At 33.8% G+C, this 72,089-nt stretch overlaps 2 protein-coding genes across 2 annotated transcripts in view; one reads left to right on the top strand and one right to left on the bottom strand.

Moving 5' to 3' along the window:
• The window catches only part of Smp_148230 (putative pre-mRNA-splicing factor CLF1), a gene marked incomplete at its 5' end in the record, with an annotated part of 14,869 nt that extends 5,226 nt beyond the window's left edge, over positions 1-9,643 (bottom strand). The window contains 9 exons of the mRNA XM_018795747.1: positions 401-613; positions 1,285-1,413; positions 1,991-2,152; positions 5,315-5,493; positions 5,628-5,953; positions 7,229-7,473; positions 7,509-7,648; positions 8,752-8,875; positions 9,386-9,643. Coding sequence (XP_018650028.1) covers positions 401-613; positions 1,285-1,413; positions 1,991-2,152; positions 5,315-5,493; positions 5,628-5,953; positions 7,229-7,473; positions 7,509-7,648; positions 8,752-8,875; positions 9,386-9,643 — 1,776 coding nt within the window. The remainder of the gene's footprint in view (positions 1-400; positions 614-1,284; positions 1,414-1,990; positions 2,153-5,314; positions 5,494-5,627; positions 5,954-7,228; positions 7,474-7,508; positions 7,649-8,751; positions 8,876-9,385) is intronic.
• A 4,780-nt stretch (positions 9,644-14,423) lies between these two features.
• Smp_148220 (hypothetical protein) lies at positions 14,424-36,461 on the top strand. The gene is made up of 14 exons (XM_018795746.1): positions 14,424-14,808; positions 14,855-15,128; positions 15,175-15,349; positions 15,436-15,702; positions 18,508-18,681; positions 19,726-19,811; positions 22,347-22,569; positions 26,750-26,959; positions 29,019-29,294; positions 30,156-30,521; positions 31,355-31,436; positions 32,859-32,972; positions 34,138-34,588; positions 35,533-36,461. Exons 1-14 carry the CDS (start codon positions 14,553-14,555, stop codon positions 36,398-36,400), a joined length of 3,822 nt encoding a protein of 1,273 aa, XP_018650027.1. The 5' UTR covers positions 14,424-14,552; the 3' UTR covers positions 36,401-36,461.
• Positions 36,462-72,089: the final 35,628 nt, after the last annotated feature.

The raw sequence follows: 72,089 nt of genomic DNA, 5'->3' as shown, positions 1-72,089 counted from the left end.
TTAAACTTAGTGGTTACTAAGTAAAAAAAACCTCATCAATAAGCGCTGAGTATTGTACAAGTCTCTAATAACTTCCATTTTTCCAACCTTCATTCAAAACCGACCGAATTCACAGTGATCGAATCTCTTGCATAACCTAAGCTGTCGAACAGGAAGAATAAGATATCAGAAGGGGTTTTTGTGGAGATTTAGTATTTTCATAGTTGAATAAGATATACCTACTAACAAAAATATACATGTATACATTGCCTTAAGTAAAACTACAATACTATGCAATTCCTAAAAGATAAGGCCATATGATGTATGGAACTTGATTGTTGGTTGAGGTGCAACGTTTCAGAGAATTACCAGAAGTTAACTTATGTATAGCAACAAGAAAACAAACTAGCAACGCAAGAACCAGTAGTTTCCTCGCATCTGTTAATTTCTTTTGACGGATTTCGAACTTTGCTGCATATAGCCAAATTTTAGCAAATGTGAAACGTCTGTGTGGTATTAACTTTAAGCAAAATCTGTACACCTGACGTGTTCTTTCTAGGTCGATTGCTGATAGTTCCTCATATAGTGCATAATTCAACCAAAGATAAATGTAGCGTCTCCAATATCTTTTTTCCTATAAAATGGAAACAAAACCCGGTAACCTTATAGAAGTTAGTGGAGTGGAAACAACATTAAGGCAACTCATTTACAAAGACCCAGTCTAAATACTCGGTTGTGAGTCACATTATGTGTGGAGATTCATATTACTACCAAACTGTCGAAACAGAAGTGTAGAGTGGTTCAAAATTTTTAACGGTGATTAAAAGTCGAATCCTCCAATCACTGAACCACTTCATCATACAGCTGAATCATCCAGAATGAACAGCATATATCGTAATATGGAGGTATGGATAACATTACCGAAAAGTTACAGATACTAAATGAAAGAGCAGGTTGTTTTGTCATCTACAGTTCGTTATCAACGAAAATTGTATAAATACTAAAATGCAAATTTAAAAAATATGGAATAAGAATTTTTTGTGGAAATAAGGTGAAAAAATATATATATACTTCAGGGTTTAATTAAGTTTTCAGTTCTTTTCAATTTTATAATCAATCGAAATATTCAAGTAAAATTAGGCAACATACGTTAAAATTAATGCACTCACTAGAACTTCGAAGTCAATACATTCGCTAAAGTACTGCTATTTCTTTACAAATAGATATAGTGGATCATCTTTCTAAGCTTTATTTCATAAAACCCTTTACACACTGAAATTTGAATGAAAAATATCATAGACTTACTTTGATTGGTGGTACATTTGCAACAGCACGTTCATAAATTTCTCGTGTCTGTTCAATTGAACCCTCTTCTTCCATTAAACGGACATAATCGAACCACACATCATAATTATGAGGGTTTGCTTGGACTTCCTAAACATGAAATTTGATAAACTGTTATGTAAATAAAATGATTGACTGACTAAGTGACATGCAAATATATCTATAGTCGTCTGTTATGTCAACAAAGTAGTGTAACTAACCAAATTTACTGTTTATTATTCGGTTTTTACTTTTAAGGATTATAATGAATTTAGTCATGGTTTGTTGCTCCAGATTTTGTATTCCTTTAGTCTTTAAATATCATAAGAATTCGGAAATATCAAGACTAACTTCTATGTATTTTTTTATCATATGATTTAAATCTTCAAATAACGACCAGTTATCTTAATAAGCTCGACTAAGTGAGTGTAGATTATTGAGTTGGTAGTGATTAAAAGTAGTGACAGACCGGAATCGACAAAATAAGTGAGGCTTTAGTGATGCTAAAGCGACTCAAGGGTCTTTTGTGATCGACTGATGGTTTTCACTGTATTTATGAGTACTTTAGAATCAAAGGTTATCAAACATGTTGTTCATAAAAAGCAAAATCTACTTCAGATTTTTAGAGATAATATTGTTATCATAATCAAAAAATACAAGAATATAGGCCAGATATCTAAAGACCTACCTCTTCATACTGAAACTTTCGTTTGCTTAGAATAACATCTTCAATAGCTAGACGATCGCCATACTTTTTCTCATGAAGTGTATAAGCTTTGTAAATCTCCTGACAATCATCCTTTGGTAAATTTTCTAGTGCATACTTATAAATAACGCGAGCACGTTCATACTAAAAATAGATTTATGAAAAAGTAAGTTATGTATTTATATTCAGTATTAGTATTTTGTTAGCTGTAACATCACAAAAGAAAAGACAAAAATTTGACATAAGAAACACTGAACTCAATTTGGACATTTGTTGGTGAGCTAAAATTTACCTACAATCTGTGACACGTGAAAATGTTACACTATTTTAATGTTGGCAGATACCTCTTTTCAAAAGTCTTCAATATATCACTTACTTTGAAAGTAGAATCCAAGCGCAGTATCTGGTTGGGCTGAAAGGAGGTGGGAATGGCTCAATAAGTAGCTCAATAATCGAACATCTTAACATGGTCGAAGCACTAACCATACATCCGTAAAAACAAGAATTTTGTCCAAAAGAAACTGGTGTGACCTCTTCTCCTACCATGGTCTTAATCTCCCATAATTTTCTTTCTTCTTCATTCTTTTTTTCCTTCACAGCCATCTAGTTTTCTTCCATCTCCATAAACCTTTTACTCCCAACACGTTTGTTTCTGTTTCTATGATCCTCGTGATTACATTTCATCTCAATTTTAACAGTTTATCTTCTCATGCTGAGCCTTCCTTTACTAATTACAATTTCCTTATCTATCTTCATGATGAATATCCAAGTTCTCATCAACAAAAACATTATCCGTGTGGGGTTGTGGAGATTAAGTTTTTGATTAGGATCATGAATCGATGGATGTTAACCACCATTGAGAACCTGGAAGCAATGGACTGCCGTTTCATCCCACTATGGGACTCCTCAGTAGTGCGCACGCACTCCGAGAATTACCTCACGGAGTCAGTCACTCGTGACCAGTGGATCTAATCCGTGTCAGGTAAAGATAGGTACCTACCTCAGAAAATGGTCACACGATTTCGTGGATTGGTTGAAGTTAGACATTAACATCGTTGAATGCCGGCTCAGTGGTCTAGAAGTTAGGCGTTCACGCGCTAACCCGAAGATCCTGAGTTCGAATCCCCCGTGCGAGATCGTGGATGAGCACTGGTGAAGAGTCCCATACTAGAATGAGACGGCCATCCAGTGCTTTCATATTTTCAATGGTGGTCTAACATTCATCGATTCATGATCTCAATCAAAAAAAACATTATTGGTTTCCTTGGTAAAAATAATATTTTAATGTCTTCATTTTTATACCTCACAGTTACCATGTTTAACAGAACTTTACTATCACTATTGTTGTAATTATTATCTTTTCGAAAAATAAGTATATATTTGCGATTGTACAGCTTTGAAAATGGATTCGCCGGAAAGAGAACTTTTCGCTGAACCAATATTTCTAATTTTGTCCTAATGGTTACATTCCGCCTACATATTTGTTGAACTAAAACTATTATTGTACAACAGCTAAATATCACTATCCCCAGGTAGAGAACAGTAATCCTTGACTTGAATCGAGAAGCACATATTGTACATTTTAGTTTTGACACATGGTTATTTAAAAATACGCAGCAGAAAAGCCATTCCAAAAATATGTATGTCTACACGTCGTCCACTTATAAAACAAAGTCTAAAGACCACGTCTGTTGAAAATATGGTAAAAGAGATGAATAGACACTAACATATAATTTGAAGTGTTGCGGTTAACAAATTTTCATTCATTTGCTTCACTCTAAAAACCTGCACCAGTATTTCTGACTACAATTGATCTTTAGAAAGAAAGGTGAGTAATCACTTGGAAAATATTGAGCTAACTTAATCTCGAAGAACTGATACAAAATATAGAGTATTAGTATATAGTTCCCAGACAAAAATTTTTATAACGTATGAAATTTATGAAATTCAGGCAAGTATCATCAGTTAGGAAGTGAGAAAGACCGAATGTGGTGGAATCCGAAACCTGAACTCGACGCACTATGAAAAACAACTTCATTACAATACATCTGACACTTGTTAACTTGCATAATCTTTGAGAGATCATTGGAAGCACCAGTTACTAGATTTATTATGTAAACATGTAAACATTGGCACAAGAAGGCACCAAATACATATGCGCCGCACTTTGACATTCGATCTATATGAGGGCTGGGATACTGTCTGACCGCCCAAACTGAAGCATATGGTTACCCTAAGGGCCACTCCCCGAGCCTTTCATCCAGAGGTCTAATTCATAAGACAGTGGAGCAACATTAGGAGATGCAGTCCCATGGTACACGGAGACCAACAATAGATTAATACACCATTTATTCCTCCACGACCCTGGAGCCCAAGTGCACCATTGGTTTGGAGTCAGGATTTTCAAATTCCCCTAGGTAGGTTCTCCTCAAATGCCCTGGTACTGCCGAGAGTGGGGAGAATCCGCTCTCCCTCTCGAAATACTCTCACATGGCCACGCAAATATATAGCCTCTGACAGGGAAGTCCTACTCACTGCCTTCTCGTGGCACCGGTGTTGTTCACAAAAGTGAGAGGACGAAAAGCGAATGCCCGGCGCTTTAACCGGGTTGGTGGATGTGGAGGATCCACCTAGGGGAGTTGGAAAACCCTGATTCCAAACCAATGGTGCAAATGGGCTCCCGTATCCTGATGGAACGAATGGCGTATGAACCTATTGTTGGTCACCGGCTACCATGGGACTGCATCTCCTCACGATGCTCCACTGCCTTGTGGATCAGACTTTTAGGTCAAATGCTCCGGGTGTGGCCCCCTAAGAAAACCACCTGCTTCAGTCTAGGCACCTGGGCAGTATCTCGGCCCTCACACAAATCAAATGAGATTTGTGAGGCGCATATTTATCTGGTGCTTTTTGTACCAATATTTATGTGTTTAAATAAATAAAAATAAATAAGATAGGTTCTCCACCAACCCGGTTAAAGCATCGGAAATTCGATTTTCGTCCTCTCAATTTCGCAAAACCACCCTCTTCGCAAGAAGTCAGTGAGTAGGACTTGCCTGATAGTTGTTGTATACGTGTGGCCATGTGAGAGCATTTCGAGAAGAAGAGCTGACTCTCTTCACTCTCGGCCATACCAGGGCCAGTTGCTAAAAGTGTACACACTTGAAAGGCTACGCTCGAATAAAACACTTAAGATGACATTGTGCTACTTTAGTACTTGATTTAAAGATAATCTGGTACTTTATATGTTACGATATTTACATGTACACCTAGAATTAAAAGAGGGAAGTTACATGAAAAGATTACCTCTTTTTGACGTTCTTCGAACCGGGCAAAATCAATCAACAAACGAGCCTGGGGATTATCTGTACCAAAAAACTCTACTGCCCTCTCGAAAACCAAACGAGCTGAATTGATAAAACCATTTCTTTCTTCGAATTTCGAATACTTAATCCAGTTTTTTGGTTCAGGGTGAACTAGAACAAGTGCACGGCAGTTAAGGAATTTCTTTTAATAGTTAAAGTAATGCACACTTTTCGCAATCCACGAGAGTTAATAAAAAAAACAGGCTTATGATACCTACAAAAATACCACGCAAACACTGGATTAAAAAGGATATATCTTTCATAAACTAGACGTGCTCGATCCATCTCTTTATACCGAAGTTCGAAATTAATATAGGCATGCCAAGCCTGTTCTTCGGGTTGCCATTCCATCCATCTCTCGAATATTTGTCGGGCACCAGCAACATTACCCAGTGTTTCTTCCATATAAGTGTATTTATACCAGAACTGATTAGCTCGAGGCATTAAAGTAACCGCCCGGTCCCACAAGTTTCGAGCATGGTTCACCTGTTTATGGCGCATTTCCATCTCGGCATACTTAAGCCAAAGACCAACATTCCGGTAATCGACATCCAAAGCACGTTCAAAAACTGAACGGGCCCTGAAATTTAGTAATTATACATGAAAATACAGAATGAAACATTTGAACTCGGGAAGAACTTTCTAACAAAAAACAACCTCGTCATCCTAAGATCAGTTATCCCACCTGTAATCTAGTTGATTTGCGGTTATTTCGTTGCTAATTCATATTCTGTAATCTCAATTTGGAGACAATCACACCCAAACTTGATAATTTATTTGCCGATAATTGCATAATTTGTGTTAATTCTAGTCACCATTTGCAGACACGTTTAGATGACTTTTTGAATTTGTGAAGTATTTTATTATGTGCTAGTCGCACTTTTAAGCGGTTACTATTGTGGTTGATCAACCACCAACCGATACATAAACTGAAATATGAACAGCTTGTCTGCACAATAATTATTCCTCGTTAAACATATATGGTTCATATCCTAGTATATAAAATTTTTTTACACTGTTATATACAGATAGTATCTTAATATATAAAAAGACGATAATTGCGAAACGGATCCAGACAGGCGATTGGGAGACAAAACATTTTTAAATGATGATATGCATATGCGTATTAGCAAATGCTGTTAATCTCGATCAAGACCATTTAGAGACCCTGATCATACATCCACATCTTAGAAATTCAATCCCAAGAACACAGAGATCTAAGTATATCAGACCGATATATCGATTTAATGTATTAGTGTTACGTTTCGGTTGAACAGGAATGAAAATTCTCACTTTTTCTCTTGATTTGTCAAAATTTTTCATATGAAGTACTTAGGTAGACATTAAACTCTTGGTCGATGTAGGGTCATAAATTCGTAATTTTATTCACTCACGATACCGAGACGTCCACTGCATCAAATCGATGAATTTATATACAGATTTCATGTAGAATTTAAAAAGGAACAGCATAGCTTACTCACTACTCTTACTCTCAGTATGATAAAACGGAGAAAATAGTTTTGTAGAACTAGTAGCGAAACTATAATTTATGGACGGACCAATCAGATATATAACAACAGGTCTTGAATTTCGGTGCGAAATTCATCAATTCATTTGGTTAAAGAGCACCTTGACATTTTGAATGATGTCCTTTCCTGATGAAAAACCGGCATCTAATTCCTATCCCTAACCATCAACTGTAAATCACAATCCTTATCATTCACACAGGACAATTCAGCGTCGCTCAAAGGGCGTCAATAAACTATAGTCTCACCGAACTAGTTTCGATAGGATAAACCATACTTTCTTGAAAGAGGTCGCGCGTCTCGTAAAGACAATGTGGAAATTGACTAACCTTTGAAGTTCACCTTGAGTTTCCTCAAACTTTGCATACTTAATCCAGTTTTGCATAGCCAATCTGTTCTTCCTGATGTTATCTTCATAATCTTTTCTTTTACGCAACTGAAAATCTCTCAACTCTGAAAGGCTTGTAATTTTCTGTTGTGGGGCCTTCGGAGTGACTTCCAGTTCTCTCTCTTTAGCTTCTCGAAGGAGCTGCTCAGCTGTTATTTGCACAGCAGCTGGCATTTTATTTTTTACCTATATACATATATATCTAACACACTATAAATTACCCTAGCAATCTTCGCCTTTTTATTTTTAGGAACACCTGAGTCCTCAACAGCTCTTTTATCTGTTATCATTTTGTTTGCGACTTCGATTATCTGGGAAACACGAATAACAGTGACGCACAATTCAATAATTCCTCTTTCATCTAAATAGTTCAAATAAACAATACTAACGAAACACCTTAATATATTCCTGGATGATCACTTGAAAGGCTCTTCCTATATTTCGGATAACCTTAAATTGTCGAAATACACAGAATTAAGTTTAAATATAGTGTAATACACGAGGTGAATGATGATAATCGTCGATGTAATAGGTTTCTGAAACCAAGACTAAATATTTCAATATATCCAATTTTCCGGTAGAGATTCGATAAAGTCCGACTTCATTCTTCGCGTTTGCTCCTTCTTGTTCACACAGGGTCCCAAGTCTCTTGTAATGTCCAGTTAAATGTTGTCTAGACACTCGACTGTACTAACCCTAGTCAGTTTGGGAGTTATTTGTAGATTTGTAGGTCTTGTAATCTAATTGAGTGCGTGTGCTTAGAGGTAGTGGGATTTCTGGAGATAACAGCCATCATATTATAAGTTGGGAGGTTGATTTGTCACAATGGGAAAAATAATGAAGTAATGATTCCAGCGCTCAGGAAAGGAGATTATTTCAGAGGTAAATATATAAATGAGTTGAATAATTAGTAATATGAACAGTGTAATAAGACCTATGCATGGGAGTAAAAGGGGGAACCGAGATGGTAATAAGCGAGGTGGGGTAAAATTATTAGGTCATGGTGACGATAACAGTTAGGTAAGGTACGAGACATGGAGTAGCTGGTCCAGGGAGCAATGGTAATCCATGAACGAGTATGCACCCGCTACACGTAGTTAAATTGACGATAAATCTTAATGAGCACTCCCGATATATCGTTCTATGATGTGCAACTTTTCTTGGGTTGGTGATGTTTTGGTAGGATGTTCATGCTCGCATGCATATTGCATGCCATTATCGGACAACTTATTTTTCTGTGGCTCGGTAGGAAAAATCCTGTTCATCGGAATTTATATTCGCAGGATTTTTTCTTCAGACCCATCTCTAATTTGGTTGTCTGTCTCTGTACGGTCGAAAAAATTAGTCTCTCATTCTTGGATTTCGAGGCGCGATCTAGCGTGAGTTTTAAATGGTGATAGTAACAGTTCTAAGATGACTAAGCTAAGCCCTCATTTCATAAAGTGAGGGGTTATATTTGCTTACCCTGAATCACTAATGCGTTTTTGAAATTAGTGTCCAAGCTCTCTCGGGTAAATCGTTCTAGATGGTACTCTGTGACGACAATCGGGAGACAATTTCCTAACGGGCCGCAAGTCCATTTTGTTCCCTACAGAAGAATGCACATGACAAAACATTTTGAAGGGTCAAGTATCAACCCACTGTCTACTGTCATTCCTCAATTATTGTGAGATCTCTTTGGTGCTCAAACGAATGCTTTTCGTCTTTCATGGGCCTCCACATCCTGACACCGTCCGCTGGGCTAAGTTTGCACACAGGGTCGCTATTAAAGAACGAGCAAAGACAAGAGTGGACCTTGGATACCCCGTCACGAAACTCCTAATATCCAAACCCAATGGATCGCGCATTCCTTTGACATTCGTGAGCGAAATCCTACTCCGTAGGTAGTTTGGGAGCCAAGATATAACTGGTCATAAAAATTCATCTCTACCTTCGCTAAACGTATCGTCTACGGTAATGTGACTGGTCTGTGGCACACTAGGTCTTTTTTATCTCTCTCTTTGAGAATTAGGGAAAGTGACCTGTTTCTGTTTTTTGGACTCGCTTCGACTTTAGCGACTGTTCGAATAGGTCATATGCACGTGTACTGAAAACTTACGCGCACTGCGATTATAGTCACATCTGGTGGTTTGGATAGGTTCAGGGATCTTGTTTTTATCATTAATAACTTGGGAGTTATGTGGACATATTCTTGGCCTTCAGTTGGCACTACAGTTGTGGAGCGTTTAAAGCTAGTAGGTTCCTGATTTGATTGATCGATGAACTGGACAATAAGAATTTCTGCCATCTCAATGTTGTTAATATCATCACCTCTAGAGCCCTTGTGATCAGAGACCTCTTGCTTGTGAGTTTTCATTTAGTCGTGAACCTAATGAGATACTTTAGGTTATCTCGTAGTTTATCTGGTATTCAGGTCTGCTTATGTTACCTGTTACTCCACAATGTCACATTATATCTGGTCCTCAAAGTCAGAATCATGTAGGGGAGCTTTCAATTGGTACTAGACTCCCTTTTAACGTGTAATAGGGATTCTGTTCCTTATTTAGGTCAAGATCTTTTATTCCATGGTTTGTACATTGCTTGAGCTATGTTGTCTAGGATGAGGTCCTAAATAATATCCCCTATTATCTACCAGTAGCCGTGTATAATTAGCCTCCCACATTTATTTTACCATAGGTCGTGCTGAAGGTGCTTAATCAAAATGGTCTGATCTGCCCTTCTGTTACGAGGATAGGGGACATTCTCGTTCATTTAGAGTCCCGTCGTCCTAAATTACTTTGCTAATGACACTATATGTGATTCTACCATTGTCACTACTCTCTACCGGTGCTTGAAAATGGGCATCCTCGACTAAAATCTGATGATTTGTTATTAAATAGTCTAATGTTGCGAACTTTTTGTCATTATCTCATTTCGCGGTGTCATTCAGATGCTCAGGCAGTCTCTAACTTCTGATATCTGTCGCTCATGAAACCACCCTATAGTGATTAAGTGCAGAAAAATGAGATTAAGAGATGTGGTTTTTAATTCTCTGGCATCGAAGCAAAGTCGGAATGATGCTGTCGCCTCGGTTAGTTAGGTATCGTATAGTATTACGGCTATTATGTGCGTGTTAATGTGTATCAACACTCCTCCTATTTAGTTCACTCAATGATACCGGAAAAATGTTATGCTTTGCACGTTCCATTCATCCCTAATGATGTCGGGAGAGAGCTATGTTTCAGTTGGAATTGTGGTCTTCAGATCCAAGTTAAAGCAAATGTTTGTAGTCCTCCCTAATTTACTCCATAGTATGCTAACTTTACGATAGAGGCATCTGGGGGTTAGTCTCGTAATCTGATGCTCTTATGAGGTATTGTATGTCTCGGAGTTTTAAAATGGATTGTTGTTAAAAGCAGTTTATAATTCCATGGGAACTGGTCGACGTAAGTTTTCTTCCTGTAAAGAGTGTATGATTAACAGAACCGTTGTCCATGTGTCTTGTGTCATAGGTTGTTGGTCGAGTTAAACCGACACTAGGGTGTATTATATCTGGCTTTTCTATCGTATTATCGCCGTACTAGATCAGCTATCACAACATATGGTGTGATTAGGAGAGTCATTCTTCGTGCTGCACTAGACGTAAATGTCCTAAGTTTTATTGGTTTCTGATGTTCACAATCACCATACGAACAGACCCAGTAGTCTTAAAGTGTATCAAACGGAGTTGTGCAGACACGTTAGTTATCTCAGCGTTATGAAAGCCTTTACAACGTAATAGACAACGCCACTTTTGCATATCGTGTTCTTGAGCTTCATCTTGACTACTGTTCAATAGCTCAAGCACTCCATGGACTACCAGACTGATTGGTTCCTACGTGTTTGCCGATCTTATAGCGGCATCTCTTGAGGCCCACAGTTTTCAGTGTCAAATTCGGATTTGGTAGGGTTGGTTGGGTGATGACTCTCGAACATTGCATCGGCTCATCATTAACTTCAATAATTTCGAAAATTCCCTTCATCCAGCCCATAAGAACCTCACTCTGGTCTTTTAATACAGGTAACCACAGTTCTATCATCAAATTTTAGCGAGCTTCCTACCCACTGCAATTTACGTGGGAAGGTCCCTAATTAGTGAACGTTGTTCTTTGTTACCACAAACTCAAAATAGGTTAGCCTGATGGCTTTTTATACTGCAAGATTGGGGTTGGAGAACGTTGTGATTACGATTTCTTAGTAACAGTAAATCTTGAAACTCAGTAGCATGGTCTTATAAAGTATTATTCTAGGGCAAAAATATACTACCCAAGGAGGAAACATATCACCATCCGTACGCCCGTTTTCATAACACATGAAGCTTCTGTTATTGAGAAGCATTCCTGGAAGACATTGTTGTGGGACAAAAATCATATCGACTCGAAAATGACAATAAAGTTGTTACATCCAAATAGAGTTACGTGACGTTACTTAAATCGGTAGGCTTTGGCGTGTTCGAGTTACACTGGGTACCATAACCCACAATTATAGGTAATTAATAATTCTTATATGGTTGTTGTAATTCCAGAGATATACCCAGATGTAGTATATATAGTAAATATGGCTGTAGTCTATAAATGCAGACAATAGACATTTTATAGTTCAGTTATCTTAATCACAGGCAATTGAGAACGAGAGACGTGTGTGTAACAATGTATTTACGAGCGGTTAACAGTGTGTCATGTTATGAGCGAATAAAAACGAACGGGAGAGAGCTCAAAGTCAAACACTTGAAAACTTTGATAATCATTTGTGATAAATGTACAAACCATGAAAATTAGCAAAATAAATGCAAATAATATCAAAAACGACTTACAAAATAGGTTTGTCATGCCTTTCTCCACACATCTACAGGATAAGAATATATCATATGACAAAAATTTAACTCAAGGCCCTAGCAGTTTGGATCGAGTTGATGACTAGTAAGTATCAATGTTCGTTCCCATGATAGATGATGGTTATGGGTTTTATAGTGCCCATATGTAATAACCTAGTTAAGAGTCTAGCAATGCTCACAATTAAAATTGATTAACAGTGTCCTTGAAGATGCCACAGGTATTCGGAGTTTGATAGCACTTTAACCTACAACACCCTCTATAATTGAATCGAGCCCACCCCGTGAAATCAAAAGTCAGAAGTGAGGAGGTTGGAAGATGTATATTTGATAGACTATCAATATATTGAAGATACGACTAGTATTCTGATTTGGATGTACAAGAAATTCACTTTCAAAATGCTTGTTGACTTTACCTAAGAATTCTATTTTTATTTGTATATTACCTCATGTTAGATCTAGAAATGAGACTACCGCTGATAGAATTACAGTTACGCTTTTCCCAGTTAGATCATTCAAAAAACGATAATGCTCAATAATTTCCTCATAACAAAGTAACATGATGTAGATGAAATAGTTAATGAAGAGTAATTTCTCCAACCCGATTATCACAATAAGAAAAATATTCCTATCAGTTAGAGAACAATATCCTATCCGAAGAAGAATGAGTTAATTGGATTAGCTCCAAAGCAAACAACCAATAATGGCGAACGTCCCTAAAAGAAACAGGAGACGTGCTTCAAAATCAACCACATGAAACAAAACAATCGTTTCAATAACTTTCAATAATAGTATGACAATCCAACATATTGAGTGCTATAAAGACAATATTGAATAAAAAAAAGATTAAACAGTTACTTAAGACCCAACATCAGATATATTGAAGATACGACTAGTATTCTGGTTTTACAACCTGCTACCAGTAGCACCTTCTATATACGAAGCTTTCACCAACCCAATGAAACCAGAATTCAGATGCGAAGAGGTAGGAAAGATATATTTGATACGTTATCAATATATCGCGAAGTGTTTACTCTAAGCTGGCTAGTGAAACGTAAGGAGCAGTGTCCCACGCTGAGTCGAAACGTGATCTGGTACGGATGCATGACTTCAGTTAAACAAGTCCACTTAAACAACGTGGTCAGCATCCAATGTCGAACACTTAGAAAGCTATTGATTTTGGGGAATTATTTACAGCTACAATATCAAGAACCGACTGATCTGGCTAGCGATTGCAGGGGATGTTGAGCACGTTGTTTCCACTCGTGATCTGTTTTGGATGCATGACCGAGCGCCTTTAGCTAGGTGAGTCCATCAAAACCAATGTGGCCAGCATTCAATGTCGAACACTTACAGAGCTATTGATTTTCGGGATTTATTTACATCCACATCCTTTCACTGCTTTGTTTACACCAGTGTGTTAAATGTAACAAAGGGAGACTTGAAGATCAAACGAAGAAACACAGAACTCCTGAAGTGATCATTATAAATTGTGAATACTAGGGATATAACTAGTGAAACTTTGTGTCAGACTATGAAGTTCGTTCTCTTTGCCAAAACAAGCCTCTTGATAGCACTTCGGAGGCATCTAACACATACTCGAAGACCCTGAACCTAGCTTTTCATCCCCGTCCACGAGAAAAATGAATTATTTCAAAAATGACGCGGAATGTACTATTCTTGGTTTAAATGATCTGGGTGGCCTTGCGGTCTCTGTGATTTTGGCCGGCAAGGTATTCTAGGAGAAAAAGGGTACACTGTTTGTAGATATACATGGCTCACTGACTGATACTTAGGTTAGTCATTTTTTTCGTACATGGGCACATTATTCATGAAACGTCTATCCACAAATGTTTTCTCCAGTTCCTTTCTCTTCTTTGAACTAATCTCAAGTGACCTTGTGAAATATAAACCAATCAGGTAAAAATTTCACTGACTACTGGGTACAACATTTAATACGAACCTAGTTATTGATGCTGGTGTAGCTCTTATGGCACCTAAATCGCGTATATTTGTATATGTCTGCACATATTCACATACTTATCATAAGTAGTTGCAGCTGTATATTGGTTGGGGTATCACAAGTAGATGTAATTTTTCACGAATTTTTCACTCACTTTTCTAAAGTAGTGCTTTTTCATCCAAGCACATTCAGAAATCCTTCAGAGTAATAAGTTAGTAACTGGGACTGAATTTTTTGTATCCTATAGTGTTAGGTTCTAAACTTAGAAATCATTTACCTGTCATTCCATTTGCCTATATATTTCGCTTCCTTTCATTACTTACTAGAATAAAAATACATACAAATCGTGGACACTTTTGGTGGTTCTTTAGTTGGTGTAAATTGGTTGTCACGGGAAAAATCCTTTGATGTATTCAGTTTGTTCTACAGCTATAGTACTGTTGCTGCTTTGTTATGATACATGTTTTTCAACCTCGTTTCAGGTTTTTTGGGAAACAGGACGTAGTTATTAAAGAAAAAATGACATGTAAAAGCTTGGAAACCAAATGGCAGCATTGCCCAATTACTGCTTTATCCCATATTTCAAAAAGTTTGTTGGTTGTAGGCTCCGCGAACTTATTGAGCATATACAACGTACACAAAAAATCAGTTCTGTGTAAATATTTGTTGAGGCGTTTCGTCATAATACATAACATAGAGACAATGCCAGGTACTTTCTAATTTGAACTAGTCTCAACACCAACATTTCACCATAGATTCCAAACGTAACAGTCACCTCTTGTGCGTTTTCGGAAATAGATTTGTCACTGTCCTCGAATTCGATCTGTTATCTTCCGATTTATCACTTATATTTGAAGATTATCATTGTGACAATACTGTGTACTGTAAAATTAATTCGAATGAATTATCACTTTACGTACAAACTCTTACCAGTCATGGTTTGTTCAAAGTTATCAAATTGTCATGGAATTTTGATGAAAATAATGACAACGTTGATGTCACTTCTGTTAACCTTAAAACAAGTGCTTGGTGAGTGGTCATAAATTTCTTGGGACTATTCTTATGTTAATATTAGTTACACAGGTCATATACTTCAGTTTTCATCTCCAGCCTCTTCATTACTGTCTCCACCAGTTGATAAAACTATAGTATTTTGTGGATCTACTTTTGGAAATATTCACATCTTTAAAATTCCAAACGATAATGTTACACAATCTACGGCTCCGAGCTTAAGTCTGTGCGCTCAAAAGGTAAGGTGCATGGTGTATACTCGATTATTGTACAGTGAAGTTCCCAAAGCTTCGTTGAATCTCACGATTCTGTCACTAATAAAAAGGGTGTGATATTTTCTCTTGATTTATGTTGTTTAGGCAGTGAACAGTCATCGTCTAAAAAGTCATTCCGTCTGGTCTCATGTGCTGAAGATCGTAGCATCGCTATCTGGTCGACTCCAGCCGATTCGAACGGAGGTGTGAAGGATTTCAGCTTTTGGGAATTAGTGTACAATTTAAAGGCAGGCAGCATTTTCGACGTTAGTGTAATATTTGAGTCTAGGATATGGTGTGTTCGTGTCGGTGATTGGGGAGTAGTAGCCACTGGCGAAGTAAGTATTCGCAATCCTGTATAATATTTTAAATGATTTGTTCTATTTAATTTCGAGTCATACACTACTCGATTACTAAACAACTTTTAAAATATGGCTTATTTGTGTTTTACAATGATCGCACTTCTTTGCTCCATGAGTTTTCGTAAAAATTGAAATAGCTCGTCTTCAATAGCTAAATAACTTGCTTACTGTTGATGATAGAATGCTATTTTTAATTTTGGAAAGCCGTGATTCCAAACCATTGGTGCACATGGGCTCCAGAATCCTGAAGGAACAAATGGCATATATACCTATTGCTGGTCACTGGCTACCATGGGACTGCATCCCCTTAAGTCGTTCCACTGCCCTGTGGATTAGACCTTTAGGTCAAGGGTTCTGGGTACGGTCCCCTAAGAAAACCACCTGTTTCGGTCTGGGCACCCGGTCAGTATCATAAGCCATACACAAATCAAATGACGATTACTGGAAATATTTGGACTCATTATATTATTATGCATAAGATGCTTCTGACTTCTAGTTTTTGCGAACTTATGAATAGAATGAAAGAAAGGTATTGAATCCTCTATCTAGTTAATAGGTATCATGAAATACTCTACAATAGTCTAAATATCACTTAAAAACGTACATATAACTTACTGATTTTACAGTTTCATGCATATATTTTTTGGGTATCTTTTAACGTTAATATTCGTGATTTTAGGATATGATTCATTCCATGGGTCTACATACAGAGTTGTTACGTCCTAACACCACTGCACACAGACAACCTTAAGCAACCAATACGCAACAAGAACGAGAGGGCTGATAATCCATGCTTGACGGTTGAGCCAATGCTAACTAGTCTCAAATGAAAAGAGACATAAGACCAATGATCACCAGTTCAACATTGTTGTTATATTTCAGAAGTTCATTTGTATACACAGAAGACCAGACCAAATAACACTATAAGACAAAATACAACAATTATACATAATCAAGCCAAAAGTCGGTTGTGAATAGAGGAGACTGAATAATAAAACTGACAACGGATAAAGAGTAGTAAACCATACGCCGGTAGTTAATGAGTGAATCAAAAGCTTATGACAAAAGGAATATTATATATATATATATATATATATATATATATATAATAGTCCACAACTTAGTTCTGAAAGTTAGGATTTCTTTAATCTTCGTTTGGATATAACACTAGATACTTAGTTTGAGTAATTTCGTTGACTTTACTGCATGTATACTGTTGTGATGCTACCATCAAAGCATTGAATGCTGCTAAACATGTGAGGTCATTCTTGATAACCTATTAAATCGAGTCTTTTTTAAATTGTAGTTTGCTTGCATCATGTATACTAAACACGAATATAAATGTCGAATAAGATTCGGTATTCATATTTTCCTTTCTGTGTATTATAGTTAACTCTTAGTTTACATTCTGCGCTTATGATTTTAGCTATCGAAGTGCTAGAATTCCATTTTCGTTGCGTTTCTAATTCCATTCATATTTCTGTTGTACGTTTACTTCCTTGCATACTTTGAAGTAGTCAGAATTTGTATAAATCAGTTACTTACGTTTACAATCAATATTTTTGGGACTGGCCTTTTATATACTTAGCATGTTCTCAAAATATCTCAGTGGTTGTTTACTAAATGGTTAATATAATCCCAAAGAATATTTCTTATTCACTTGGTATTGTGTACTTGAATTTTCACATTGATGTTTAGGACTGCTATTGATTAGTCTCTTATTGGCATATGTGCATACTGTGCGTATTGCTCTAATGCAAAAGTATTATAAGCAAAGGTGGATAATGGCTAGTTTTTAGACTGTTTTGTAACGGCTTTTAACTTGTTCAGTTTTCGCTCATACGTTTGAGGTTTAAATCTGCATCTACGTAGTATAAACTTTGTAATAAAGTCTTTGTACAGTTATTTTCATAAGTTACTAGGTGAAATATATGTGATTTCCGTTTGGAACGATATAGTCGATCGTGATACAGTTGTTTATATGATCGGTTTTTTTTATTTATTCCCAACCATTTTATGTAGTATTCTGAATTTAAAAAGAATCAGTGTACTCTTTTTAGGATTGTCGTGTTGTTTATTATCAATGGAACAAAATATCGCACCCTACTGTCTTCCGAAATATTCATCGTGGACAAAATGTTTGGTGTTGTAGCGTTTGGAGCGAAAATACAGCGAACTCTGAGTCTGTCTTATTGGTAAATTGTTACATTGATGTGATGTGCTTTTTGTGGCTTCATATTAATGCGTGCGTAAAAGTTTGCTTATATTTTTTATTCTTAATTGTACCATACACTAGAATGTACAACTTCTTCAAGTTCAAAATGTAGCCACAATGGAGTTTTAAAAAATCTTGTTCATTGATTTCTGAATTTCTCTTTAGAGTTTGACCATTTATTTACAAGGTCGAAACGTACTGCATCTATTTTTTTTGTCAATTAGATAGCTTTGTTTGTTCTCAAACAAAAAGTGTAGTTTAGTGCCATGAACACATACTTCGTTACCCAGTCTTAAAATTCCAATTACTTTTTAGTTTTTAAAGATGCATATATTTCATTAGCCAGACGATGTCGTAATTTTTATAATTTAATAGGTTTAGCTTTTGTGAATTTAAGGGTGAAGCTTTTTTATGCATATTCATATGTTCTGATATGTTGTAGTGCTATGATTTATTATTAGTCACTTTATGATTAAATCTTTAGAAAAGTTTTTGGTTTCTTCACTACATTGAACATTACAATTAATTCTCCTGAATTAGTCCGGTCCTCTTATTTTTTTCTTCAGGCAACTGGTGGGAATGATGGTGCCATATGTATTCGTGAGCTTAAAAACTATCGTAATAATTGTGATGAATCTGAATGTATAATATTACCATGCCATGCACTTACTATGAATAACACTAAAGAGTCGATGATGAATTCACATGAAAAGAAGATAATGTCTCCGTGTTCCCAGCAGGTAATGCTGTTTTGTACGGCAATGCACTACTGATTCACGTATTCTTGTTTAAGAAACAATTTATATAGAACAATAGGGGTTTAAATGTGTCTATCTTTTTCTTCTAGTTTTTAATAGGCTTTATAACATATTTTCCATATTATTGCTGAATTGTGATATATTTACGAACAGCATTGTGCTTCAGAGGTTCAGACTCATTCCATATAGTGTAATCTGGGCAACAAAGTTAGTATTAGTATCCTTATACGGGTATGTGCTCATTGTAACTTATAACAGTATTAAACATGTAAATTGTTATCTGTGTATTTAATATTAAGCAATCTTAGATTGAATTCGGCGATTACTATGTTCCTCAAATTCGGTCCAGTTTAAAATATGCCTTCTTAATCATCGACCAGACACTGTTCGAATAAAAATGCTTCAATGTGTAGGAAGGTTTACCGAAATCGAATCTTAATGTACGGAGATCATGGATATATATACATATAATTTGTTCATCTAATCCCTGCAACGATGTATGAGCTGTGGCCTTAGCTGGGTGTATAGTCCAACTAATTTGATAGAATACACATTCCCATAACCCTACGTAGAGTTGAACTCAGTACTATGATTAATGGACTTAACATATTTCTTTTATCCTACTTCTTTTCTAGAAGAATACTCTCATTTTACAAACTATTCTAATCTTTAAGGATATGTAGAACTTTTCCATCAGAAATTTTACAGAGCAGGCATAAAAAGCTTATTCCATAAAACTGAACCAGTACAATAGTAATGGAAGCTATTGGGTCATTTCCTCACTTTTACTGATAAGGCGTGGCAACTAAGTTTTTTGTCTGTACAGACAAGGTAAAACTAGGAAAAACTATAGTGCTACATAATTTAGGGTTGTGGGTCTTACACAACCAAATCCAATCGATTTGAGAATTTGAACTGATTCATATATGCACGCCAGGTTCTACGTTGCTGATCACTAACTTATTGTACTGCCAAAATACATCAAGTAGGTTCATGGTTTGTTTCTGTCGACATTTGTTTTTCTAGATCTCTATCAACTTCAAAGAAAAAGACTTTGCACGTGTTCTATTTTTTGGTTCATGTGGTCGTCTGTTCTACTTAACAAATTTGGGGTGGGTTACCAATGAGTTTTCATTTTTTGATTATCTGAATGGAGTAACTTATTGGTTGTGTGCAAGAGAAACACTTCAGTTTCACTTGCAGTTACCATAGAATGCCATAGTTTTATTAGTTTTGAGAAATAAAGGTGGTGCTACTCACAGCCACCCCTTTCATAGTTTTCCTTTGCTTAAATTTGATTCGTATTTTAGAAACTTATTTTCATGCTAGGTGTATGGAAGAAGTCGACAGGAAGCCATTAACGTACGTTTCAGTACAGGTTGACATTTATCAGCAAGGTATATTTTATACAATCCAAAGGAAATTGGGCACGATTTAAGAAAGGAAGAACAAGAACAGAGGAAGTCAAGGCTTAAACGGAATACATAGAAGCAAACAAGAAAGTGAACAAGAACATTAGGGCTGACTAGTAGAAATACGTGGAAGACCTAGCAACGACAGAGGAAGATGCTGAAAGAAAAGGAAATATGAAACAACTTTATGATACAGCGAAGAAACTGTCAGAGAAATATAGTAAACCCGAGAGACCAGTCAAGGACAAAGTAGGCAAAACAATAATCGAAGCAGCATCTAAAGACCTTCCTATAGATTATAGCAGCTCTCTTACAATCAATTTCGATTATGGTTAATTTTGGTTAAGCGCTTCTATTAACTCACTTAACAGACAATGTTATTTGAACAGTAAGAAGTCTCATATTTCTTTGTACCATTATGATCACTGGCATATCTGTCTAAACATGTACGCTTGATCAGATGACAACCTACGCACGTATCTCTCTCTAGCTGAAATGTTAATCGCTTAAATATTGCTCGATGAGTTATTCTCTCCCCCATGTATGTATATACTCGAATTCTATTGTTAGCCTTTGCCTTGTCTAGCTGCGCCTTGATTCTATTGGACTATAAATTTACCTCTGTATTCGCTCGCACACACACACACATTCGCGTTTCTGCTCCAAATTCGCTCGATGCGCTTATAAGTTTGTTATCTGTCCTGTCCGTTATTAAAAACTGTAATCTCTGCTTCTTATTGCCTTCTGATTTGAAACACCCTTGGGATTTATATAACGGTTATCAAGTTGATTGATTAACGAAGCTAAGCCACTTCAAGATGTTACTCCCACGATCGAAGTAATAAGTATGGCCATCAGACAAATCAAGAGTTGGAAAGCAGCAGGATCAGACAATATACCAACCGAAGCACTAAAGTCAGGCATAAAAGTAATTGCAAACATGCTCGACGTTCTATTTAGGAAGATTTGGAGAAAAAAACTTCTACCGACAGATTGGAAAGAAGGATATCTCAGGATACCAAAGAAAAGAGATCTGAGTAAGTGTAAGAACTATAGAGACAATAATAAAAACAATAGCGGGACGGATTTGCATGCATAGAGCATACTATTCTTTCTGAACTTAGCACAGCGATAGCGTCGTGCACTTTCCAATCGCCCTTGACAGATCAGGCAACCGGAAAGTCACGAGAACGCCACAAGAGCATACGACGGGCTATTTGTGATTTTCGTTTACTCCCTTTCTGTTTTTGTTTACTGTTAACATTAAAATATACATTTTAGGGGTTTTGAAGAATATTACGTAGTTTTTAACACCGCAACCATTACCATTGAAAATTGTTGATACTGTTCCACAGTAAACATGTAATCCTGTGAATAATTAGACCCATATCTATTGATGAACAATTTCACTTTTAACTAAGTCAGTTTTTTCGGTAAGATCAACCACCTACATCTGTGCTCATCATTATGTTTAACATATCCAAACGTCCTAACTTTTCATTAGGATTTGTAATTATTACCATTTTACTTTATTTTTTTTATTTATTTAAACACATAAATATTGGTACAAAGGGGCACCAGATATATATGCGCCACACAAATCTCATTTGATTTGTATGAGGACTGTGATACTGACCGGGTGTCCGAACCAAAACAGGTGGTTTTCTTAGGGGGCCACACCTCGAGCCTTTGACCTAGGGGCCTGGTCCACAAGGAAGTGGAGCATCGTAAGGAGATGCAATCCCATGGTAGCCGGTGACCAACGATTGGTTCATACTCCATTTGTTTCTTTAGGATCCTGGAGCCTATGTGCACCATTGGTTTGGGATCAGGGTTTTCCAACTCTCCTAGATGAACTATCCGTATCCACCAACCAGGCTAAAGCGCCGAACATTCGCTTTTCGTCCTGTCAATTTCGTAAACAGAAGTAATGCCACGAGAAGGCAGTGAGTAGGACTTCCCTGTTAGAGGCTATATACGCGTGTCCATGTGAGAGCATTTCGAGAGGGAGAGCTGACTCTCCCCACTCTCGGCAGTACCAGGACATCATTTCCAAAATGATATATTTGGAGAGACTTTAATTTAGCCTCATTTAAACAACTAATTATGAAGTAATATGTAGCCTTTTCTTCGTTATGCAAACTATATGTGATGTTTTTCTGCATTTTCTTATTTCGATATACTATATGTTCAAATAGTTGGAATCATCTTAGGATTATTTGATACTTTTCACAGGCTTATCTATACATATTTCTATTTAACTGACCCAATCGTTCGAAAAGTATATCCTAAGATTCATCGAATTTTTGAAGATGCAAATGCTGTACTAAAGTTTGGAGAATTTCCGGCAAAACCTAATGGCTCTGCGGTCTCGTTTTTAGGCGGCTACTTGACGTGTTGTACAAGTCCGGATCGATCCTACGTGATAATCTGGAATATATCTGGCTATCTTTTACTGGTCAAGTTACTTGAAGGTAAGTATTGCTTTTCGGTTATGTGATATGCCGTACGAATACCCCCCAATCTTATCGTGTTACTTTATGGCGCCTTGATAATCTGTATTTTCAAATGATAATCGCAATGAATTTTGATGATTATGAGTACATTTTGAATAATTGGCTTATTCTCAAGCTTAGAACCTTGGAATTATACTTTAATAACATCTATAAACCTCGTAAAACAATTTTAGTGTAAATCGCTTGTGCAAAAACCTTCATTTTGTTTGGGAGTCACATTTTCCATCCAAAAAACATCGACCTTTGTTTTCTTGTCTTAACGTTTCAGCAACAAATGAGACGAACTAGTTTGAAAGTGAACAACTGTTCGAAATATTTAAACAATAGGAATATGTATGACCTTAATATTTTAGGAGGAATCAAACGATCTTTGAGTTAGTGATTATTTTCTGAAAAGTTGAGAGCGATTGGAATTTCTTCCATAAAAGAAGTTGAATAGACGCTAGTAGTTGACATCACTTCCAATGAAAATTATTAATAGGACCCTCACACAATTTCAAATGAAATACCTCATAGGAAAGTCATATAGTTGTTTGACCTTCCTTTAAATTCAGGCACTCAAAGAACAAAGCTCCATCAAAATACATTTGAGCTACAAATCTCCACCGTTTTGAATTCAAACACATAGAAAAAATGTCTCAGTGCCTGTTAGGGTCTGAGGAATAAGTTATTTTGGAGGGTGGTATGTTCACGTTTAATATCCGATGAGTAGTGAATAGCTAATTAAAGATCCTCACAAAAACTTGGATCATGATTGATTTTCACTTTCTTTCCGTAGCTTAGATTGGGTATCAGTTGACTATGAATTTTGAAACTTAAAAATAGGATTTTATTTAGAGTCAAGTAGTCAATGTTCTCATCTTCCCCGTTACTAATCAGTTATTGTGATCAGTCTAAATATATTAAGGATAGGTTCTTCCCAGAATTACTTCTGTAAAGAAGCTTTTGTCTTCGACATTAAGTTATTTGTGGATTTACGTCTATAAAAGGGCATCATTCCCAACATTTTACATTTATCCTTTTGAAAAGTGCTAAAACGCACTTCATTGACCCTATCAGTGGAAGTTTACTGGAAGTTCACCAGAATAACATTGTCTGAACACTTTACATACGGATCAACAATTTTAAGTGGTAAACTACCATAGCTTTACATCTTAAATTATGTTTAAATTTCACACCGCTATAAACATTCTTTATTTTTAATATTTCTTAAAATATCATACCTACGTCAGTTGTATTCCTTAAAGCTTGGTCTTACTTGGGATACCATTGATAACCAGGGAGCACTAAACATCCGTTTCTCCCTAGTCCTGCTTCGGTTTGGGCGCCGTCGGCCAGTATTCCAGCCCTCACACATATCGAATAATTTGTATGGCGCATATGTATTCGGTGCCTCCTTGTATCAATTCTTATGTGTTTAAATAATGTCATATCTTGTGGTCGAGTGAATGACTAGTTGATGTATGACGCGATAAGACCGCCAATCAGGGAGCAGCGAATTATCGATTGGAACAGTGACACGAAGCCGTACGAGCAGTCTAGAGTACGTATCGGCCCTGCGATCTGCTTAGCCCAGCCAGTTAAGTCCAAAACACCAATAACAGCCTCAGTGGTATGAATCATTATTTACAAACACACTGGGTTTTTATACAAACCAAAGTAATCAATAAACTGATTATAACTCAAGAATCGTATGATAATAAATCAAGGTCAAAATAAAGCTAATGATAAGAGAAATACGAATATGAATAGTTCAGTTACGTAATAATTGTACAATAGGAAATAGGCATATTACATTGATCCATAAATAGACCTAAAAGTTACCATTCGTAATTCACCGGGGGATATAACAAATAAATAAATAAATAAATTCTTTCTAATATGAAACTCTTCACCAGTGCGCTCCCATGGCTCGACCTAGGAACGAACCCTGGCCCATCATATCTCGTGGCAAATACATAACGACCACACTTTCATTGAATAAGTTGTATATAATTTTCTCCCATAATTTTTTCGTTTCTTTTCATTGCGAAAACAGATTCACCTTTTATGGAATGGTTAGATATCGTTAATATAAACGATAAAATCATGAAAATCATATGGATCAGTTCATCATATATAATAATTGGACTAACAAACGGTGATTCTGTAAGTTTGTGTTTATTTCCTTTAAAATATCTTCACTTTCCATTGTAAATAATATTCGGTGAAAAAGCAATTACCATTTTCTCCATACTTTCATGTTTTAACTAATCAAATTGATTGATTTACTACAATAAGTACATTATATATGTATTAGTGAATTGTTGAATAGATATGTTGTGAACGAGAACCATACACTGAATACTACATTTGCAAATCTCTTGTTAATTGTCTTTCACATTCTGTTTGATTCTCCCAGTTCACAGTTCCTTTCTATTCCCCTTTTCTATTCTCTTCAACTCTATCTTCTTAACCTGCTGTTACCAGGTTTTTCACTTCCGATTGATGTTACATACTATTTATATCGACAGACATAAGTAGCATACACCAATAAACATAATAAATTACTTAGTGACTTTAGATTTATCACTATATTTGAAATTTAGTTTTAAATATTTTAATGATTATCGTAACCCAACTTCCAGAGAAGGTGAAATTTTAATTTTGCAGTGGGTGTAAACAATCCCAGTTGGTTGTTATAAAAATTCAACCCTTTTTTTATGTGTGTAAGGATCCATTTGTTGAATTCAATTTTCTATTTCTCTTTGTCAAGGTGTGAAGGAGAAAGAAATTGATGATTAGGATATGTATTGGGAGTCAGTGTATATGTTAAGATACAAAAAATGGCGCATATGTTGGAGGCGATATTCAACTATTTCGTATGAAATTTTTAATCTACTTAAATTTTAGAGAAAATGTTAGTGATGTTACGTCCACCTCAAAATCCGTGTGTTTAGTGAGTATGTGCTGGCTTTAAGGCCGACCTCTTAACAGTCCTTTCCGTTTATAAGAAGGCAATATCTCTAGAGATGATGATCATCTATGGGAAACACGTTTAGCACCTCATAAAAGTATAGTTAACAGTACAATTTCGCTATCGATCATTAGATTCGTTGCTTTAGTTTTATCACTCTCTAACTGGTCTGCTTCGAATAGTAGGTTCTCAAGAAACATTTGTTCCAGCCAATATACTTTGATTTGGTCATCATAACAGGCAGGGTCATCAGCCATGCAAATAAAGTGTGACTTAGGGTTGTTAGTCACCCCAAAATAAGATTTTTGGTATATGGATATTTTGCTGTTTATTGCACTTCTTCATCATTTTTACTACATGAAAACTTAAGTCAAAAATGTCTCTACCCCACGTTTTAAACTTATCCAGTTTCATAATCTAATTTGCTTTTTTAACCTAGTACCTGTCGTCTAACTTCTGCACTACTCACTTAGTTGTTTCACCATACTCGAAGAATGCTTTAAAGATATCACATACTAATAACTTTCGAATGCTTCGTACTTTTAAAGGCCACATTTTACGATCATATAGTAAAATAAAACAGATTTCTACCCACTATATTTGACCTGTAATAGATAGACGAAAGTTTGCAAAAACCATGGTAGATTTTCGAGTCGAAGCCGAGACTTTATCTACCACCAACCTATCAGGGTTGGTGAGACTTCTCAGATAAGTGAATGCAATCAGTGCATTCTACTACCTCACCCATTATGATCGAACTAGGGGTTAAACTAGATCAGATTTATTGTTCATTCACCGGGGAATTACTCACAGTTTTTTAAAGGTAAAATAGACATAATATATCATTTCTTATTTTATTCATTTTAATCATTTACATTGTTGATTTATCTTATTGTACGAGAGCTATGGATAATATGATTAAACAATGATAAGTAGGATTCCATACTATTTATTATGAAATTAATAACAAGTTAAAGAAGTTTCTAAATACATTTTTAAATAATTTTCTGCTTTACATCAAGCAATACCTAGCTGACTAATTGTAGTCTTTTTTTTCGCTATTACTAATGAGTAACTTAATTGTGTCTATAAAAGTTTTTTTTTTGGAATTCAATTCATGAAGTTAATTTGTCCCGTGTTGTTTTATTTTTCCCCTTATTTTAAAGTTAATTATACCTTTATTAATAGTTGAAAATACTCTTTCATTTGGTAAAATATTCACTATTCTTAAAGGATCAAATAGTTTAAAAAATATGAAATGGTTAAATACAGCATCTGAACTCATTCCTGTTCATTTTAATAACATTGAAATGAATGATGAACAAATTCTTGTGACTGGTACTCGTGATGGTGGAATTTATTCTTACGTTGTAAATGTAAGTGTGCTTTTTTATTGATTTTACCAATATGTAAATAAACTTAATATCAAAATATTTGTTAAAGTAGCAGTCAATCGTAATTAACATAGAATCTGACCAAATAAATGTAGATTACCTCCAATATCCATATCAAGTCAGTGTGATTAAATAGATACTATAAGAATCACAATAGTTCTAGTATCTCTGATATTAAAAGGACCCAAGATTTAGAATATAGTTAGAGAAAGAATGATAAACTATTTATGAAAGAATATTGTAATTCAAGTCCCAGAGAATTATAAAGGGGTGAATGATTCTGTTAAAGTATCTAATATACCATTGTGATGTGCGCTTTTTATGTGGACAGATATAAGTGATATGTAGCAGGAATAGGAGTTGGGATGCTTGTCAGCAGAAGATTGAATTAAAGAGAATAAGAAGGAAAACGGAGAACAATCGGAATAACAACGATTGGAAGAATAATAGAGTGTATAAAAAGGACAACTAAAGGAAGATGTGCAAATGATGTACCTAATGTATGCTTTTCACATTTTACAAAGGCACTGTGTAATTTTGCGTTAAACAATAAATTGACTTACCGTACTGGAGTTTCTGTTCACTACAGCACCAGAGATTGAGCAGTTTAGCCTCTGAATGTAACGACGAGATTAGTGGAAACAATTACAACAACTAGTCATTGGTGCAAATTGTAATTCATTAACCTAATAGATGAAAACTTCGAAATTAAACTATCCAACTCAAAGAGTTTAACACCACAAAAATGCATGAAACTCTTCATCGTAGACATTAGTAAAGTGACAGATACTAACTTTTTTATCGTCATTATAAATTTTGCCTGGTGTTCTAGCGTAAGAAAAATGTACTTCTGACGTTGAAACGTGATTTCTATTAGATTTAAACATTCCCATGTAAAATCTTTATTAAAATTATCCTTTTCGACTATCAAACATCACTTGTATTCATTAATAACCGTGTACACTAGGCAAGGTACTCAGTTCAACTTATGTAATTCTACAAAACGTAGAATATAATTGTGGTAACTTAATATGCTTTATTGATACTTCTCCATGTATAGTAAGACGTCAATCGCTATTTTCCATTAGCTTGGAATAAACATTCCACAAAACACTGAGTGGCATGAGTTTGAATAATATGAAGAGTGCGTCATTCCCCTCAAGATAATAGATATACCTCCCCTACGAGTGCAAACTTATGCAAAGCCTAGTTCTTGGACGTCTGGGTGATCACTTTTAATCAAGTAACATTGAAGCAATACACCATATTGTCGAGTCATCCAAACTAGCGGCCACAATACAGCTGGGCTGATAAAATTTTTTCAGCACTAGGGATTTGACAGTATGATGTTGTTTGCTACTAAGTGAACACAGGATAAAGATGATCCAGACTTCCTTAACTAGCCTAGTTCATAGAGGCTTTCTTTATCACTTACAAACTTCTTAAGTTTGAGTTTCTACAAATATCTTTGTTAATTATATTTATTCTGTGGAAAAATATATATGGACATTTTCATATATACTTACTTACTGCCTGTTACTTCCAATGGAGCATTGACCGCCGACCAGCATTCTCCAACCCAATCTGTCCTGGGCCTTCCTTTCTAGTTCTATCCAATTGTTGTTCATTCTTCTCATGCCTGTCTCCATTTCTCGGCGTAATGTGTTCTTTGGTCTTCCTCTTCTCCTTTGACTTTGAGGATTCCATGTGAGGGCTTACCTTGTGACGCAGTTGGGTGCTTTCCTCAATGTGTGTCCTATCCACTTTCAGCGATTCTTCCTGATTTGTCCCTCCGCTGGAATCTGGTTTATTCTCTCCTACAGTAGGTTGTTGCTGATAGTGTCTGGCGAAAGGATCCAAAGTATTTTGCTTACATATATAGAAATACTGTATTTTAGAAGTACTTTTGTTACATACTCATACGTTCATTCCAGTAACCCTTATGTTTTGATTTCATCTACACTTTTGTTTCATTTCGCTCATGATTATTACCATTTAATCAATAAATAAGTATTTTCTCATCTCTCTTTTGTTTATCCAGTTTTTAATTGAAGATACTAAAGTGTATTCACCCGTATGGTTTTTGAAATCATGTCATCAATCTGGTGGGTGTACATCGATGCTTGTGATAAAAGGACAGTCAGATTGTCATCTATTATCGTGTGGTCGAACATACGGTGATGTTAAATACTGGTCCATCCAATCAAATGGTTCATTAAATCTTTTGGCAACAATCTTAAGATCTGATCATTTAACATGGATTGAGAAATTGTATCTGTCAATTGATAATCGAATTTATGCTTTAGGGTTTCAATCTGTAAGGATATTATTAGTTTCTGTTGTTTTGTTATGTAAATACTTAAAAGTTTATCCCTTTTACAGTTTGCTCTTTAATATAACTGATTAAAATCTCTGTATTAAGACGGTTTAATTTACGACTTCACCATAGAATTACGTTTTACACTCTTAGGTACTAAATTACTGGCTTCTATCAAATTTATATATATTACCTATGAATGAATACTAAGATCTGGTTAATTAGCGAAGATACATAACTTAAAAAAACCAAGTCAAAGTAGGTATCATTACCAAGGTTTGACTTGATAACTTCGAATAAATTGAGCATTGGGTAGATTGTCTATTCTAGTCTGGTTTGGTTAATATTATTATTGGTTGGTAACTTAATCTAGGAACATTCAATTATTGAAATTCATCTATATAATTGCTAATTTAGTACGGTTATATTCATGTATTCATAGAATAAACATTCAACATTTTGTTAGGTTATACTTTATTTGTCAATCCATCTCATTACAGACTCAAATCTTCACTTTGTTTCTGTTCATCACGTTGAACTCGTGTTCACTTACAGTTAACCGGTGCTCGGTACAGACGAATCCGAATAGGGCTACCACTTTTTCTGACTTAGAGCTTCTTAACATTGTATCAATTTAATTTATAAATAATGTTAGACTTATTTTGTTTTACCCTTGTTTTTTTGAGCTTGTACAACAATTACACTTATAGCGTCCACGATTGGATCAAACGCCATCAAAATCCTGCACTTGTGTCACAAGTATTCTTTATCTCATTAAAAACGCTTATTTATCTTTTGGTAATTAACTCATTAAAAGCACTTCGTCTATGCTTTCTCTCGTATTTATATTTTATAATACAGAAGTACTTCAAAGCTATCTCACTAAATCACAAGTGTTTACAAGCAGCTAACCAATTGGATTGGTCGTTTACCTGTCCAGTACGTCAGGACGGTTGTTTCATTGTCGATTGTGGTGGTGGTAATCATTACTGGGATTGGTTTTTGCCCAGTGATACTATAAAAACAAATAAACTGGGTAATTGTGAAAATGACACTTATAGTTACAATGCTGGCATTGTTGTTGATAATAGTGAGTCTATCGAAATGGAGAGCAGTTCATCGTATCCTGTCTTTGCAAGTATCAATAAAGGCAAAGTTGTAATTCAGTCAGACCCGCATAATTGTATATTATCAAATAATTGTAATTTCGAACCTATTTATTTAAATGTAAGTTTGTTATTATGTGTTTTCACGTTTACACTTGTACTCTGAACAAAGAATTTGTTTTTTAAGCTTCTTTCCGTATTAAATGGTTTACCCAAAATTGGTTCTGTTCATATGACATTCCTTGAACAGGGTTAGAAATTGTTCCGCTGATGTCAGTAACCGATAGATTTATTTTCTAATCTAATTCACTAATCATACAAATTATAGGTAATTTTGATACATTTTGATAGTTTTCGGGACTCCATGGTTCTTTTTAACAGTATATATAATTCGACTTCCAACCAATAGATTGCGGATTTCAACTTCACCCTTCGTTATTCAGTCTTGGAAGCTGCGTTATATCGCTAAATCTGACATAAATAGTGTAGCTAAAAGGTGACAATATTAACCTGTACTTGGTAAATCACCTACAATCGTAGAAATGTACTGAAACTAAGCTTAAAGTATAGCTTCATTGGTTTTTCATCCCTTCGGGTTTCGGTATTTTCTGGATTATAAAAGTTTAGATCTCAGTTTACCTGAAAGTCAATACTCTGTGATTTTACAATTCAGAATTAATAGTTTATATACTTCGTCTCTCAACCATTATGTTGGAAATTCAAATTCAACTGTACTTACTTTAATCTAAACACTCAAATAGTCTCCTGAATCTTTTTACAGTAAATATTCTTGGAAGTTTATTAGTAAGCCTATATTTAAGCTTTATCGAAGAAACGACTAGCACTGGTTTTTTTTCATAACCTTAATAAAGTGGCTACTGCTTGCTATCATCACTTGTTTACATTTTTCTAATTGTCTTATGTTCTCAAAAACCTTTTAAAAATGTATTTCAGTCATCTCTTCATGGTCAAACAATTAACACTTGTTTATTACTCAATAAAGATGACATATTTGGTGTTCAGAATTATCCTAAAGGTTAGTTTTATTCTATACTTTAAAAAATATATTGTTTTAAATACAAGTCGTTTGATGTGTCTTACAATCTCTTGACGTAGTCTTGAATTACAGTTGACAAATCAGGAACCTGCAGTTTGTTACATGAGTTATTACTTATTATCATGCGGCAGAAATTTGTAGCGTCACCAATCAGTCGTGGATTTAAGCTCATCTTCAATTACAGATGTTTAATCAACCCAATAATTTCATATGATATGTATGACTTATAACCTAACAGATGAATCTGTACATACTTGCTGAGTTACAGTTGCAATCTTTATTCAGTAATTAGCATACTACGCTGAACCACCGTTTTTTATGGATTATAGTTATAATACGCTGTGTTCGAAGTGATTAAGACAGATTTTTATACGAATGAGTTGTGTCCTACCGGATATCAGTTTCGGATACAGTACAAATGCTTCAATATACGATTTCAATCGAATAAATCTGTTTTATGTTGAGACTGAATAGCCTCACTGTTACGAGTCGGTTGTTTTTGTTATAGAATATTAACCAGTGTCTCTTATAAACATAATAAAGAATGAATTGGAGTATAAATGTTCACTGAATAATAGAGGAGTTTTCTCATAAATGTGGACTCATTATTGTTCCTATGTTTCTTTAAATTAGTTGATTTTTTCTCCAACTTCCTGTAACTTGTATGGCTCTAACAGTATTTTACCGTATACAAATGTAGTTACGTAGGAGGAAAAAGATGAAAATAAATTCCTTACTTTCAAATTTGCCTACTTCCTAAGTAGTATTATTGTCTGTTTTTAAAATTTCTTCACAGAGATTATGATTATTGTTGGCTTGCTGTCTTGTGATGCGTTTATCAAGTTGTACGTTTCCGAATAATCATTGTTTTTTTAAAATTACTTTAAGTTTTCAACCAGTGACTTTTCTAATTCCTTCCGCTAATCAATAATTTGTATATCACTTTTCTTCCCACAAAATGTAACATTCAAATTGTTTTACCCTGACAGTACATTAGTATGGCTACTTGTTATAACTTCAAGAAAATTGAATCCTTACTACATGCTATAATTGAACAAGAACTGATCTGACTTGATACAAAGGGGAAGGCAAGACTGCAGATAAGCATTTACCATACACCTTAAATAAATCAAAAACTGTACCGAAGTCACACTGCGTTATACATCATTTAATTATCTGATCAATGGTCAAATTAGAATATATATTGGACCAGCCAGTGCTTCACATAAATTAATAAGTAACCTAATCCATATACACTATTTACAGTATCACTAAGTTAAGCTGACTCAATTAACAATTATAACTAAATTACTGACTTATATGTTTTCTCTTTAACACAAATGATACAAAATCTCCGTTTGGTAATATGTTTATATTTGGTTGTTGTTTTTGTACGTTAAGGTAATTCAAATGATCAACAAATTGAATTATATTGTTTCGCTGGAGGAGAAGATACTTTGATATCGAGTTGGAAGATATCGTTACCAATGATGAGCACTGATCCATGTATAAATGGTAGATAAATAATTCTCTGTCGACCTCTTTTTCATTCACATTACTTTTTTACTCAAATAATTAAATAATACTTTCATCATATTAGGCGAGGTAACCTAGTGATGATAAATTATCATACGTTATATTGTAGTTCACTTTTTTCCTAGTAAATATTGATTTTTCTCTGATATCACAACAAGGTTATAATGCTTTGTTTTATATCTCTTGTTATCTCACAATAATACGTTATGTAATGTTAATATTGAGTGGTCACTTTCAAGTCATAATTATAGTGGGAGGGCTGTAGACATTACTTGATTTTTCAAATTGCAATGTATACGGACACTTGTCAGATGTGAAATATAATATACTCAACCTCATAACGTTATCTATTGAAACCATGACGTCACAATGTTGATTATCAAGGCTTGGAGCTTCTACTCTCACCATTATTGTCTATTCATATTTGTCCAAGTCAACTCTTTAGTGGTGTAAATAGATACAATGGAAATGTTTACTACTTCAACTTGGTATATTTTATATTTGCTAGTGATAGAATAGTCATTTATGATTGATTAGAGATTTTTCAGTTGATCACCGGAATCAGTTTGGTTACTGTACTCAAATGATAAGTGATTATTGATGTAAACCCTCCAATGAACAGATTATGAAGGTCAAATTAACTGATTATAAGAGAGCGCTTTTTCCTATTAACAGAATACTATGTCTATAAATGAAAGTTTTCATACAAAAAATGAACATTAATAAAATGTCGTTTAAAACGTAAATAACTTTACGATACGAGTTTTATAAGTCACTCACACTTAATGCCCATCGTATCAGTGTCAACATGATGGTAAATAGAGAGCAGTCAAGGAAACAAATGGTATCAGAGTTAGTAAAAAGCAACTGTAGAATTTGGCAGACAAAACAGGTTAATTGTATACGATTTATTTAGAATAAGACCAATGATTAATGTAGCTAATGATCACTTAAGTAATCAGCAGTAACTCCAAGTCGGTGTAACTTAAATGATGGTGATAATCTTTATTTTGCATCTTTATAAACATAAAATGTTAAACTTAAATAATGTTTCCTTTCATTTTTTAGTACTTTTATATAGTCAACTAAAACGACATCTTTTAACGTCACATCGTTTCTTTTTGTTATGTTATTTCCGACACAGAACCGATTTCCAGTTTCCCACAACATCATCGTGGTCATATATCAAGTGTTCGTTGCGTAAATACACCTTATATCCTTATTCATAATATAAATTCAAACCAAGAAACTGTTTCTAAACGCTACGTACTGAGTGCTGGTGGTCGTGGGCAGATTTGTTTGTGGCGTTTAGTATCATCGAATGAACCTGCATTAGTAGCAGGCTTCTTAGGTTCCAAGAAAATTCGACATAATGAATACTATCGAGTTGATAATGTTTCTGATGATCACGATACTATTAAACAGGATAATGGTAGTGATCATGATGATGATTTGAAAACTGCTAAACTTGAAAATGTGATTGTATCAAGTGACATACGTGTAATGGCTTTAGATTGTGTCCAAGTTCCTAGACAAGAAGATCAATTAGATGATAATATACTAGTTATTGCAGGCTGTTCAGATGGATATGTACGGTAAGTGATTTAATGTTTTTCTCTTCTGGTTTTGACACACACTCTGACCAATGGATACACGAGCTACGGTTATAAAAACTTCATTCTACAACGTTTACGGTAAACCAATCTTAATTTCTGTCAAAGTACTCCACATTTTTTACAATACGCTTAGTACAGCACCATTTTTGTGATTTAAAATATTCTGGAATGTTTTCAGCATAACAGGAGGTTGACAGTCACACTGACCTTGTATTATCTTTGCAGAATGACTAGCTTTACTGAAACTCTTGACCTACATGAAAATAGCCGTTTTATTCAACGTGTTTTCTCTGCAAATAGCCTTTGATATTTCATGAAAGCTTTTACCAAGTTTCGATACAGTAAAAGTAAATTGTTGATTGAGTTTTCAAGTTTGTATAGTTGACTATAGTTTGAAAGATTTTCAGCAATACTATTAGAGCATAGATAAAGAGGAGATTCTTTACGTGCTGACAGCTAATACTCTACCCTAATCACTATTTCTACGAGCAGAACTATATACTGTTACTAGTAAGTAATAACTCTTGCTCTGCTAAGCCATTTGAAAGTTGAGTTTTTCTAATTCCATATTTGTAAAAGCTATCAGAAATGATCCGTAATTATGAGTATACTAGGATTCTTTCAAACCACTAGCATATAACTCTGACTACCGATATGATTTTTTCATTCCGACATATTTTAAAATAAAAGGCATCCAAAGTTTGTTAACATGACGTCAGGCACTTAACGCAATTAGTCCCTCAGTTGTCAAATATCTGTTTGATATCGTATAATATGCAGTTATTTACAGTTATATTGTCGTCACAAAAATCAATAATCGCTGTACCGTAAACATTCTAGATTTCTTGTTAAAAAACACATTTTGGTTACATTGTATAAAACTCCCATCCAAACTACTTCTTTTGTGTTATTATTTTCCTCAGCTTGATTCATGTTCAACCATCATCTGGAAATAATACGGAATATCCGAAATTCTCAGAAATCGAAAGAATCAATCCAACGATATTACCAACTAACAAATCAGACAATTACATCAGTTGTTGTTTAGATTTAAAACTTTTGCAAATCAATTCCTGTCAGATTTCTTTTGCTATTTCGAATTCTCGTGGGGAATTACATGGATGGATTATACCATGGTGTCCTGTGAGAGGTTCTGGTTTTGCTGATAACAACCAATGTACCAGTGAACCATATATTCATCACCAAGACAACGATATTGATGGAATATTTGGTCTTCGTCTAGATTCTGCCTATCATTGGATGTTGAACTGTCAACCAATTCCACCGTTTCATATACAAAACCAATTGGCTTTTAATTGTATAACTTCGCCGATAATAGAGGTTACTTTATCTGACACTAACACAATCTCAACGATTATTGTGGTTGGTGGGGATGATGGTAGTATTCGTATTGCACAGGTTCCCTTGAATATCCGTCATTCGTCAAAGTCTGATGTAACATATCCTCAGTGGTCCGCTTCGTGTGTAAGACATTTCAGTAGTGTTGTGAAAATTGCTACATGTCCTAATTTAGAATTGACGAACGAGTTTTTATATTATTTCCTAAGTTTGGCTTCAGATCAACGATTAATTCTTTGGTGTCTAAATAAAATTTCATCCTGTGATTTCCAGTTAAATCCAATGAAATATTTTCTATTATGCGGTTTAGGTGAGCCTCATAGTTTATCTGTAACCAGTATAAATAATCAATCTATATGTACAAAAGAGAATAAAAACAAATGTTTTGTACTTGTTGTTGGTGCTGGTGCTCAGTTGATTCAAGTTTTTTAAAACAAAATTTTCAAAAAATAGTGTACATGAAGTTATTATTTTGTGCATTATATATTTTCATAAATTTTGGATTTTTTTTGTTCTGTCGTTTCACAGTTCGCTTTTTATTTCTTCAGTGTTGTTGTTTCTGTGGGTTATTTTTCTCGCATATCTTATGTAGGGACTTCATGAAATCATGAAGTAGTAAATGCCGTGGTACGGTTCAGGGTGGAGAAAGTCCGTTCTCCCTCTCGAAATACTCTCAAATGACCTCGCGTATGCAGCCACTTTCAAGGAAGTTCTGAACACCCCCTTCGTGAGAAGGGGGTGTTTTTACAAAATTCAGGGGACGAAAAGCTGATTTCCGATGCTTTAATTGGGTTGGTGGATATGGAGAACCTACCTAGGGAGTTGGAAAACGTTGACTCCAAACCAATGGTGCACTTGAACTCCAGGGTCGTGAAGGAATAGATGGTGTATGAATCTATTGTTGATCTCCGTTCACATGGGACTGCATCTCCTAATGTTGCTTCGCTGTCTTGTGGATTAGACCTCTGGATGAAAGGCTTGGGAAGTGGGCCATAAGGAAACCTTATGCTCCGGTTTGAGCGATCGGGGAGTATTCCAGCTCTTATACAAATCGAATGTCAAAGTGCGACGCATATGTATTTGGTGCCTCCTTGTATCAATGCATATGTGTTTCAATAACGTAAAATAAGTCACGTTCATACTATATCAGTTGGTCGTTTTAATAAATAAATTGATAAATGTTCACTTGGTGCTTGTTAAGATTTTAAATTAAATTTAACTTGAATTACTAGAGTAATGTGACCATTTTAAGTCAGTCTCAACTTGTATACAATGATGGTTTAGCTTCATGGCAGTGTCTTTTGCTTTTGCTTCCAACATTACAGCTGTAAAATACATTGATCGAGCCTCCAGATTTGTAACGTATACTGTTACTAACACGTTATCTTCACGTATTAACTGAGTTTACGAACTGAGTAACATGAATTGGATTTAAACTATTTGCTAATATTTTTATAATTGTTGTATTATACACTATGATTGCGTACAGGATTTATACATTCACTGAAGTTAACGTTTAATATCCCGAAATCGAATTTCGTGAGTTTTTTTCTAGCACTAGGTATCATCATGGAAATAAAAATAATCGTTTGAAATTTTGTAGGCTTGGAAACATAGTCTTCAGGTGTTAGTTGCGATGTTAGTGACACAGTCAAAATGATAATATGTAGTATAGTAAGCAATTAAAAAAGTAAAGTTTTAGAACCAACTATAAAAAGGGAAGAAAAAGTAGGCTGAATTATATGCACATGTGAGCTATTACTGAAAATGAATTTTCGATGATAAATAAATCAAAAGATCTAATAAGTGGGATACGCAAGAATTGAAAATTTTACTATTTTAATTTAAAGTGAGGGTTTCAGAATATATATAAATAGAGTTGGTTGATGGCCAGTAGTAGAATCCAGGAAGTGCATTTTGTCGTGTTTTGGACTGGTCAGGTTGATGTACCTGGATCCCAGAGTTTATGTTTACTCCGGAACTTGAACTCGGTGCCGTTCGCTCCAAATGATATCGGGTTATCATCATAGGTTGCATATATCCCCAAAGAGACTGGTCAGTCGCAATCCTAAACATCAATAGAAAGATTCAGACAACCAATACAAATAGATTTATGTATAAAGGTAAATGTTTATGATAATAAACTCAATTTAGGAAGTCCATAGCACTCATTACAATAGATAGCTAATTATATCTCATATTTAATGATACTAAGCACTGTGGTCAAATAGGTTAAAAATACCTAAAGAATACCTCAAGAAAACTGCAAACATGGTTAGTTTTATAGTGGGCTGATATTACTACATGCGAACCTTTTTCTGAAATTGTAAATAATATAACTGTCATCAACGTTTGATCCTTCAAATGATATGTACTAAAAGTGTAGTGCTCACGCTTTTTTCAAATTGTTAAGTGACTGAATATACAGTTTCTAAGTTTGTTAAGTTGATGACCGATTGGATGAAGTGTTTACATTTTCTATTATTGTTATTTTCATTAGGCGAACCAGATGAGGTAATAGATGTCATTAACGCTTCAAATCTCTATATTCTTAATGGATTGCGTACTTTGTGCCTATGTATGTGGTTCGGTATTCAAATATGTTAAATATTTTTAAATTTGATCGTTAGGACTCCTAACAGAATTTATCGAAATGATGAGACAGGTATAAGAAATTGAATTGAAGTCCCCATATTTAATGTTTTTTGTTTCCTTTAGATATCTCTAAACATCATAAAAATGGGTAAACAAAAAATATGTTCTTTTTCTGGTGGGGGAGGGAGGGAGGTAAAGGGATTTTATCACAATTACACTAGATGTTTTACTTAACGTTTTCGTGTGAAAAACATCAGATGTGTCAGTTTTGTCATTTGTAACATGTTACTTAAATAAAGGGAAATAATGAGAACATTTTGTTTGTTATTTTCTTGAAATTATGCTGATTCATTTCGTTATATGTTCACGTACATATATATGAGTTTAAGTATCTGGATTAGCTGATGCTACTATATTTGTTCGTAAACCTTTTATGTTTGTGATACATAATTGACAATATAAAGTAGGTTACTGTAAATATACTACTTTTTTTTGTTTCTCTGTAATATGTCAATGTAATATAGCAAGTCGTTAAATAGTTTCTAAGAAAGTAAATATTTATTCAGTCATTAAGTGATAAGATATAACAAATTTCTTCTGACTAAAAATTCATTTAAGTGAGATATTATTGGGATTAAATATTAATTAGTCAATATCGTTTATCGTTATTTATTCTCGGTTATGTAACAGTTCTCTTTCATTAAAAGTATTTTACTCGGAAGATTAAATGCGAACGCGCTATCCACTGAGCTACTGAGTCCAAACAGTTCTTTTAACGAGTATGAATGTAGTATTCATGGTCTATAATCTCCTATTGTTAGTATTTGAAACTTCATTTGATCGATATCTTTTTATGCAACAACAGTTAAATCCCAGTACATCCAACTGACGAGTCCCAACGAAGACGAAGCCTGCGTCATGGATGCCATTATTCAAACAAGTAATACTAAGTGAATTTAAACTTCACCCCATTGCACAGGCAAGTGGCCATCAGGAATCAGTTGCTGGGTTGACAACGCAATTGTGTTTGAAGCGAAAGGTACTGGGTTTGAGTGCAAGAGTGAACATCAACGGTGAGATGCAGGTACATCCAGCTGACGAGTCTCAAATAGGACGAAACGCGCGTCCTAGGTTCCAATGCTATCCACTATCCATCTTTGCTTACTGATCAGTAACAGTTTTGAATTTTAGCAATGGAAAATTAAAAGTTATTACTAAATAGTGCATTGTTTGGTGGTTCATTAGCTTCTAATATTTGTTTACACATCTACAATTTTTCACTTCTATACTTCATTCTGTTGAGAATTTGTTTTTGCTATTTAGTTTATGGGTGCGTTTTGTATTTAAAATTGCAGCTAATATGTCGTTTCATTGAATAATAACCAGAATCAATCAGGAACTTAGTAGAATCGGTGCAAACACTCATCAACCCAATGTGCTACTCTTTAAATAATTACAAATAGAAAAAACTGACATTATAACAGCCTAAGCAATCGTAATGGGGTTATCAGTCATGACAAACATTAACGGATGGGAGCTGTTGCAACTTGATAAGCTGGTTCTACGGTAATTGCTAAATACAGACGTATGAGATTATTATATACAAAAGAAATATATTGCGAATTTGACCTCATGGCAACTGAAAAATAGCACTTTAACGACAAGACTGAAATTTAATAAACAAGGTTGTGACTCTTCGATTTTGGCGCCAAGTTTGTCCATCCATATGGCTTATTTATATATTGACAATATAGCTAATGTCACATTGCAATGAAAACCTTAACTTCTAGTCCGGATTCCTCACACTAATTTATAACCCTATTTAGTCCCTAGTAAATGGTTGAATTTTTCAAGGACCACTTCAGTATCACTTGAAGTTCATCCATTAATTCTGATTTCACCTATTTCAAAAATGACCCATAGCAAAGGATTTTAGAAAGTAGATGGCAGTTGAGAAAGGACTTGATATTTAACGAAGATAAACAGAACTTCCAGATTCTCTGCCAAGCTATTTTAGGTTTATATCACCTAACGTTACCGAATAAATATTTCATTGGTTTCTTCTAGTAGTTAATTTAAATGTTTTTTGTATCTAGGTTTCATGAAGCGAAAATAAATTTATACGATTATTGTTATTATTGTTTAGTAAGATGTTATTTTTGTCTTCTTTTATCAATTAGGAGTTACATAATTCAAGATCAGCTGATCAGCTACAGCTTCATTAGGCTTTGTTTATTTTCACATGAATTCTAGAAATATAACTTGCGTTCAATTTTGCATGTTTTGTATTAACCTAAAATAAAATTTTTCATATGAAATTCAAAATTACAGTTAAGTAATAAATGCTTACAATACTGAGATTAAAAAGGCAAGTTGAGTGAAGAAATATTCTTTTACAATTAGTCCTTTATCAGGGCTCTACAATAATATGTTTGCTTTACAAGTGAGTGGAAGTTTAACTAGCTATTTCGTGGTTGCACGTCAAAGTGAATTGACCATATCTAGGACTGGATGAAGTGATAAACCAGTTTTATGTACCTTCAGTAGGTCATAAAGTCTAGGTGTCGCCGTACCCATGGGTCTAATTCGCTCAATGGGACCACCATTAGTTCCAACCCTAGTTGATCACTTTCTGGCAAAATTGGAAAACGGTCCTTTAAAAGAAGTGATAGACTAGAATTTTACTGACGTTATATGAATGATACAGTTATAGTTACAAAAGCGGAGCCTGTTATAAACGACCATGCAATCACTTTCAGAATGGAAGGGGAAAAGTGTGACACCATCTCCTTTCTAGACGTCCTACTGATGAGAAGAACCGAGGGGTCAATAAGAATTGCTTATCGTAAACCGACTACACAAAGCCAATATACACACTTTTCAAGCTTTGCCTTATTACATTATCAGAGAAAGAGTCAATTGTTCGGCTAACAGAGTAAAAATGATTTGATCTGATGGTAGTCATGAAGAGGAATTAAAACATACTCATCATTTATTACATAATCATGGATACGCATCAGAGTTCCTAATGAAACGTATGTCTGCAACTAAACCTAAAGTACAACCATCGATGGTACCAACAAATCCTATATTCTTGAAATTACAGTTCAAAGGTGATATAGCCAGCGAAATAGTAACTAGATGTACTCAGAAAGCGTTAGAATGTACATTCAATACAACATGATTATATCCTAGTTTCTTCAGCTAGCCAACTGTGAGTTTAGGAAATAAGAATAAATTGCCTAGTCTCTCAGCCTCTATTTGTACTGACCATTTCAGTGCTTTTGGGTGTTGGGGCGATCGAGAAAATTCCTCAAAGAAAGCTAAAAATTGGCTCTGAAAACGTTGAGAAACATTATTTCCAATCAGCATTGAGTAGAAGACTTATCATTGGGAAGCTAGTTATATTGGGTTCACAACTGGACAAAGGCATCAAATTTTTGAACATCACCCCTCATGGTTGACCATAGGACAAAAGCAAGTAATAAGAAGCTCTATTTGGCACATCTAGTCTATACTGGTCAGCACATATATAAAACTTCAGCGTTTAAAGCTATTTATAAAATTCCACCGAATTTACCCCATGGCTCTGGAATTCGACGCTTACATGTAGCAAAAGCCAGAGAAATACACATCAAAAAACATAACTTTTATACAGAGAAAGTTTATACGGATTTTGAATTTACCCTAGACTTCTACTTAAATACTGTTACATGTTTCGAAACCTCCCTTTCTCTCCTCTTAAAATTTTCCAAACTTTTATTTTGTTGACAGTTCAATTTCTAATTCTGATCTTACGTAACTTGTTTATTATCTAATTTTCACTAAACCCATCTCATGAATTACTTATCATTAATTTCACAGATAACATAAAACATTTACTTCCAACTTAAATTCCTATCCCTACTCTTATATGACTATTTGTAATCATTAACTGATTGTCAGAATTCACCTTAGTTTTAACCTTGATTGTAATTTTCCAAACTGTATAAATAACTAATTATTATTTTGTTTAATTAACTGACCACCATCTAATCGGTATCGACCTTCTATTGGCTTGTAAAACATATATAGCAGTGTAGAGACCTGGTAAAGAACTAATTGAAGAGAAATATTTCTTCGCTCAACTTGTTTTTTATGTCTCAATGGGAATGGCCAATGAATACTGAGATTGTTTACTTATAGCAGAACAGATAACCAAGTAGTCTCAAATGTGAGGTTGAGTCTCTGTTTCTTTCTTAAATATTCAGACCCACGTTAGGCATTTTTAAGATCCGAATGGTTCGTGTTATTTTAGTGAATGACCACAGCTTTGTCAATTTAGAACAAAATAACTGATTTTCTGAAGATAAATTGTTGTATTTACTTACATTTCGGAAGTGTCAAGTTCTCTGAGCCAGATGGCTAGGTTACCGTCCAGGACAGCAACTCAACACTACTGAAAACATCCAAATAGGCTACAAATTTCCACTACTTCAATATTTAATTACCATAAATCGAAAACACATAGTAAGCGTACCATTCACGCTCCCGTCTCATGCAATTTCCTGAAGTTATCGTTTAAAACAGTTACAAAATAAGTTTCCAATTCCGCTTATTTCTAATCCATTGGATGTTCGGTTATCAATCTGTGTCCTCTCTTTTTTGAAAGAAGAATGAAAGATTTAAGGGTTACCTATATCGGCTATCAGATATAGAAATACCAGTATGTCAACAACATCCGGAAAATAATTTGTCAGCGGAAAGTTGGGTGAAAGAAGCTCACATGAGTTCTATTTTCTGTGAGAATATCACATCAACATATGATAAGATCATGATTTCACACTAAATTTCAACATTCTGATCCTCAACGTTTCATTATTTGTCTTCAAAAAAGAAACGTAGGTCTACAGCAAGTTTACTGTTATGAGTGATATCATGAGTCATTGTGCTCATTTTAAAAGATTACTTGCTATATTCGGTCATATAAAGCTACTTATATGCTGAGATTAGCTAAAAAGCAACATAAAAATGTGAGGTTCATCTTCAGATCTAAACAGGTATGATAGTTTAGTGAACGAGAACACCAGTGGGAAAAACCAAATGTTTTTAAATGTCAGATTATAAAATCCTTTAGGAAGATTTGAGAACCATACGGTACTTTTTCATTCGCAAAATGTCAATCAATTGTCTCAGGCTTTATTGTCCCTTCATTTCCATACCAATCACCCTCTGTTCTCGTTCTCTTGTCTTCGATCTTCCTAACCTGCCGCCATGCATACCACTTTCGGTTGATGATACATACTGCTTATATCAGTCGACACTAGTAGCACGTACCACAGTAGTATGATACAGTATAAAGAATGATTGAATAATTACTGTATAAAATGTAAACAATTTCCACATATTATTTATTTGTCAGGGTCTTGACCTTTTCGTTGTTGAAAGTAAGAGCTGCGGATATTCAGTCGCAAAAGCTATCGGCTACATGGACTCAGTAGTCTAATGAATAGTATGTTCGCGCTTGAAACGAAAAGAATTGTATTTGAGACTCAGTGTGATCATCAGCACTGGAGTTCAGGTACATACAGATGACGAACCCTCCAAAAAGTTGAATCGTGAATTCCTTTACTAACCACTATTTGATTGTACATTCAAACAATTTACACAGTTTCAGAAATTATCAGGGGATTAATAAAAAATTAAGTTTTTGACAGCAACGTTTGATTTAGTTAAATGGTTAAGTTGGTAGGGTGTACATCTAAAAAATATTTCAGACATTATATCATAAATTTACTTTCTATAGTTTAGAAAACCTTTTTACTCTACCAAAATCCACTATACATTATCGATCCATTTCGCTGTTGTATAATTTTATGCATAATTTGAATTTGTTTGCTTTGCCATGTTTCCTTGTTATATGTATACATATCTGTTATGAATTGAGGCTTGTCAATTCTCACGTGATTAAATCGCCAATCAGAATACGACATATGCAATCTTAGTACTGTGCCAAACCAATGACCTGTTGACCAGTACGAGCAGTCTAGAGTTCTTATTGGCCCCTCTTGCTTAGCCTGCCTATTGAGTCCAGAACACAGTTTCTACTGCATGGCATACTTGGTTTACATACAAACCAAACCAGACCAAATTATCCCATAAAATAAAAAAATAACACTTGTACTAGATCAAACCAAAAAGTGACTATGATTGTGAGAGACCATAACTAATACATTGGGAATAACATAGCAATAGTACATCGTATTATAATAGTTAATAAGTCAAATGGAAGCTTATAATAAAAGGAATATGAATACACATATAATATATTTACTTGATAGTTATCCAATAGGAATATACTTAATAATAGTCCATAAACAGATCCTAGCATCTATCATTCATTTATTCTTCGTTAGGATATCACAATATCCATGCTTTGTTACTGAAGTATGAATTTAGTCGTTTATGTATGATAAAGTTTGGCCAAAGAGCAATAAACTAAACATTAATTCATTTTATGATGTCAACTTTGTTTTTAATTTCGAATTCCATTTAATTGTATAAATAAAATATAAGAAAATGTTCATTCTAATTATAAATAGCAGTTATCGAACTCCAACTCTGATATAATTTACACATCAAAATGAATCATAAGGAGAATATACTTTCAAAGGATGTTTTGAAGTTACTAATGTGGTGCATGCTTTTATATCGACATAAGTAGTATATAAAGATAGTCAGGAATAGAATGTCTAGCAGCGGAAGGTCACGAAGATCAAGGAGGAAATAACGGAAACAGAAAGCAATCGGTATGGAAATGCTGAAACAATGAAGTCTGAGACGATTGATTGGTATTTGCAAAAGGAACAGTCAAGTTTGAGACAAGTAATCAACATTTTTCAAATTATTTACTGTATGGTTTTCAGATTGCGTTCAAGTACATTCGATTGTCTCCACTTGTGTTGTCGTTCACTACACTAATAATATAAAACACTTAGATTTGTAGCAGATATATTTCTCGACAATTTGTTACCATAAGTTTTATCAAAATTGAGAAGCATACAACTAATGTTATATCTGTTGAATTACCTTAATTAGTATTTTTGGATGTTCTGGTACCATTGCTTTCAGTAATAATCATAGCAATTTGAATCAATTGACTAAACTTCTGTCTTTTAATTACGCGATTATTATTCCGAATCCCGCAACTGCGTAGCGCTCAAAGTATTCAACTATCGGCTATTACTGTGTTTATCCAAACAAAATTCACCTATTAAAGTTTAAACAACCGTTTATCAACACTACTACATATACAAGCAGTGTGGCCTAAAACGCAGTTAAAATATTTATGATACATTTAAGCAACCAATTTGTGTTCATATTCATCATTTAGTGAATGATTAAAGTGTTTGATATACACAGCTCTTCTTTACTTCACAAAGAATAAGAAATAGGATCTGAACAAAATAACATAAATCCACTTAATTTCGTTGCTTAGAAACTGCATTATTAAAATATGAAAATTGTAAATAGAGCTTAAAGAAGATTTATACATAGATATTAAGTTATGAGTGATTGTACATATAGGGGGACTCAGTGGAATCAAGTTTTTATACTTCAAATGAAATTAAGATTAAATAAAATGTTTCGATTAAATATAGGATTCAAAGAAAATGTCGATATGATGGCAGTACTTACATTTGCTGGTTATTATGTACTAATAATGATCGCAATTTCTTGATTAAGTTTCAATATGTACACCAGTCCAAATGACTCAACACTGTGTGGAATGTCTTAATGTTATATAGTTACAGGTAGTCTGCAGTAACCCCTGGACCTAGGTTTTATACTAATTAGAAATGGTTAGCAAGTTTTACTCCCAATCTTCAGGTAACTGATACTCTCTGGTGGATTTGGTCCCGTATTACCCAGCTTCACAACATGAGACGTTACCATTGGTATGTTCTGGAGGTGACTAACTTCTAGCGAGAATAGGAAATTTACATTGATTGTACATCTTGCTAATGGACTTATTCTTAGTTTTTTAATCTTTGTATAGTATGAATATTACTAAGTAACCCCATTAATCTTAGCATGAACATACTCGTGTTAATGGTTTGTATTTGAATATTTTTCATAACCATGAATTCGTCATTAACCGAAAACGTTTTTATGGTTGAATTCATGAGTCATTTGAAGCTAGACCACCATGGAAAACCTGGAAGCAAAATTAATTATAAATACTTGTATTTTTGATGATGGTTGTAGTAGTTCTCCAAGTTTCAGCTCAGTACAGCAAAACTAAGCGTCTTGACGTTCGTATTGACGATTCTGAATTTGATATTGGTTGACAGCTGTTTTGACTCCCATATGTTGTTCAACTGTAGGAGTGCTGCCCTTATTTTGCCAATGCTTGCCTTTACATCTATATCAGATCTTCTGTGTTCATCGATGATGCTGTCCTGGTATGTGAAAGTTTTCACATCTCTCAGAGTTCCCTCATCAAATGTAATTGGGTTGGTGTTGTTTGTGCCGTATTTGAGGATCCTGGTTTTTCCCTTGTGTATGTTGATACCTGCCACAAACATCATCAAAAATGTACAAGTATTTATAATTAATTGTGCATACAAGATACTAAATATCTCTTGGCCGGATATCATTAGCAACAACTTACTATGGGAGAGAACAAACTAGCTTTTATCTGAAGAGGAAATTTGAAAAATACGTTGGAAGTGGATAGGATACACATTGAGGAAATCATCAAACGGCATCACGAGGCAAGCCCTAACTTGGAGTCCTGAAGGGAGACGTAAAAGTGGAAGGCCAAAGAACACAGTGCGCCGAGAATAGGAAATAGATATAAAAAGGGTGAATAGCAGCTAGAAAGAACTGGAAAGGATTATCTAATATAGAGTTGGATGGAGAATGATGGTGAGCGGCCTATGCTCCTTCATTAGGGTAAAAGGCGTAATTCAGTACTGTAGAGGCTGCTGCTACACTGCCTATCTTTACTTGTATTTGTCGGTGTGTATGGGATGGAAGGACCAGGTCATCTGTAAAGTTCACATCATCTAGTTGCATACAAGCTGTCCATTGTATTCCGTGTTTCCCCTGAAATGCGGATGTTTTCACAATCCAGTCAATCACCAGAAGGAAGAGAAAGGGGGGGAGTAAGCAGCCTTATCTGACTCCGGTGCTCACTTGGAATGCGCCTGTCAGCTGTCCTCTACACTTTATATGCACTAATAAAAATTTCACGTGATCACTTACAATTTAGGCTTTTTTATGTTTATAATAATTCATAGTTTGACGATAGACAAACTAATTATACATGCAAACTCTAGAGCATCACATATTTTTAGTAGGAAGGAAAAGCTATGCAAGATAATCAAAATCTACTTCTGATTGCCAAAATATTTTGATTTTACGATTGTTCACTGACAATTGTTGTTAATCATTTGTATTGTTACATAAGAGTGCACATTGTGTGTTTAAAAATGTGTTGATCACTGTCTTCCCTTGTTATTCTTTCTTTTAAGTTGTAGTTCCTTGTTAAAAATAACAATACATGTCTAAAGTAGACAGAAAACTTCGTGATGACTGCAAGTAATAATAGCTCTTGTTATTGGATTATACTAGATGTTGTCTTCTATTATCAATTTTGTTTAATACTGAGAAAAATGCCTTTACAAAAAATGTTAATTAAGTGGTTTAAAACGCTATCATTATTTAAGGACAGTTTTCGTCACTGGTAAACGTCAAATGATCAAATCGAATAATACGGAGTATTGAATAATTGTTTCTATCTTGTTTGTGACTGTTCAGCAAACTACGGAGAAATAGACGACCTGAGCTCCTCAAATTTGAGTCGGTCCTTAAGCAGAAATCAATATAAATTTTTTTTTCTAATAAAAGGACATTTTCCCATAGATATTAATTCAACATGACTGACTATTTCCGAACAGTTCCTTACATTTTTCACTGTTTCTAATATAATCCGCTGCTAGTGTTTCCGCTTTATCTTATGATGAATCAGATCTAAATTGAACTAGTTACATGCAAAAAGAAATGAAACGAAATTTATTGCAATGTTTTGAAATAACACATATATTTAGCTACATGATTTTTCATTGTCTTAATATAGACATATGAGGTTTTCCGGAGTATCAGTAAAGCTTTTGTTCAGTCACGGAAATTCCAGTTGAATCTTGTATATTTAAAAGTTGAACTTCATTTTAGAATAAGTTTTGTTATCATACAGTGTATCATTTGATAGTGTATTCGTTACACATATAATTTAAACAGTCATACTAATTTGAATATAAGGATGGTAAACGCTAAATTTTAATAATTATGAATCTATGACTTAACTGGATCATTGAATGTTAGACAGGAAGGGTCAAAAGAAAGGGGAACCAAGGAAAACTATGGATCAATGCTTGATTTATTGATATTATTCTTTGTAAAAAAGAGAATAGAACTGTTTACCTGACTCACAGATATAATATTGATTCCATATTCGGCATTCTATTAATCAATTAGTCAAAAAACGAGAGTATTCATTTCTGCAAATTAGAAAAATATAGTTGGATAAGTAAGTGTATGTGAACTTGTTAACTATGGTGTGAAATAGACAAGAATTTTATCAGTTCTCTGAATTCAAATGTTGTCGAAGATATTAACATTGTTTGACTACAGAGGAATAAATAATATTATGTTTGTTTAGCCCATAGTTTGATTAAATGGTAATATAATAACCTGATATTCATTCATTATGTCTATTTTGATCCTAACTGTTTCGCCTAATTATATAAAAAACCGGTTAAGTTCTCTGGCGCGAGGCTGGTAGGTCCTGGGTTCGAATCTCGCGAGTGCGGGATCGTGGATGCGCACTGCTGAGGAGTTCCATAATAGGACGAAACGGCCGTCCAGTGCTTCCAGGTTTTCCATGGTGGTCTAGCTTCAATTGACTCAAGATTTCAACTATGCAAATACTCAAATCTCCACAAAAACTCCCTTCTGATTAAAAATTTATTCTATTTATGATTATCAATACTCATAGCCTTCATAACATTGTTTTGTATGACTAGATTTTCAATTTACAAATACTCGTCGGTTTCAACTACCATGAGTTTTCTATTCCATTTGGAATATTTATCTTGATTTCAAAAGTTAAACTACACTGAACATACTATTATTATTAACTTGAAGCTGTTTACAGCTGGTGAAATGCCATGAGACACAATGAATTCATTTTATTATGAAAATTTTGTTATTTCTGTTATGTCTAAAATTAACTATAATACTATGAATGTAAAATACAAAAATAAATGAAGGATTTATATAAACAACGAATTTGTACGTTTAAACTTTCCTATCATTGATGTTCAGAATTTGATCGATCAGTCTCTGTTGGCAGATCGTACTACTGACGACAGTACCTAATACTATCATTCTGTTTAATATACCTTTTGATCATATATTTCAGTATTATCCTTTAAATACTTTTTACAAACATAAACATTGTATAAATTCACTTGATATTGTTTGATTGAATCTTCCCATTGGTGTTTAGGACTGCAATTGATCATCTCTTATTAGCATATGTGCATACTGTGTGTATTGCCTCGATATTGCCTGAAGTCACAAACATTCTGAGCAAACATGAATTCCACTAATTCATGACACGCGTTTCGTCCTATTTGTGAGTAGTCAGCTGGATGTACCTGCATCTCCGAATTGATGTTCACTCTGGGATTCAAACCCAGTATCTTTCTCTTCAAACTCCATCCCGTTATTCACTTAGTTACTGAGTCCTGTTAAACATTGTATGCCACTTAATCACTATGTTAGTTTTACAGGAAGTTATTGACATGACGGGCTGAAAAATCAAAATTAAATTCTTTTACCTATTATGACTTTTGTTCAACATTACTTCCGCTTTAATTCAATATGATAATTACCCAATGTAGTATTTGTTTCTACTTTCCAGTGTGATATTTTATTTTGCATAACATACGTTATTCTCGTATTAAGTTAACACGAACTATACTCAGCATGTGATTTATTATAACTATAAGTACTTTTCATATATACGATTTCATCCTAATTCTTAATCAAAATGGATGTACAATCAATATATAAATGTATTTATTTTTGAATAAAGTCTTTGTCGTCGTGGTTATCGTGTTTGAAGCTAATAAATCTCCGTTTGTATGAGTCTTTGTGTTCTTACTTTCGCGTCGCGGGATTTGCAGTAGTTCCTAGTTTTTCGAGTATAAGTGATAAGTGATTCCAATGTAATAAATCAGTGACGACCAAATATAACAAGTAACATTCAATCAGAAGACATATCAGTTATTTGTTGTCAGAAAATCTCATTGTAAACATATGTGTTATATGTATGTATATATTCAGCCCTTTTCACTGTAACCATTTTCGTCCTGAATTACATTGTTATCTCGTATATAAGTCATAAAAAACATGCTTAATAGACGATATTAATCAGCAGAAACTCTTTATCCAACTGTGAAGTAATTGATTCTTTTCTTAAAATTCGAAACTCTGTCTTTTAGTTTTGCCATGAGAAACTAAGTTAAACTTTTCTTAAATTTTAATTCCCCCCCCCCCACAAAAAAAATTGGTAATAAACTTATACTATTTTGAACAAACTACCAAAGTAGAGAAAAGTAGACATGTTGAAAATAATGGGAAACATATAAATTATAGTGATTTCCTTTATCAAACAACAAATGAAACAATATCAAAGTTGGATTTGATGGTTTCAAATAAATTGAGCATTAGGTGGAGAGTTAATAATAAATACATTTTTGTTATAATCGAATGAGTAGAAAAATCGTATTTCTGACGTTTCGTGACTTCATGTAAGCTGCTTCTTCAATTATGTATTTACTCCCAGGCTTAGGTTAAGTCACGAAACGTCAGAAATACAATTTTTCTATTCATTGGGTTATAACGAAAGTATGTTTATTGTTAACATATGAAACATTTAAGTGTAATGTTAAATCAATTTTTTTCCGTTTCATTCAATCAATGGCCACGCTTATATATCCTCTACCAGGGAAGTCCTACTCACTGCCTTCTCGTGGCATTACTGTTGTTTATGAAATTGAAAGAACGAAAAGCGAATGTTCGGCGCTTTCACGGGGTTGGTGGACATGGAAAGTCCACTTAGGGGAGTTGAAAAACCCTGATTCCAAACCAATGGTGTACATGGGCTCCAGTGTCTTGAGGGAACAAATGGCGTATGAATCAATCGCTGGTCACTGGCTACCATGGGACTGCATTTCCTCACGATGTTCCACTGCTTTGTGGATCAGATCTTTAGATCAAAGACTCCGGATGTGGCCCCTTAAGAAAACCACCTGTTTCGGTTTGGGCACCTGGACAGTATCACAACCCTCATACAAATCAAATGAGATTTATGTGGCGCATATATATCTGGTGCCTCCTTGTACCAATATTTATGTGTTCAAATAAATACATAAGTAAAATTTGGAAGTTGTGTTATTCATAGGTTGAAATATTTCTATGTAATTATTAACTTGCAACTTTGATTTTTTTTTTCTAGTGGCTGTTGTTTCGAGAGAGTTGTTGCTACATTCCAGTGAACTGTCTAATTAAACATATATTGTCTAGTATTTGATCAACAAGTGGTCAGGAATGTGGAATTAGTTTAGATCATGCTATTGGGGTAACTTAACACTTTTATCTCTGTTCACATGTACTACAGTTAAAGTCTCTCTCAATATTAGCATCAATTACATTGTAGACATCGTGCAATGCATAAAAGATTAATTTTCAGAATGATGAGATATGTTGGCCTCTGAAAAATAAAATTAGGTATTAGGAAGAGAAATTTGTGGTAATTGCTCACTTCGAAAAAAGTTTGCTTAGTAGACTGAGTTTACTTAAACAACACCTTGAACAAGGTTCAGCGGATTGTTGTTCTATCTCAGCGTTAGAATCATTCAGCACAATTCAAATACAATCCTGTCTTATTATGAGTGTATTGATTTTCAGACTACTGGATTGTTCTATTAATGAGAATTGGACCTATCTCTTAGTGTACTTCTTATACCGAAATTTCGCACCATCGCAGTTTGCAAACTAACCGATCCAGCTTATGTCTAATAAGGTCTGCTGTTAAACTTAGTGTATATTTAAAACTTCTTAAAAAGTGAGGAAAACCAAATATCAAATACCCTTGGCTGCTTACGAATAAATATTCATAAGTAAATGATATCAGATTCTTGACGGATTATACTATATCTTACTTTGGTTCGTATGCATGCTAGTAAGTCTAGAAGACTCAACTAAACAGGAGATATGTATGAAGTGTTTTGTACAGTCGTTAGAAAGTATCCTCAGTCTGACCATTTTCACAAATTTATGAGTTGTGAAAAATCAAAGAAATCCTTTAAGATCAATAAACTTGAATAATATATTCAAACATAAAATCTTTATTTCGACAAATACACTTAAAAGTAAACAAGTCAACATTAATAAGGCAATCAATCTAGTGTTCGAAATTTAATGAAAATCAAAATAACTGGAACTGTGCTATTGTAAGTAATTTCAAGATCACTTACTAGAAATAATACTTTAGCCTTTTCACTTTACTCAGAGTGTGCTATACTATGCTCAAATAAACTCCCCTTCTTATTGATTGGTTTACTTGTTTAATTCTTGTGAACAGTGTTTATACGGTAACGTTTGTTCATCCCATTGTCTGTTCTTATAACACCACAGTTTTTTTCTAAAATATATTCTTCTTTTTATAACTGCAAGCACTTGTCATTACCGAAACTCTGTTGTGTCCTAACTGTTGAACCGTTATTCTCACATTAGATTCATTCTCATTTTAAAAGTATCTTCTTGGATATATTCATCCCAGTATATAATACATACAAAATCAGATTATGAAATAGATTTTATTTAAAAAGTATATGCACCTTAACATCCCCTTCTAATTTAGGTAAATACTGACATTCAATCAATTTATCTTAAAATTGATCGAAAAATCTTAAAATTTCCCATCAATAATCATAAGAAAGAGAATAGATTATACTTCCCATTAATTCTCTGAAAGTATATATCTCTTTATAACCAAAGGTGTAAAGGTCGTATAATAGCTAACACTTATCAACTGAGTCAAGAAGATTAATTTTTTTCTAATAGTATACCTTCAAGTAACATTTATGCAGGTAAAATGATGTTATTTATAAAATTATCAAGGTATAATATGATTATGGATTTTTCCCTGGTATTCAACTATTTGTCTACAATTATAGATTGATGATCAGAGAAAAACAGCATATACTAAAATTAGGGTACGTATTGTTCTATATTTATGTATGATATAACTTCAGATATTTAATACATATTTTTATTGTAAAGCAAAGCAAAAACAATAAACTATAATTCATTGATGAATAGTGACTTGCAAAGGAATCCAAGACGCTCGTTTCGTCCTATTTATGACTTCAGGCAATATTGAGGCAGTCCTCATAAGATGCACGTATGCCAATAAGAGACTGATCAATTTCAGTCTTAAATAACAACGGGAAGATACAAGTAGACAATAAAAAGCGCATATAACTTCACCCCATTGTATAAGCAAGTGGCTACTAGGAGTCAGTAGCTAAGTGGATAACGTGATGGCGTTTGAGGCGAACGGTACTGGGTTCGAATCCTAGACTGGACATCAACTCTGAGATGCAGGTACATCCAGCTGACCAATCCCTAATAAGACGAGGCGGGCATCCTGGATTCCACTTCTAGCCACCATCCATTTTTGCTTATAATGCTTGTGACTTAAGGCAATATCGAGGCAGTCCTCACAGGATGCACATATGTCAATAAGAGACTGATCAATTGCAGTCCTAGATAACAATAGGAAGATACAACTGAACAACAACAAATGAATATAATCCATTGATACTCTTCTCTTTAAAAAAAGAATGTTAAATGTTCAACATTCAGTACTTCTTTGTTTTATCTGATAGAAATTTTCTATATTATATATTATTCTTTTTAAAGATGACAAGATATAAACGTTTCTATATAAAACCAAAAAAAATTTCCTTAGATATTCATCATTATTGATTAAAAAAATATGGTTTTATATTTGGAAAAAAAAACAAAAAAAAATGTTGGTGGAGAAGATTTGTAGCTCAGGTAGATGATGTTTATGGTATAAATTATCATCAAAAACAAAAAAATGTGTTCCATAGTTATTATTTAAATTTAATTTTTGTATAAAAAAATAATAATAAATGACATCTATTCATATATCAGTTATGTTGAATAGAAAATAAAATTTGAAGAGAAACAAAAAAAAATAAGAAAAATAAAACAAAATATTTTCAAAATATTAATAAGTTTAATGCATTAAAATATATAAAAAAAATTTTAAAAAAAACAAAAAAAATTTGGGAATCTTAGACTATTTATTGATTTTAAAGAAATTATAGATTAATGGATATCAATTATATATAGTTGAAATCATAAGTTAATTTAAGCTGGACAGCCATGGAAAATCTGAAAGCACTGGACGGCCGTCTCGTTTTATTGTGGGACTCCTCATCAGTGTTCATCCACGATCCCGCCTCACGAGATTCAAGCCCAGGACCTATCAGTCTTCTGCGTGAGCACTTGACCGACAGACCAATGAGCCGGCATTCAACAGTGTTGATATCTTACTTCAACCAATTCACGAAATTGTGCAACCATTCACCAATATCTTCAGTAAGTTGATATCTCCCAACAGACCTAGTTGAACTCCACTGGTTACTGTTTCTCACTAGAACTCCATAAAATACCCCATGGAGCCAGTCACTAGTGAGCATATGATCATTATCAGAAAGGGGGGGTTTGTGGAGATTTTAGTAATTTTATATATTTGAAATCATATATCACTTATTTATATTGAATAGAAAGTAAAATTTAAAGAGAAACAAACAAAACATAAAAAAAGAAGCATACAATCTTTTCAAAATATTAATAAGTTGATAATGCATTAAGATATACAAAAAAAATTAAAAAAAAACAAAAAAAAGCTTTGGGAATCTTAGACTGTTTATTGATTTTAAAGAAATTATACAATAATGGATAATTATTAATTAAGGGAAATGATAGATGTTTAGATAATTATTTTCTTCTAGTTTCATATTTCTCTTTTGAGAATAGAATGTAATTGTGTCTTAGATTAATAATATGATGTTTAGATTTGAAAATGATTAGTTTAATCATATAAATAATATGTCTGGTTAATAGTAATGTGGTATGGGTTGCTTACATCCGCATAAGTAGTATATAACGATGGTTAGGCAGAGAATGTATTCCACTAGAAGATCGGTAAGGAAAGAACGGAAATGAAAAGTAATTAGTACGAAAGTGCATGAACAATAATAATAATCGGAGATTATGGACTAATATTTGCAGAAGGAATGGTTAAGATTAAGACAATTGATTAATAGTTTGTAAATTAACTGTTTACTGTATAGTTGTTAGATTTTAGTGAGAAAGTTTGTAAATTTCGTGTCAAATACATTCGATTGTACCCACCCGTGTTCTTGTTCACTACAATATACCTGATATTCAAAGTTAAGTTACATGAGACCATTGATGATCAAGAAAATCCATGTCTAACAATCATTTTAATTTGTGTTAAATATTTTATGGGCAATTTTTCCGTAAAACTTATTCATTTCTAGTGATAGGCTAATTTATTTTCTAAAACCTTTTTATTAGAACAGTTTATTAGGTATTCAGAATTTTTAAGTATTCACCACGTGATCTATTAAGGTTATCTGTCGGGATGGTATAAAGATTGCACCACATAATTCTAACATTCATTCGGACTCATGCATGGACACTTGAGCCATATTTATAAGTCTCAATGGGCGTTGTGCCTGACTTACATGATGATGCATATACATGTTTACTTTTTATTTCAAATAGTGATTATTTAAAAATGAAATCATTCAACACTTGTATAAACAATAGTTTGTTATCATTGATAATTGTACAGTGTAAACCATGTCTAAATTTTAAAACAGTGTATCATCGTGCAATTTCATATATATATATATATATATATGGTACCGGGTCTTCGTGACATTCATTAGGCAAAGTGATCGCTTGGTTTTTAATGGTTGCACTTGTTTGTGTTTGATATATATATTTAAGGTTAGGTTATGCTCCTAAGGTGTTAATAAGATAGTTTTAGTAGGTTGCTTTCACATAATAAAACCTGACATAACAGACCACTAAAGACGAATAAGTTTCCTGTCACTTTTATATGTGTATTAATAAATATAACCTAATTACCATTGAGTTACATTGCTTATACTTGGATAAATTAGTAACTTCTGCATCATTCTTTTAATACTTAATCCATAGTACTGTTAGCAAAAACGAAGTCATTAGTATACAAATTTTATGTTTACAGAAAACAATGTTATTTTATATCATCTTTATTTTCCCATTGAGCCTGTCCTCTTATCTGCTTGACTTACCTAAGGAATAAAACAAAAATTTTGATAAAATCGTACACTGTTTTGGAAATTATGACGTTCATTCTGATTTACAAAGTATTAGTGAATAATTACTTGAAGGGTAGACTTGAAATTATGAGCTGTTAACTATATAGTTATTCAGTTATAATCAAAGTAGAGCCTGACACAAATCTTTTGTAGCCCAAATTACAATATGAAATCAGTAGGACAAGTTGAATTTCTGTAGTTGTTTGATTTGTAGATACATACATTATGTTATTTACATCTGATTTGTCACTGTGAAGTGACTCGTTTCGTGTCAGTCATGTAATTCTTAGTGCTATTTATTATTTATTTATTTAAACACAAAATATTGGTACAAGGAAGCACAAGATAAATATGCGCCACACAAATCTCAATTGATTTGTGTAAAAGCTATGATAATGCCCTAGTGCCCAGACCGAAGCAGGTGGTTTTCTTAAGGGGCCACACCCCGAGCCTTCGACCTAAAGATCTGATCCACTAGGCAGTGGAGCATCATAAGGAGATTCAGTTCCATGATGGCCGGTGACCAACGATTGATTCCTACTCCATTTGTTCCCTTAGTATACTGGAGCCCATGTACACCATTGGTTTGGAATCATGGGTTTCCAAATCCCCTAGTTGAACTTTCCGTGTCCACCAACCCGGGTAAAGTGCCGGACATTCACTTTTCGTCCTCTCAATTTCGTAAACATCAGTAATGTCACGAGAAGGCAGTGAGTAGGACTTCTCTGACAGAGGCTATATATTCGCGTGGCCATGTGAGAGCATTTGGAGAGGGAGAGCGGACTCTCCCCACTCTCGGCCGTATCAGGGCATTTGAGGGCATTCTTAGTGCTGATCGAACTCTGTCGGTCAAGTTGAAATGTACCTACTCGTCTAATTGATTTGGCATCTCATGCACTACATCGAGATGTAAGGTAGTGTTTGCAAGTCGTCAACATGAAATCAATCACTATATAGTGATTAACCAGTCACGAAAACATATCAGTCCTATAGATCATTCGCTATTCAAGCAGTTCAATTGTAGAGTTTTCTACTGTAAAGTTAGGTGATACGGGGTCAAATTCATCAGGTATACATTAGTGATGAACACCAAACAGTACAAAATTTATTTTCAGAGTTTCTTGTCATTTGCCTCCAAATAATACCATACATTGCATTAATCACAGCCATGAAATCTTACTTTGTGAACATTTTGAGATACAACAAGACGAAAAATTCCTAGAATATGCTTTATTAACATGCTCATACTTATGAAGCACATAGTTAAATAGCTTATTACAAAGTCTTTATCCATTATTGTATTTCAAGTATTATCAAGTTCATTTATGTATTACAGATAAATAGCAATAAGCTCTTCGTTTCTATGGATAACACATACAAAAATAAAAAGATAAGAAAGATGGTTGAGTTGTAAGATGTGAAATAAATAACTCACTCCAAATATACTATTTACATTGCTTAAGCTCGATGAATAAGTTGAACCGATTACGTTGAGATCACTACATAGACTATAACTGTTCCAATGAAGTTCAATCCTACTACGACACATAAAAACGCAACATTGTTCAACGGGCTAGATAAAAAACAAATACACCATATAGAGAACAATCCAATATGAAAACATCATTCAAAAATGCGGAACAGAACAAATATTTTCTGGATAACAATGAAGTAGAATAACGTCAGCATATCTGACCATAATTAATCTCATTGAAACTGATTGATGGAACATTCTCCACAAATTCAGATCGTTATAACAATAAAGTAAAAAACAATCGATGATTTTGTTTGCAGACCATTAATAATCCACGATGAATCTGATTCAGTATAACTACTGTAATAACAACTAAATGAAAACATGCTCCTCGTTAGCAAATTAATTACCTTACTGGCGAATGCCACTGTCCTTCGCTGTCACAGACGTGAATTAATTCATTACTATCATTATTTTAACACAAATCTAGAAACATTTCAAAAAAAATATTTTCACTCCCATTAAAGTGGTTTTTATTTTAAATTCAGTGATTCTTTTAGGAAAGATGCTTTTGGTATTGTCTAGCTAGATTAAAAAACTTCTGTCATATTTAGCTAATGTTCATTGTAGATTTGTTTTATATAGACATACAACCCTATTCTTATCAATCAATAATATTTAAAGAAGTAAATTGAATATTATCAATAGGTGTACATTTTCATAGGTTGGTTGAATAGTTATATCAAATTGTTCAGTAAGCTATATCGATATTAAAAAATGGCCATACTTTGAAATAGTTTTTTCACTTTGTACATTAATCTGATGAACCTTCAAACACTAGGAAAAACTAAGCAGCTATTTTGTCCCGAACTTAGAACACTCAAAAACATCCTCAATCCCATAGAAGATTAAATCGGGTACCCGAATGTATCTTAACTAACTTATTATGCTGATATCGCTGAGTCTATATTCAATCCTCCACATTTTCAGCCTTAGTGAGTTTTAGTATGACACCTACCCATGATAAATTGGCTCAGCCATCAATAAACATCATTTATATACATCAAATCCTTTGTTTAAAACAGGTGTACTGAATATGACACAGAATGAATTGATATGTTTTTTGCTCTCAAATAATTCAAGTTTGATGGGAGAGAAAACTACATTCTTCACTAACTTCAGTTGTTATTGAAGGTAGTGCGCAAAATCACTCACATTTCTACCTGTCAACTATACTTTTCACCTTATTTGGTTAAGTAAATGAACAAGTTTGAAGTTAGAGAAATGAAATTTCATTTGAAAATGGATAACAGTTGTTCTACAAAGTATGAAATCACTAATCTTAGATAAATTCCTTTCATAACAGAGGAATGGAACCTTCTTTTTTTCTCATAGCTCAACCATGTTGGACGTGAAATAAATATCACCAATGACATTGGTTTGTGATGACCGTTCAATATTGCGAACTGAATGAAGTCGGAATTATGAGCCAGTGGTTGGCAACTCGGTAGTACAAAATTTAGGCGTCGGCTTCGAGACATGAAGGGTCTGGGTTCGATCGTCAGTTGGGTTATGGACAAGTATTGTTAAAAAAATCCAATAATAGACGGAAACGGCAGCCGATCGTTTCCTGATGTCATTTTTCTATTGTGCCTTTCTAACGGAGTATTATTTTTACCATCATATTGGTGTTGTCCAAAATACACACGCTTAAGCATATTTGTTGTGATATCAACAAAATTTAACATGTAATGTTTGTACAGTAACTTTTATGAGCGGCCTATCATAATTTAAAGAATTTTCATGGTTTTAAAAGATTAAATGTGTGTACCTCTGAAGTTTTTTGTCTATTAATGCTTAAACATTAGAACCATTATCGGCTTTCAGTAGTATAATTTTTGATATAGTAATGTAATCATCTATTGCCATTATAGACAACTGTCATACTTCCGACTCTTTTGAAATCCACTAGTCACAACTGTGTGCACAAAAAAGATTGTTTATGAAATATCGGAATTTGGTTTGTTTTTTTCGTAAACATCTTGACTATGGGATAATGTTTGTAGAAAACAGTAAACTCAATGTGTTTTTCGTTACTATTTATTTCATCTATTTATTAGTTAGTTATATAATATGCCCTTGTGGACAATAGTAATTTTGCATTGGTTTTCAGGAGAACCAGACACCATCCAGACTTTCACGGGACAACCCAAAAGGTACAGCTCAATCCCGTTTAATAGGAGAGCCAAACACTACCCAGGCTTAACCCGAGCAGCACAGCTGAATTCCGTCTCATGGGAGAACCAGACACTATATAGGCTTCAATGCTACAATCTGAGTAGTACAGTTCAATCTTGTGACGCAACCACACAGACACCAAGCATCTATACAGATTAAAAATCTCACTTCATTTTTGAGATGTTTAGTTAATATTAATTTACGGGCAGAAATTAGGGAATTAATTCATTAAGTAACAACAAATTGTTTTGATATATTTAAATTATAAGTAAACTCTTGTAAGTAATTAGAGTAATAGTTCAGAAAATACTAAACAATTTAATGTTCTTCAGTTAAACAATGGACCAAAGAAGAAATTTTAGAAGAAAACTAATTTAACATATTAGAGTGTTTATGAATGACGAAAATTTTGTGTGGATTAAAACGACAGTTGGTAAAACAGAAAGAATAGATTGTTTGTATTATTTCGTTGTTTTGTCAAGATAGTTGAAATTTATCCAAGAGTGAACATCAACTCTGAGCTGCAGGTACATCCAGTTGACCAATCCCAAATAGGACGAAACGCGTGTCCTGGATTCCACTTCTAGCAACTATCCATCTTTGCTTATAATGCTTGTGAATTAAGGCTATATCGAAGTAATACGCACAATATGCACATATGCCAATAGGAGACTGATCAATTACGGTCCCAATCATCAATGGGAAGATTCAACCAAAAAATACCAAGTGAAATTAGTCCTTTTGATAAATTTTGGACAATGCAATGAGAAGACGAGTTTTATCAGAGTTATGTGATATATTTGCGCAATTCCCAAATGGCTACAGAAACAAATGAATTCCAATGGTCAAATAAGATCACAGGATAGACAGACATCTTCCTCCATTGCAAAACATTTGGTTGAGACTGGTCATAGGGTTGATATCAGCATTTGTAGTGCTGTACAAAAGCCTTCAATGACGTATACTAGGTTTATTGAAGCCTTGGCTATATGGAAATTGAAACCCCCTTTATGTGTTCAAACACAATTCATTCTTATTCTTAATCTACCCTGGTAATATTGATTTATTATCCAGAGTGGTTATCAGATTGTTTTTACGTAATTTATTTATTTTCTTTCCATATTATGGCTTACCTTTAAGTTGTCTAGTTGACCCTTTAATTCTCCATGGTGGTCTAGCTTCAATCGACTCATGATTTCAACTATGAAAATACTGAAATCTCCATAAAACTTTTTCTGATATAAAAATGTCTTAACAAGTATAAGTGTGATCAGATTGTTCAAAATGTATTGCTCAAATCTATCACATAATTCTGATAAACTTTATGTAATTTATATTATTCATGAAGATTTTCATAGTAATGGATCCATCAAATCACTTTTCTGTAATGTTTAACTATGGTAATATAACGTAAAATGCACAGAATTTCGATTTTTTAATTTTTAAAACAGTCAACACATTATATTTTTCCAGTTTCATCTAAACTTAGTTTAGTGAATTAAGATAAAAATGAAGTGAAGTAAGATGATGATGATGATAATGTTGGTGATTATCAGGCAAGATCGTGGATGCTCAGTACTAAGGAGTCCCACAATAGGACGTGCTTTCAGGTTTCCCATGGTAGTCTAGTTTTAATTCACTCATGAATTCAACTATTAAATAAGTTTATTTTCTTTTTTTTGTAACAGTCTTTAAAAAAGTATCCAGGTAAAGAGAATCAGATATGATTATAAAATATCAACATTTAAGGTTTCACAAGTACAAGTATGCCATATTTATTTATTTAAATAATCTAAATAATTAGTTTATATAACTTTCTATTATATAAGAACTTTCGTCTAAATTAGAGCGAATAGTTTCACAGTATTTGAGCGTCGAGTTGATGTAAGACATTAAATAGGAATAATATAAATTCAATTAGTATTGTTTGTTTGAATCTTCCCATTATTGTTTTTAGGACTGCAACTGGTCAGTCTCTAATAGGCATATGTGCATACTGTGCGTATTGCCTCGATATAGCCTTAATTCACAAGCATTATAAGCAAAGATGGATAGTTGCTAGTAGTGGAATGCAGGACGCGCGTTTCATCCTATTTGGGACTCGTCAGAGACTGACCAGTTGCAGTCCTAAACATCAATGTGAAGATTCAAACAAACAATACTAATTGAATTTAAACTTGACCCCAATGCACAAGCAAGTGGATATCAGGATTCAGTGGCCGAGTGGATAACGCGATGGCGTTTGAAGCGAAGGGTCCTGGGTTCGAGTGCCAGATTGAACATCAACTCTGAGATGCAGGTACATTCATCTGACGAGTCCAAAATAGGACGAAACGCGCGTCCAGGAATAATATATTTGTAAAATCTCAGCGAATGAATTTGAAATAAATCCAACGCTTCGCCTGGCAATCTGGTCCAAGCTTTTTCAAGGAATTATAATCAAACATCAAAATTATTGAATATAAATAGGTACATGGTTCTTCGTTTCATTGTACACTGAATAGGTCATCCAATCAACGTTAGAAATGTCTAGACTAGGTATATAGATAACTTTCGATTAGTTTCATTATATTCATCTGTTTTTAAATGGTGGCCTCATCCATCAAATCACTTTTTCTGTAATGTTTAATTATGAAAATATAACGTAAAATGCACAGAATTTTTTTATTTTTTAAAAAGTCGACACATTCTAGTTTTCCAGTTTCATCTAAATTTAATTTAGTGAATTAGGATAAAAATGAAGTGAAATAGGATCATGTTGATGTTGATGATGATGATAATGTTGATGATTATCAATAATCAAGTTTATTTTTTTTGGTATTATAAAATTTAACTGACGAGATCTTTCTTGTTGTTGTTGTTGTGGTGGTGGTTACTACCGTTAATTAATGTTGATTATATTACCATCTAGATTTATATTGGTTATGATATGTGAAATTTTGATTATTAATAATCAATTAGATGATTCCAAATGATTTTTGTTGTTGTCGTTGTTATTATTATTATTGTTGTTGTTGTGAATCTTCTCTCATCACATGAATGCCACAGATACAAATAATGAATTTATCTCCTATCACTGATATAGTCATAGTGATTAAAATAGATTAACAAAAAAGAAGAAAATAATTAGGTTTAGAAAAAAACTGAATATCAAGTGATTTTTACTTATTAAATATATTGTTACTATCGGATATGAATGTAAGATAGGTAATGATAGAGGGTTAGTTTGTTTATGAATATGATCATGATAACAAGGTGAATGAGTTAATTAGTTTTAAAAAATAAATAAATATCTTGTTATAATGAAATAATTTATAAGATGATCAACCAGTTATGTGGTTAGGGAATAATTTTTTTATGCTTATATACATCAAAAAGAAAAAAAACAGGGAAAATCTTTTAAAAATCAAAGCTGTTCATCAACAAAATCTTCAACATTACAATGATATTAAACGACCCCCAAATGCCCTGGTACAACCGAGAGTGGGGAGAGTCCGCTCTCCCTCTCCAAATGCTCTCACATGGCCACGCGAATATATAGCCTCTGTCAGAGAAGTCCTACTCACTGCCTTCTCGTGACATTACTGATGTTTACGAAATTGAGAGGACGAAAAGTGAATGTCCGGCGCTTTAACCGGGTTGGTGGACGCGGAAAGTTCAACTAGGGGATTTGGAAACCCATGATTCCAAACCAATGGTGTACATGGGCTCCAGTATACTGAGGGAACAAATGGCGTATGAATCAATCGTTGGTCACCGACTACCATGGGACTGCATCTCCTCACGATGCTCCACTGACTTGTGAATCAGGCCCCTAGGTCAAAGACTTTGGTATGGCCCCTTAAGAAAACCACCTGTTTCGGTTTGGGCACCTGGGCAGTATCACATCCCTCACATAAATCAATTGAGATTTATGTGGCGCATATATATCTGGCGCCTCCTCGTACCAATATTTATGTGTTTAAATAAATAAACAATGATGGTAAACAGGAAGAATATATTTGTAAAACCTCAGTGAATGAATTTGAATTAAATCCAACATTTTTGTTGGCAATCCGGTTCAAGTTTTTACAATGAAATATAATCATACATAAAAATTTTGATGTTTGTCATACAACAACTCTGTACCCAAATACTGTGAAACTATTTGATCAAATTTAGATTAAAGTTCTTATATTCTAATGATAATCTACATGATATTTTTGTTGGTAAATCTCTTCCTTAATTAAATGTCTAAATTGTAAAGCCCTTATTATCATTCTGGATGATATTTTAATCAGTGTATAATGCAAATAGCAATGAACTCTATAAAATTATTCTATAAACACGAAATTAGGGCTTTCTGATAGCTTTGTTTGTAATTGGTTATCTTCTCTAGATGTTTACAGATTTTTGTGAACTTTTCCTTTTCTAAGTAAGAAAATGTTTTTGTACTCTATCGTTTTTAATAGTTTTCCATTTTATTTGTAGCAAAAATCTATCTTCGATAATCGAAATTAGATGGGAAAGCGCTATCGCCACAAACACTAATAGTTTGACAAATTAATAATGAATGTTTTCTCCAATGGATGTAAATCAGTATCAATTCCATTTCACAAATACATCATGATAATTCTCAAAGCAAATTGATAAAGATATGAGATAAATATCAAATTAGAAATTTAGGATAAGATCAGCATTAGTGAAGGTTGAGGATAGATTTCCAAAGAGAGAATAACAGAATATTGTCTATGAGATCAACTGTCACGATTGTAATGCAGTATATATGGGCGAAACTTCAAGATGATTGAATGTGAGGTTGAAAGAATATAAATAATGTTTGAAAAATGTTCTCAAATTCTCGGTTGACCTAAAGAAACTTGAGAATAGGTCGGTGATAGCGTTACATAAGTTGGAAACAGGGCATAAGATAAGTTTTCAAGGGTTCAAAATACTTCAGAAAGGTTTTAACACACATAAAGATTGACAGCAGAAGCGCTGTATATATAGGCTAATAAGAATAGTCTGACAAGAAGGTATAGTATTCAACTACCAACTACTTGGCAAATGTTCGTTAATAAGTAGATGGACCCTTTCTCTATCCAACCTGTTTTTTCACATGCATCGTTATTCTGACTAAAATTAATCTGTGATATTTTAGCAACACAATTATGTATTTGATGGTTCTCATTTTCCATACACATCGATGATTCAGAGACAATTTTTCAACCTTCAATTTGTACTTTTATTTTTACTTCATATAAAAACAAATTATACCTAATATTAATAACTCAATCTTACACATACACACATACATCCATATACACTCACAATTCTTTCAGTCATTTATATTCACATGGTGGACTTTTCACATAATTTACATTTAACTGACTCATGTTAACCTTTTTATTAAAATCAACATCTAAATATGACTGGATTAGCACAGTATTGATTTGATTTGATTGTTAGAGGCTGAAGAAGTTCAGACAAGTGTGCTGGACGAAACGTTGGAATTATTAAAATTTCCATCATTGAGATTATTTCAAATGTGATTTTCACATATAATGACTTCTCTATACTCGGTTCCCAGTTTTTATCAAATTACTCGTTCTAATATTGACGAATATATGTATAAATTAGGATAGTAATCTTAATTTATTTGTATATTGTTGTGAACTGTAATCAAACACAGGTCCATACTAATGATTATGTCAGAATAAAATTACGTTTCTGAGAAAGAAACAAGATTTTCTGGTTGTTTATTGAACACACTGTTAATCAGGAAGAGAAATCAATTAAGAAGAAAGAAAATTTGTCAAGCAATTTGTAGTTGCTCATTGTAATTTGAGCTAATCAACAATGCAGACTGAAGATTTTACATATGAACTAATACAGGGCTCTAAGGTGTCGCGGATATTACAACATTTTTAATCGACATACAACTTTATAAACAGAGATGGATGGTGGCTAGCTGTGGAATTGTGGACACACGTTTCGTCCTATTTGAGACTCGCCAGCCGCATTCACCTGCATTCCAGAGTTGATGTTCACTTCATCACTTGGATCCAGTACTGTTCGTCTCAAACGCCATCGTATTATCTACTGAGCTACTGAGTTCAGATAGCCGCCAGATTATGAGATAGAGTGAAGTTTTAATTCATTTTAGAATTGTTTGTTTGAATATTCCCACTGATGTTTATGACCTAAATGGATCAGTCTCATATTGGCATATGTGCATCCTGTGCGCATTGCCCCGACGAAACGCGCGTTCTGGATTCCACTGTCAGCCACCATCCATTTCTGCTTATAATGCTTATGACTTGAGGCAATATCGAGACAGACAACCAATACAAAATTAAATTGATATACGACTTTACCAAACAATCATGTAGACGACCATTTACTACTTGGAAGCAGTTTACATCACACACTAATTCTATCCATACAATCACTGAGAATCTGTAATCATGAGAAAGTGGTTTTGTGTCATTACGAGTTTACTTACTGTTAGCGCCCAAGACTCATCCAGGTACTTTGAAGCTCACAGGAAATAGTCTACACTAGAACCACTTAGTTACCATTCAATGATTTACATTTAAAATTCGAGTTGGTTCGCAATATTGTGAAACTATCATCAATTACCCTGGATGATGTTTATCTTACTCTCAGCATGATTGAATCTAGCTTGTCAGTGTTAGTCTTTTTAAAACTATTTATCTAAAAAATCTATTTTTTTCGTCACACTATTCATTTTCAGATGTACTGAAAGTTCAGCTCGTTTTTTGTGATAAAAAACAATCAATCAGACAGACATTATATTTTTAAATTCATTTATGATCAATAGCACTTAGTCACTTTGGAATTTTCTTTCACTTAATTTGTCAACTAATCTAAAATGGTAATGAATTGCCTAAAGAAAATTCTATTTATTCTCAATTTAATCGTATTCACATTTCATTTTTATAGTTAGAGAAAAAATTGTTACAGTCTATGTGACTATTTGAACTAAGACTGTATCAGATAAGTGATATAACCTTTTGATTGAAAGCATGAATCGATCATTGTTAGACAATCATGAAGAACCTGTAAACACTGGACGTCCTTGTGTGGGACTCTTCAGTTTAAAGCATACACGACTCCTAATACAGGAATTGAACTCAGGACTTTTGTATCTCGCTTGAATGGTTAACCTATATGCCACTGAGCCAGCATCCAACGGTGTTAGTGTCCAATTTCAACCAATCGATGATATAGTCATTTATGCATCACTTTCTTATATCACTAATTATTATTGTGAGAACATTTCAATATAAATAAACGAAACGAAATGTATGGAATTATCCTTTTCTCTCCCTTAGAAAACTTAGATTTTTCTCAGTTAAATATATTGTTTTTTCGAATGGTATGTTTTTCACTTTAAACTTAAAGTTTACCATACAATGTGGAGTTAATATAAAACAATAGTGATTTTATTAAGAAATGAAAAGAAATCAAAGATTTTTGTGTATTATATTTTCATTAATCAATATAGTTTCATGATGTGCCTATTTATATATTTATGAATAAGATCATAATGAAAGTGGATAGGACACATATTGAGGAAAGTTCGGAATTGCGTCACAAGACAAGCCTTCACATGGAATCCTGAAGGCCAAAGGAAAAGAGGAAGACCAAAGAATACATTACGCCGAGAAACGGAGGCAGATATGAGAAGAATGAACAAAAGTTGGATAGAACTAGAAAGGAAGTTCCAGGACAGAGTGTGTTGTAGAATGTTAGTCAGCGGCCTATGCTCCAATGGGAGCAACGGGCATAAGTAAGTAAGATCATAGTCTGAGTTAAATACTTTCTATTCATTTATATGAGTAACAATAACTATCTCTAGGCTTAAATAATTTCATTATTAATTATTGTGAACTGTTTATGTATATACTATATTTTTGGATTATCACAAGTAGTATTATACAAAACATTTGCCTCATTTTACATTATGTTAGATGTGTACAGATTCATCCGAAGTACCACGATCCTGTTAAACGGGTATGATGTTATTTTGTAAAGGTCTGTATTTCATCATTATTGAGAATTATGACAGAAACTCATCAGTCTTAATAAAATATGAGTTCTTTTATAAGATGTGTTGATATTACTTGTTTCCTAAGTAAATATGCGCACGTGAATAGAGGTAAGCTGTGAAATCCAGGAAGTGAGTTTTATTTTATTCTAGAATCGCCAGCTGTATCTTAGTCCTGAATACCACTAACGAGGAAGTATACAGACTTTTAAAAATAGTAGTAACTCATATTTGATTATCAATATAAGTATGAGGGAACTACTAAAAAGAAACTTATATTTGCTCATGGAATCTCACTTCACTTAACTAAACATCTACTTATTTAGATAAATCCTATTGTAATTTGACTACAATTTGAAAAGAACTAGAACAATCTGATTTATTTGTGAACAGATAGTTTAAACTTGATCTCTGCTTTGCGAAGGAAGTTTGTTTCTACTGCTTCTCCTACCATTACTAATAATGAATATTACTACTAATATTTCTACTGTACTATTGCTGTGTATACTAATATTTTCTACTTAACATTCACTGTTCATTAATCTTTTTTTTTCATTTTCTTTTCAAATATTTATTTCGCTCAATAAACACACTAAATCTCTAATTTTATGCACCAATCATTCTATAACAGGTTTATACATTAGAAACAATAAGAAACCATTTATACTAAATGAATTCAAGCATTCTGATGAATTCTATTCCCTTTTTTTAACTCATTAGTTAATGATGAAAACAGTTCTCTCATATAAACATTACCGGTTTAATAAATCATTAATGTACCAAAAAAAAATTTATTTTTCAATAAATGGTAATTGTATTGTTGTAGAAAAACATCGAAAAAACAAACAAACTGATACGATTCAATGACTGTTTAAATTTGAACTAAGATTGTATCAGATAAGTGATATGATCTTTTGATTGAGAGCATGAATCAATCATTGTTAGACAATCGTGAAGAACCTGTAAACAATGGACGGCCGTTTCATTATCGTGTGGGACTCTTCAGCATAAAGAATACATGACACCTAACGCTGGAATTGAACTCAGGACTTTGTATCTCGCGTGAACGGTTGTAGAAAAACATTGAAAAAAACAAACAAACTGATACGATTCAATGACTGTTTAAATTTGAAAGCTATGGAAATCAAGAATTTGGTAAGTGATTTCTTCATTCAATATTATAGGTAAGTTTGTATTTTACTAGTCCATTAGTTAACAATATAGATTCTGAAGTTCTTTTTTTTTTCTTTAAACAACGACTTTATTACTAAAAGTAGATATTTCGATTAGAGATTTTCAATTCGAATCTTTGATATTCACTAGATCGTTAGTTCATTTTTGGTTTCTAACCAATTAACCTACAATACTTTTTTTTACTTTTAATTTCATAACTTACATTATATTAGTATCCATGACAGAAACAATTAATATATTGAAATAGTTTACGCGCGAAAAATACATTAACATAATTAAATGTAAACATGATTATCGATTAAACTTATATCAAAAGCTTAAATAGTAGAGGGAAAAGTTTTCACTTAAATAATTTAACAGTTCTTTTATAACGAAAATTGATAAATTATTTTATATAGTTGAAATCATGAGTCGATTGAAGCTATAGCAACATGGAAACCATGGAAGCACTGGACGGCCATTTCGTCTTATTGTGGGACTCCTCAGCAGTACGCATCCACGATCCCGCCTCGCGAGATATCAATATACTTGATACATTTATAACATTTAAGTTAAGATCTATTGTTAGTAAGTAATGGTAACTTGGCTAAGAAGCTAGTTGAGTGCCTGGAATTAAATCATCATTTGAAAAAAAGATTACGGAACAACAAAATTTGACTATTCCTCAAAAAGCCACTGTTTGAAGAAATAATTAAATATATGGACCGGATATACAAGCTGTTGATAGAAGAGATGCAAAGTAATGCTATTTAAAGTAATGGGAGTAATAAAATATTATGAAAATGAAAAGTTCATGTGATCTTTGTGTAGTGATATATGTCAATAAGACAGCTTGAGAATAGAAGAATGAAAGGAAGTCCGAAAAAACGAATACGGAAATTCTGTCTAAAAAACTATTGTTATGTGAATCTGGAATTTAAAGGTGACCAAGCTTCGAATTTATTTAAACATCTGTTTTCGACAGCTATGAAAAACACTTTCTGTGCGGTAAGCTGCCATTGATGTTCACTAGTAGAAATTTATTTTCTCTAACCGTAAATAATCAGCTTCGTCATCCAGTCACCGCTACGTGCATCTACCAGTTCACTCGCTCTTGTGGAGTAAATTACATATACTGTAGCTGGGGTCTGCTTTCAATTAGAATATGAAGTTATACTTCCAGTGTGGTTCTGCAAGGGTGAAAGGAAAAAGGTTATGAGTTCTAGTGTTGAACATTTAGTTCATTATAATAACTCCACTGATCCATGGGTTTATTTCGAAGTTGTTCATACAATTCGTCCAATTCTATTTATGTTTATTCTCATCCAACTTCTCAAAACAGAACAAGGTCTCATCACTCATCAAATGAAGCCAGAACTGTGCGCGAAAAAGAAGTACGTCTTACACTTAACTTCATCACAGCCTTAAACGATTATTATTGTTTTCATATTTCATATTTAAAAATATCCCTTTTTCTCTTTAATTATGTCCCATATCCTCATGATTTATTCATAATTGTTTCTGACCACCTCCTTTCATTCAATCTCTCTATTAGCTTTAATTATTGCGACAAGAACGTTTCAACTATCATAATCCATTCACATTACATTCCGTTGCTAACTTAATTTTTTAAGGATTTTCATTTGTGCACTTAATCTTATAATTAGTATTCTCACCACATAATCTAGTATTATAACCTTTCTATTAAATCATGTTTATTATTGTTCATATGTCCTCACGGAATTATATATATATATATATATATATATATATATATATATATATAACAGCTTGATAATAGATTCTTTGAAAAGTGATCTCTTCGTTGAACTTCGTATTCCTAACATTATAGAAACGTAATCCAATTCCATATGAATTTGTTGAAAAAAATGTTTAACAAAATGTAGAATTTATCTTTATATCAGTCATTTGAGTCATCCCATAGATGTTTAGGACTCCAACTGATCAGTCGCCAATAGGACGAAACGTGCGTCCTATATTCCACTGCTAGCCGTCGTCCAAGTCTGTTTGACAGAAGTT

Source organism: Schistosoma mansoni, chromosome 2 (assembly GCF_000237925.1).
Source record: "Schistosoma mansoni strain Puerto Rico chromosome 2, complete genome".
Taxonomy (NCBI): domain Eukaryota; kingdom Metazoa; phylum Platyhelminthes; class Trematoda; order Strigeidida; family Schistosomatidae; genus Schistosoma; species Schistosoma mansoni.
This window is presented reverse-complemented; position numbering and strand designations above follow the sequence as displayed.

Coding starts and splice junctions, on each gene's coding strand:
- Smp_148220 (XM_018795746.1), top strand. CDS start 14,553: ATGATACATGTTTTTCAACCTCGTTTCAGGTTTTTTGGGAAACAGGAC. Junction 15,350..15,435: donor TAAGTCTGTGCGCTCAAAAG/GTAAGGTGCATG, acceptor ACTAATAAAAAG/GGTGTGATATTTTCTCTTGA. Junction 29,295..30,155: donor ATGCTTTAGGGTTTCAATCT/GTAAGGATATTA, acceptor TTTATAATACAG/AAGTACTTCAAAGCTATCTC.